Genomic DNA, 65,240 nt, shown 5'->3' on the forward strand with positions numbered 1-65,240 from the left:
TCGTATATACGATTTTTCGTTCATATACGCGTATCACGAAATACGAAAATTTGAAATCTCATTTAAATTCATTGATTTTACATTCTATCGACGCAGAATTGAGAATATAACAAGAATATAACGTTTTTACTATGTGAAAATAAGTGTTTTAACATGAAAATTGACGAAAAATGTAATCGACATATGCGAATTTCGCTATACGAGAAGCGAAAATCGTAATATCATCGAAAATACTTGTACCACGTATTGAAAAATGTTACCAATCGATTCAGAACACAGTTTTTCATAAGATCATACTACTATTTCTATGGATTCGACGATTTTAACTTTGTTTCATGTCGTATACGATTTTTCGTTCATATACGCGTATCACCGAAATACGAAAATTTGAAATCTCATTTAATTTCATTGATTTTACATTCTATCGACGCAGAATTGAGAATATAACAAGAATATAACGTTTTTACTATGTGAAAATAAGTGTTTTTAACATGAAAATTGACGAAAATTGTAATCGACATATGCGAATTTCGCTATACGAGAAGCGAAAAATCGTAATATCATCGAAAATACTTGTACCACGTATTGAAAATGTTACCAATCGATTCAGAACACAGTTTTTTCATAAGATCATACTACTATTTCTATTGGATTCGACGATTTTAACTTTGTTTCATGTCGTATATACGATTTTTCGTTCATATACGCGTATCATCGAAATACGAAAATTTGAAATCTCATTTAATTTCATTGATTTTACATTCTATCGACGCAGAATTGAGAATATAACAAGAATATAACGTTTTTACTATGTGAAAATAAGTGTTTTTAACATGAAAATCGACGAAAAATGTAATCGACATATGCGAATTTCGCTATACGAGAAGCGAAAAATCGTAATATCTTCGAAAATACTTGTACCACGTATTGAAAAATGTTACCAATCGATTCAGAACACAGTTTTTCATAAGATCATACTACTATTTCTATTGGATTCGACGATTTTAACTTTGTTTCATGTCGTATATACGATTTTTCGTTCATATACGCGTATCTCCGAAATACGAAAATTTGAAATCTCATTTAATTTCATTGATTTTACATTCTATCGACGCAGAATTGAGAATATAACAAGAATATAACGTTTTTACTATGTGAAAATAAGTGTTTTAACATGAAAATTGACGAAAATTGTAATCGACATATGCGAATTTCGCTATACGAGAAGCGAAAAATCGTAATATCATCGGAAATACTTGTACCACGTATTGAAAAATGTTACCAATCGATTCAGAACACAGTTTTTCATAAGATCATACTACTATTTCTATTGGATTCGACGATTTTAACTTTGTTTCATGTCGTATATACGATTTTTCGTTCATATACGCGTATCATCCGAATACGAAAATTTGAAATCTCATTTAATTTCATTGATTTTACATTCTATCGACGCAGAATTGAGAATATAACAAGAATATAACGTTTTTACTATGTGAAAATAAGTGTTTTAACATGAAAATTTACGAAAATTGTAATCGACATATGCGAATTTCGCTATACGAGAAGCGAAAAATCGTAATATCTTCGAAAATACTTGTACCACGTATTGAAAAATGTTACCAATCGATTCAGAACACAGTTTTTCATAAGATCATACTACTATTTCTATTGGATTCGACGATTTTTAACTTTGTTTCATGTCGTATATACGATTTTTCGTTCATATACGCGTATCACCGAAATACGAAAATTTGAAATCTCATTTAATTTCATTGATTTTACATTCTATCGACGCAGAATTGAGAATATAACAAGAATATAACGTTTTTACTATGTGAAAATAAGTGTTTTAACATGAAAATTGGACGAAAATGTAATCGACATATGCGAATTTCGCTATACGAGAAGCGAAAAATCGTAATATATTCGAAAATACTTGTACCACGTATTGAAAAATGTTACCAATCGATTCAGAACACAGTTTTTCATAAGATCATACTACTATTTCTATTGGATTCGACGATTTTAACTTTGTTTCATGTCGTATATACGATTTTTCGTTCATATACGCGTATCATCGAAATACGAAAATTTGAAATCTCATTTAATTTCATTGATTTTACATTCTATCGACGCAGAATTGAGAATATAACAAGAATATAACGTTTTTACTATGTGAAAATAAGTGTTTTAACATGAAAATCGACGAAAAATGTAATCGACATATGCGAATTTCGCTATACGAGAAGCGAAAAATCGTAATATCTCGAAAATACTTGTACCACGTATTGAAAAATGTTACCAATCGATTCAGAACACAGTTTTTCATAAGATCATACTACTATTTCTATTGGATTCGACGATTTTAACTTTGTTTCATGTCGTATATACGATTTTTCGTTCATATACGCGTATCACCGAAATACGAAAATTTGAAATCTCATTTAATTTCATTGATTTTACATTCTATCGACGCAGAATTGAGAATATAACAAGAATATAACGTTTTTACTATGTGAAAATAAGTGTTTTAACATGAAAATTGACGAAAAATGTAATCGACATATGCGAATTTCGCTATACGAGAAGCGAAAAATCGTAATATCATCGAAAATACTTGTACCACGTATTGAAAAATGTTACCAATCGATTCAGAACACAGTTTTTCATAAGATCATACTACTATTTCTATTGGATTCGACGATTTTAACTTTGTTTCATGTCGTATATACGATTTTTCGTTCATATACGCGTATCATCGAAATACGAAAATTTGAAATCTCATTAATTTCATTGATTTTACATTCTATCGACGCAGAATTGAGAATATAACAAGAATATAACGTTTTTACTATGTGAAAATAAGTGTTTTAACATGAAAATCGACGAAAAATGTAATCGACATATGCGAATTTCGCTATACGAGAAGCGAAAAATCGTAATATCTTCGAAAATACTTGTACCACGTATTGAAAAATGTTACCAATCGATTCAGAACACAGTTTTTCATAAGATCATACTACTATTTCTATTGGATTCGACGATTTTAACTTTGTTTCATGTCGTATATACGATTTTTCGTTCATATACGCGTATCATCGAAATACGAAAATTTGAAATCTCATTTAATTTCATTGATTTACATTCTATCGACGCAGAATTGAGAATATAACAAGAATATAACGTTTTTACTATGTGAAAATAAGTGTTTTAACATGAAAATCGACGAAAATGTAATCGACATATGCGAATTTCGCTATACGAGAAGCGGAAAAATCGTAATATCTTCGAAAATACTTGTACCACGTATTGAAAAATGTTACCAATCGATTCAGAACACAGTTTTTCATAAGATCATACTACTATTTCTATTGGATTCGACGATTTTAACTTTGTTTCATGTCGTATATACGATTTTTCGTTCATATACGCGTATCATCGAAATACGAAAATTTGAAATCTCATTTAATTTCATTGATTTTACATTCTATCGACGCAGAATTGAGAATATAACAAGAATATAACGTTTTTACTATGTGAAAATAAGTGTTTTAACATGAAAATCGACGAAAAATGTAATCGACATATGCGAATTTCGCTATACGAGAAGCGAAAAATCGTAATATCTTCGAAAATACTTGTACCACGTATTGAAAAATGTTACCAATCGATTCAGAACACAGTTTTTCATAAGATCATACTACTATTTCTATTGGATTCGACGATTTTAACTTTGTTTCATGTCGTATATACGATTTTTCGTTCATATACGCGTATCATCGAAATACGAAAATTTGAAATCTCATTTAATTTCATTGATTTTACATTCTATCGACGCAGAATTGAGAATATAACAAGAATATAACGTTTTTACTATGTGAAAATAAGTGTTTTAACATGAAAATTGACGAAAATTGTAATCGACATATGCGAATTTCGCTATACGAGAAGCGAAAAATCGTAATATCTTCGAAAATACTTGTACCACGTATTGAAAAATGTTACCAATCGATTCAGAACACAGTTTTTCATAAGATCATACTACTATTTCTATTGGATTCGACGATTTTAACTTTGTTTCATGTCGTATATACGATTTTTCGTTCATATACGCGTATCACCGAAATACGAAAATTTGAAATCTCATTTAATTTCATTGATTTTACATTCTATCGACGCAGAATTGAGAATATAACAAGAATATAACGTTTTTACTATGTGAAAATAAGTGTTTTAACATGAAAATCGACGAAAAATGTAATCGACATATGCGAATTTCGCTATACGAGAAGCGAAAAATCGTAATATCATCGAAAATACTTGTACCACGTATTGAAAAATGTTACCAATCGATTCAGAACACAGTTTTTCATAAGATCATACTACTATTTCTATTGGATTCGACGATTTTAACTTTGTTTCATGTCGTATATACGATTTTTCGTTCATATACGCGTATCACCGAAATACGAAAATTTGAAATCTCATTTAATTTCATTGATTTTACATTCTATCGACGCAGAATTGAGAATATAACAAGAATATAACGTTTTTACTATGTGAAAATAAGTGTTTTAACATGAAAATTGACGAAAATGTAATCGACATATGCGAATTTCGCTATACGAGAAGCGAAAAATCGTAATATATTCGAAAATACTTGTACCACGTATTGAAAAATGTTACCAATCGATTCAGAACACAGTTTTTCATAAGATCATACTACTATTTCTATTGGATTCGACGATTTTAACTTTGTTTCATGTCGTATATACGATTTTTCGTTCATATACGCGTATCATCGAAATACGAAAATTTGAAATCTCATTAATTTCATTGATTTTACATTCTATCGACGCAGAATTGAGAATATAACAAGAATATAACGTTTTTACTATGTGAAAATAAGTGTTTTAACATGAAAATCGACGAAAAATGTAATCGACATATGCGAATTTCGCTATACGAGAAGCGAAAAATCGTAATATCTTCGAAAATACTTGTACCACGTATTGAAAAATGTTACCAATCGATTCAGAACACAGTTTTTCATAAGATCATACTACTATTTCTATTGGATTCGACGATTTTAACTTTGTTTCATGTCGTATATACGATTTTTCGTTCATATACGCGTATCACCGAAATACGAAAATTTGAAATCTCATTTAATTTCATTGATTTTACATTCTATCGACGCAGAATTGAGAATATAACAAGAATATAACGTTTTTACTATGTGAAAATAAGTGTTTTAACATGAAAATTGACGAAAAATGTAATCGACATATGCGAATTTCGCTATACGAGAAGCGAAAAATCGTAATATCATCGAAAATACTTGTACCACGTATTGAAAAATGTTACCAATCGATTCAGAACACAGTTTTTCATAAGATCATACTACTATTTCTATTGGATTCGACGATTTTAACTTTGTTTCATGTCGTATATACGATTTTTCGTTCATATACGCGTATCACCGAAATACGAAAATTTGAAATCTCATTTAATTTCATTGATTTTACATTCTATCGACGCAGAATTGAGAATATAACAAGAATATAACGTTTTTACTATGTGAAAATAAGTGTTTTAACATGAAAATCGACGAAAAATGTAATCGACATATGCGAATTTCGCTATACGAGAAGCGAAAAATCGTAATATCTTCGAAAATACTTGTACCACGTATTGAAAAATGTTACCAATCGATTCAGAACACAGTTTTTCATAAGATCATACTACTATTTCTATTGGATTCGACGATTTTAACTTTGTTTCATGTCGTATATACGATTTTTCGTTCATATACGCGTATCACCGAAATACGAAAATTTGAAATCTCATTTAATTTCATTGATTTTACATTCTATCGACGCAGAATTGAGAATATAACAAGAATATAACGTTTTTACTATGTGAAAATAAGTGTTTTAACATGAAAATCGACGAAAAATGTAATCGACATATGCGAATTTCGCTATACGAGAAGCGAAAAATCGTAATATCTTCGAAAATACTTGTACCACGTATTGAAAAATGTTACCAATCGATTCAGAACACAGTTTTTCATAAGATCATACTACTATTTCTATTGGATTCGACGATTTTAACTTTGTTTCATGTCGTATATACGATTTTTCGTTCATATACGCGTATCATCGAAATACGAAAATTTGAAATCTCATTTAATTTCATTGATTTTACATTCTATCGACGCAGAATTGAGAATATAACAAGAATATAACGTTTTTACTATGTGAAAATAAGTGTTTTAACATGAAAATCGACGAAAAATGTAATCGACATATGCGAATTTCGCTATACGAGAAGCGAAAAATCGTAATATCTTCGAAAATACTTGTACCACGTATTGAAAAATGTTACCAATCGATTCAGAACACAGTTTTTCATAAGATCATACTACTATTTCTATTGGATTCGACGATTTTAACTTTGTTTCATGTCGTATATACGATTTTTCGTTCATATACGCGTATCACCGAAATACGAAAATTTGAAATCTCATTTAATTTCATTGATTTTACATTCTATCGACGCAGAATTGAGAATATAACAAGAATATAACGTTTTTACTATGTGAAAATAAGTGTTTTAACATGAAAATTGACGAAAATGTAATCGACATATGCGAATTTCGCTATACGAGAAGCGAAAAATCGTAATATCTTCGAAAATACTTGTACCACGTATTGAAAAATGTTACCAATCGATTCAGAACACAGTTTTTCATAAGATCATACTACTATTTCTATTGGATTCGACGATTTTAACTTTGTTTCATGTCGTATATACGATTTTTCGTTCATATACGCGTATCACCGAAATACGAAAATTTGAAATCTCATTTAATTTCATTGATTTTACATTCTATCGACGCAGAATTGAGAATATAACAAGAATATAACGTTTTTACTATGTGAAAATAAGTGTTTTAACATGAAAATCGACGAAAAATGTAATCGACATATGCGAATTTCGCTATACGAGAAGCGAAAAATCGTAATATCTTCGAAAATACTTGTACCACGTATTGAAAAATGTTACCAATCGATTCAGAACACAGTTTTTCATAAGATCATACTACTATTTCTATTGGATTCGACGATTTTAACTTTGTTTCATGTCGTATATACGATTTTTCGTTCATATACGCGTATCATCGAAATACGAAAATTTGAAATCTCATTTAATTTCATTGATTTTACATTCTATCGACGCAGAATTGAGAATATAACAAGAATATAACGTTTTTACTATGTGAAAATAAGTGTTTTAACATGAAAATCGACGAAAAATGTAATCGACATATGCGAATTTCGCTATACGAGAAGCGAAAAATCGTAATATCTTCGAAAATACTTGTACCACGTATTGAAAAATGTTACCAATCGATTCAGAACACAGTTTTTCATAAGATCATACTACTATTTCTATTGGATTCGACGATTTTAACTTTGTTTCATGTCGTATATACGATTTTTCGTTCATATACGCGTATCACCGAAATACGAAAATTTGAAATCTCATTTAATTTCATTGATTTTACATTCTATCGACGCAGAATTGAGAATATAACAAGAATATAACGTTTTTACTATGTGAAAATAAGTGTTTTAACATGAAAATCGACGAAAAATGTAATCGACATATGCGAATTTCGCTATACGAGAAGCGAAAAATCGTAATATCTTCGAAAATACTTGTACCACGTATTGAAAAATGTTACCAATCGATTCAGAACACAGTTTTTCATAAGATCATACTACTATTTCTATTGGATTCGACGATTTTAACTTTGTTTCATGTCGTATATACGATTTTTCGTTCATATACGCGTATCATCGAAATACGAAAATTTGAAATCTCATTTAATTTCATTGATTTTACATTCTATCGACGCAGAATTGAGAATATAACAAGAATATAACGTTTTTACTATGTGAAAATAAGTGTTTTAACATGAAAATCGACGAAAAATGTAATCGACATATGCGAATTTCGCTATACGAGAAGCGAAAAATCGTAATATCTTCGAAAATACTTGTACCACGTATTGAAAAATGTTACCAATCGATTCAGAACACAGTTTTTCATAAGATCATACTACTATTTCTATTGGATTCGACGATTTTAACTTTGTTTCATGTCGTATATACGATTTTTCGTTCATATACGCGTATCACCGAAATACGAAAATTTGAAATCTCATTTAATTTCATTGATTTTACATTCTATCGACGCAGAATTGAGAATATAACAAGAATATAACGTTTTTACTATGTGAAAATAAGTGTTTTAACATGAAAATCGACGAAAAATGTAATCGACATATGCGAATTTCGCTATACGAGAAGCGAAAAATCGTAATATCTTCGAAAATACTTGTACCACGTATTGAAAAATGTTACCAATCGATTCAGAACACAGTTTTTCATAAGATCATACTACTATTTCTATTGGATTCGACGATTTTAACTTTGTTTCATGTCGTATATACGATTTTTCGTTCATATACGCGTATCACCGAAATACGAAAATTTGAAATCTCATTTAATTTCATTGATTTTACATTCTATCGACGCAGAATTGAGAATATAACAAGAATATAACGTTTTTACTATGTGAAAATAAGTGTTTTAACATGAAAATCGACGAAAAATGTAATCGACATATGCGAATTTCGCTATACGAGAAGCGAAAAATCGTAATATCTTCGAAAATACTTGTACCACGTATTGAAAAATGTTACCAATCGATTCAGAACACAGTTTTTCATAAGATCATACTACTATTTCTATTGGATTCGACGATTTTAACTTTGTTTCATGTCGTATATACGATTTTTCGTTCATATACGCGTATCACCGAAATACGAAAATTTGAAATCTCATTTAATTTCATTGATTTTACATTCTATCGACGCAGAATTGAGAATATAACAAGAATATAACGTTTTTACTATGTGAAAATAAGTGTTTTAACATGAAAATCGACGAAAAATGTAATCGACATATGCGAATTTCGCTATACGAGAAGCGAAAAATCGTAATATCTTCGAAAATACTTGTACCACGTATTGAAAAATGTTACCAATCGATTCAGAACACAGTTTTTCATAAGATCATACTACTATTTCTATTGGATTCGACGATTTTAACTTTGTTTCATGTCGTATATACGATTTTTCGTTCATATACGCGTATCATCGAAATACGAAAATTTGAAATCTCATTTAATTTCATTGATTTTACATTCTATCGACGCAGAATTGAGAATATAACAAGAATATAACGTTTTTACTATGTGAAAATAAGTGTTTTAACATGAAAATCGACGAAAAATGTAATCGACATATGCGAATTTCGCTATACGAGAAGCGAAAAATCGTAATATCTTCGAAAATACTTGTACCACGTATTGAAAAATGTTACCAATCGATTCAGAACACAGTTTTTCATAAGATCATACTACTATTTCTATTGGATTCGACGATTTTAACTTTGTTTCATGTCGTATATACGATTTTTCGTTCATATACGCGTATCACCGAAATACGAAAATTTGAAATCTCATTTAATTTCATTGATTTTACATTCTATCGACGCAGAATTGAGAATATAACAAGAATATAACGTTTTTACTATGTGAAAATAAGTGTTTTAACATGAAAATCGACGAAAAATGTAATCGACATATGCGAATTTCGCTATACGAGAAGCGAAAAATCGTAATATCTTCGAAAATACTTGTACCACGTATTGAAAAATGTTACCAATCGATTCAGAACACAGTTTTTCATAAGATCATACTACTATTTCTATTGGATTCGACGATTTTAACTTTGTTTCATGTCGTATATACGATTTTTCGTTCATATACGCGTATCATCGAAATACGAAAATTTGAAATCTCATTTAATTTCATTGATTTTACATTCTATCGACGCAGAATTGAGAATATAACAAGAATATAACGTTTTTACTATGTGAAAATAAGTGTTTTAACATGAAAATCGACGAAAAATGTAATCGACATATGCGAATTTCGCTATACGAGAAGCGAAAAATCGTAATATCTTCGAAAATACTTGTACCACGTATTGAAAAATGTTACCAATCGATTCAGAACACAGTTTTTCATAAGATCATACTACTATTTCTATTGGATTCGACGATTTTAACTTTGTTTCATGTCGTATATACGATTTTTCGTTCATATACGCGTATCATCGAAATACGAAAATTTGAAATCTCATTTAATTTCATTGATTTTACATTCTATCGACGCAGAATTGAGAATATAACAAGAATATAACGTTTTTACTATGTGAAAATAAGTGTTTTAACATGAAAATCGACGAAAAATGTAATCGACATATGCGAATTTCGCTATACGAGAAGCGAAAAATCGTAATATCTTCGAAAATACTTGTACCACGTATTGAAAAATGTTACCAATCGATTCAGAACACAGTTTTTCATAAGATCATACTACTATTTCTATTGGATTCGACGATTTTAACTTTGTTTCATGTCGTATATACGATTTTTCGTTCATATACGCGTATCACCGAAATACGAAAATTTGAAATCTCATTTAATTTCATTGATTTTACATTCTATCGACGCAGAATTGAGAATATAACAAGAATATAACGTTTTTACTATGTGAAAATAAGTGTTTTAACATGAAAATCGACGAAAAATGTAATCGACATATGCGAATTTCGCTATACGAGAAGCGAAAAATCGTAATATCTTCGAAAATACTTGTACCACGTATTGAAAAATGTTACCAATCGATTCAGAACACAGTTTTTCATAAGATCATACTACTATTTCTATTGGATTCGACGATTTTAACTTTGTTTCATGTCGTATATACGATTTTTCGTTCATATACGCGTATCATCGAAATACGAAAATTTGAAATCTCATTTAATTTCATTGATTTTACATTCTATCGACGCAGAATTGAGAATATAACAAGAATATAACGTTTTTACTATGTGAAAATAAGTGTTTTAACATGAAAATCGACGAAAAATGTAATCGACATATGCGAATTTCGCTATACGAGAAGCGAAAAATCGTAATATCTTCGAAAATACTTGTACCACGTATTGAAAAATGTTACCAATCGATTCAGAACACAGTTTTTCATAAGATCATACTACTATTTCTATTGGATTCGACGATTTTAACTTTGTTTCATGTCGTATATACGATTTTTCGTTCATATACGCGTATCATCGAAATACGAAAATTTGAAATCTCATTTAATTTCATTGATTTTACATTCTATCGACGCAGAATTGAGAATATAACAAGAATATAACGTTTTTACTATGTGAAAATAAGTGTTTTAACATGAAAATCGACGAAAAATGTAATCGACATATGCGAATTTCGCTATACGAGAAGCGAAAAATCGTAATATCTTCGAAAATACTTGTACCACGTATTGAAAAATGTTACCAATCGATTCAGAACACAGTTTTTCATAAGATCATACTACTATTTCTATTGGATTCGACGATTTTAACTTTGTTTCATGTCGTATATACGATTTTTCGTTCATATACGCGTATCATCGAAATACGAAAATTTGAAATCTCATTTAATTTCATTGATTTTACATTCTATCGACGCAGAATTGAGAATATAACAAGAATATAACGTTTTTACTATGTGAAAATAAGTGTTTTAACATGAAAATCGACGAAAAATGTAATCGACATATGCGAATTTCGCTATACGAGAAGCGAAAAATCGTAATATCTTCGAAAATACTTGTACCACGTATTGAAAAATGTTACCAATCGATTCAGAACACAGTTTTTCATAAGATCATACTACTATTTCTATTGGATTCGACGATTTTAACTTTGTTTCATGTCGTATATACGATTTTTCGTTCATATACGCGTATCATCGAAATACGAAAATTTGAAATCTCATTTAATTTCATTGATTTTACATTCTATCGACGCAGAATTGAGAATATAACAAGAATATAACGTTTTTACTATGTGAAAATAAGTGTTTTAACATGAAAATCGACGAAAAATGTAATCGACATATGCGAATTTCGCTATACGAGAAGCGAAAAATCGTAATATCTTCGAAAATACTTGTACCACGTATTGAAAAATGTTACCAATCGATTCAGAACACAGTTTTTCATAAGATCATACTACTATTTCTATTGGATTCGACGATTTTAACTTTGTTTCATGTCGTATATACGATTTTTCGTTCATATACGCGTATCATCGAAATACGAAAATTTGAAATCTCATTTAATTTCATTGATTTTACATTCTATCGACGCAGAATTGAGAATATAACAAGAATATAACGTTTTTACTATGTGAAAATAAGTGTTTTAACATGAAAATCGACGAAAAATGTAATCGACATATGCGAATTTCGCTATACGAGAAGCGAAAAATCGTAATATCTTCGAAAATACTTGTACCACGTATTGAAAAATGTTACCAATCGATTCAGAACACAGTTTTTCATAAGATCATACTACTATTTCTATTGGATTCGACGATTTTAACTTTGTTTCATGTCGTATATACGATTTTTCGTTCATATACGCGTATCATCCGAAATACGAAAATTTGAAATCTCATTTAATTTCATTGATTTTACATTCTATCGACGCAGAATTGAGAATATAACAAGAATATAACGTTTTTACTATGTGAAAATAAGTGTTTTAACATGAAAATCGACGAAAAATGTAATCGACATATGCGAATTTCGCTATACGAGAAGCGAAAAATCGTAATATCTTCGAAAATACTTGTACCACGTATTGAAAAATGTTACCAATCGATTCAGAACACAGTTTTTCATAAGATCATACTACTATTTCTATTGGATTCGACGATTTTAACTTTGTTTCATGTCGTATATACGATTTTTCGTTCATATACGCGTATCATCGAAATACGAAAATTTGAAATCTCATTTAATTTCATTGATTTTACATTCTATCGACGCAGAATTGAGAATATAACAAGAATATAACGTTTTTACTATGTGAAAATAAGTGTTTTAACATGAAAATCGACGAAAAATGTAATCGACATATGCGAATTTCGCTATACGAGAAGCGAAAAATCGTAATATCTTCGAAAATACTTGTACCACGTATTGAAAAATGTTACCAATCGATTCAGAACACAGTTTTTCATAAGATCATACTACTATTTCTATTGGATTCGACGATTTTAACTTTGTTTCATGTCGTATATACGATTTTTCGTTCATATACGCGTATCATCGAAATACGAAAATTTGAAATCTCATTTAATTTCATTGATTTTACATTCTATCGACGCAGAATTGAGAATATAACAAGAATATAACGTTTTTACTATGTGAAAATAAGTGTTTTAACATGAAAATCGACGAAAAATGTAATCGACATATGCGAATTTCGCTATACGAGAAGCGAAAAATCGTAATATCTTCGAAAATACTTGTACCACGTATTGAAAAATGTTACCAATCGATTCAGAACACAGTTTTTCATAAGATCATACTACTATTTCTATTGGATTCGACGATTTTAACTTTGTTTCATGTCGTATATACGATTTTTCGTTCATATACGCGTATCATCGAAATACGAAAATTTGAAATCTCATTTAATTTCATTGATTTTACATTCTATCGACGCAGAATTGAGAATATAACAAGAATATAACGTTTTTACTATGTGAAAATAAGTGTTTTAACATGAAAATCGACGAAAAATGTAATCGACATATGCGAATTTCGCTATACGAGAAGCGAAAAATCGTAATATCTTCGAAAATACTTGTACCACGTATTGAAAAATGTTACCAATCGATTCAGAACACAGTTTTTCATAAGATCATACTACTATTTCTATTGGATTCGACGATTTTAACTTTGTTTCATGTCGTATATACGATTTTTCGTTCATATACGCGTATCATCGAAATACGAAAATTTGAAATCTCATTTAATTTCATTGATTTTACATTCTATCGACGCAGAATTGAGAATATAACAAGAATATAACGTTTTTACTATGTGAAAATAAGTGTTTTAACATGAAAATCGACGAAAAATGTAATCGACATATGCGAATTTCGCTATACGAGAAGCGAAAAATCGTAATATCTTCGAAAATACTTGTACCACGTATTGAAAAATGTTACCAATCGATTCAGAACACAGTTTTTCATAAGATCATACTACTATTTCTATTGGATTCGACGATTTTAACTTTGTTTCATGTCGTATATACGATTTTTCGTTCATATACGCGTATCATCGAAATACGAAAATTTGAAATCTCATTTAATTTCATTGATTTTACATTCTATCGACGCAGAATTGAGAATATAACAAGAATATAACGTTTTTACTATGTGAAAATAAGTGTTTTAACATGAAAATCGACGAAAAATGTAATCGACATATGCGAATTTCGCTATACGAGAAGCGAAAAATCGTAATATCTTCGAAAATACTTGTACCACGTATTGAAAAATGTTACCAATCGATTCAGAACACAGTTTTTCATAAGATCATACTACTATTTCTATTGGATTCGACGATTTTAACTTTGTTTCATGTCGTATATACGATTTTTCGTTCATATACGCGTATCATCGAAATACGAAAATTTGAAATCTCATTTAATTTCATTGATTTTACATTCTATCGACGCAGAATTGAGAATATAACAAGAATATAACGTTTTTACTATGTGAAAATAAGTGTTTTAACATGAAAATCGACGAAAAATGTAATCGACATATGCGAATTTCGCTATACGAGAAGCGAAAAATCGTAATATCTTCGAAAATACTTGTACCACGTATTGAAAAATGTTACCAATCGATTCAGAACACAGTTTTTCATAAGATCATACTACTATTTCTATTGGATTCGACGATTTTAACTTTGTTTCATGTCGTATATACGATTTTTCGTTCATATACGCGTATCATCGAAATACGAAAATTTGAAATCTCATTTAATTTCATTGATTTTACATTCTATCGACGCAGAATTGAGAATATAACAAGAATATAACGTTTTTACTATGTGAAAATAAGTGTTTTAACATGAAAATCGACGAAAAATGTAATCGACATATGCGAATTTCGCTATACGAGAAGCGAAAAATCGTAATATCTTCGAAAATACTTGTACCACGTATTGAAAAATGTTACCAATCGATTCAGAACACAGTTTTTCATAAGATCATACTACTATTTCTATTGGATTCGACGATTTTAACTTTGTTTCATGTCGTATATACGATTTTTCGTTCATATACGCGTATCATCGAAATACGAAAATTTGAAATCTCATTTAATTTCATTGATTTTACATTCTATCGACGCAGAATTGAGAATATAACAAGAATATAACGTTTTTACTATGTGAAAATAAGTGTTTTAACATGAAAATCGACGAAAAATGTAATCGACATATGCGAATTTCGCTATACGAGAAGCGAAAAATCGTAATATCTTCGAAAATACTTGTACCACGTATTGAAAAATGTTACCAATCGATTCAGAACACAGTTTTTCATAAGATCATACTACTATTTCTATTGGATTCGACGATTTTAACTTTGTTTCATGTCGTATATACGATTTTTCGTTCATATACGCGTATCATCGAAATACGAAAATTTGAAATCTCATTTAATTTCATTGATTTTACATTCTATCGACGCAGAATTGAGAATATAACAAGAATATAACGTTTTTACTATGTGAAAATAAGTGTTTTAACATGAAAATCGACGAAAAATGTAATCGACATATGCGAATTTCGCTATACGAGAAGCGAAAAATCGTAATATCTTCGAAAATACTTGTACCACGTATTGAAAAATGTTACCAATCGATTCAGAACACAGTTTTTCATAAGATCATACTACTATTTCTATTGGATTCGACGATTTTAACTTTGTTTCATGTCGTATATACGATTTTTCGTTCATATACGCGTATCATCGAAATACGAAAATTTGAAATCTCATTTAATTTCATTGATTTTACATTCTATCGACGCAGAATTGAGAATATAACAAGAATATAACGTTTTTACTATGTGAAAATAAGTGTTTTAACATGAAAATCGACGAAAAATGTAATCGACATATGCGAATTTCGCTATACGAGAAGCGAAAAATCGTAATATCTTCGAAAATACTTGTACCACGTATTGAAAAATGTTACCAATCGATTCAGAACACAGTTTTTCATAAGATCATACTACTATTTCTATTGGATTCGACGATTTTAACTTTGTTTCATGTCGTATATACGATTTTTCGTTCATATACGCGTATCATCCGAAATACGAAAATTTGAAATCTCATTTAATTTCATTGATTTTACATTCTATCGACGCAGAATTGAGAATATAACAAGAATATAACGTTTTTACTATGTGAAAATAAGTGTTTTAACATGAAAATCGACGAAAAATGTAATCGACATATGCGAATTTCGCTATACGAGAAGCGAAAAATCGTAATATCTTCGAAAATACTTGTACCACGTATTGAAAAATGTTACCAATCGATTCAGAACACAGTTTTTCATAAGATCATACTACTATTTCTATTGGATTCGACGATTTTAACTTTGTTTCATGTCGTATATACGATTTTTCGTTCATATACGCGTATCACCGAAATACGAAAATTTGAAATCTCATTTAATTTCATTGATTTTACATTCTATCGACGCAGAATTGAGAATATAACAAGAATATAACGTTTTTACTATGTGAAAATAAGTGTTTTAACATGAAAATCGACGAAAAATGTAATCGACATATGCGAATTTCGCTATACGAGAAGCGAAAAATCGTAATATCTTCGAAAATACTTGTACCACGTATTGAAAAATGTTACCAATCGATTCAGAACACAGTTTTTCATAAGATCATACTACTATTTCTATTGGATTCGACGATTTTAACTTTGTTTCATGTCGTATATACGATTTTTCGTTCATATACGCGTATCACCGAAATACGAAAATTTGAAATCTCATTTAATTTCATTGATTTTACATTCTATCGACGCAGAATTGAGAATATAACAAGAATATAACGTTTTTACTATGTGAAAATAAGTGTTTTAACATGAAAATCGACGAAAAATGTAATCGACATATGCGAATTTCGCTATACGAGAAGCGAAAAATCGTAATATCTTCGAAAATACTTGTACCACGTATTGAAAAATGTTACCAATCGATTCAGAACACAGTTTTTCATAAGATCATACTACTATTTCTATTGGATTCGACGATTTTAACTTTGTTTCATGTCGTATATACGATTTTTCGTTCATATACGCGTATCATCGAAATACGAAAATTTGAAATCTCATTTAATTTCATTGATTTTACATTCTATCGACGCAGAATTGAGAATATAACAAGAATATAACGTTTTTACTATGTGAAAATAAGTGTTTTAACATGAAAATCGACGAAAAATGTAATCGACATATGCGAATTTCGCTATACGAGAAGCGAAAAATCGTAATATCTTCGAAAATACTTGTACCACGTATTGAAAAATGTTACCAATCGATTCAGAATACAGTTTTTCATAAGATCATAATACTATTTCTATTGGATTCGACGATTTTAACTTGTTTCATGTCGTATATACGATTTTTCGTTCATATACGCGTATCACCGAAATACGAAAATTTGAAATCTCATTCAATTTCATTGATTTTACATTCTATCGACGCAGAATCGAGAATATAACAAGAATATAACGTTTTTATTATGTGAAAATAAGTGTTTTAACATGAAAATTGACGAAAAATGTACTCGCCATATGCGAATTTCGCTATACGAGGAGCGAAAAATCGTAATATCATCGAAAATACTTGTACCACGTATTGAAAAATGTTACCAATCGATTCAGAACACAGTTTTTCATAAGATCATACTACTATTTCTATTGGATTCGACGATTTTAACTTTGTTTCATGTCGTATATACGATTTTTCGTTCATATACGCGTATCACCGATATACGAAAATTTGAATCTCCTTTAATTTCATTGATTTTACATTCTATCGACGCAGAATTGAGAATATAACAAGAATATAACGTTTTACTATGTGAAAATAAGTGTTTTAACAAAAAAATCGACGAAAAATGTAATCGACATATGCGAATTTCGCTATACGAGAAGCGAAAAATCGTAATATCTTCGAAAATACTTGTACCACGTATTGAAAAAATGTTACCAATCGATTCAGAACACAGTTTTTCATAAGATCATACTACTATTTCTATTGGATTCGACGATTTTAACTTTGTTTCATGTCATATATACGATTTTTCGTTCATATACGCGTATCATCGAAATACGAAAATTTGAAATCTCATTTAATTTCATTGATTTTACATTCTATCGACGCAGAATTGAGAATATAACAAGAATATAACGTTTTTACTATATGAAATAAGTGTTTTAACATGAAAATCGAAGAAAAATGTAATCGACATATGCGAATTTCGCTATACGAGAAGCGAAAAATCGTAATATCTTCGAAAATACTTGGACCACGTATTGAAAAATGTTACCAATCGATTCAGAACACAGTTTTTCATAAGATCATACTACTATTTCTATTGGATTCGACGATTTTAACTTTGTGTTGATGTCATATATAACGATTTTTTCGTTCATATACGCGTATCATCGAAATACGAAAATTTGAAATCTCATTTAATTTCATTGATTTTACATTCTATCGACGCAGAATTGAGAATATAACAAGAATATAACTTTTTTTACTATGTGAAAATAAGTGTTTTAACATGAAAATCGACGAAACATGTAATCGACATATGCGAATTTCGCTATACGAAAAGCGAAAAATCGTAATATCTTCGAAAATACTTGTACAACGTATTGAGAAATGTTACCAATCGATTCAGAACACAGTTTTTTCATAAGATCATACTACTATTTCTATTGGATTCGATGAGTTTAAGTTTGTTTCATGTCGTATATACGATTTTTCGTTCATATACGCGTATCATCGAAATACGAAAATTAGAAATCTCATTTAATTTCATTGATTTTACATTCAATCGACGCAGAATTGAGAATATAACAAGAATATAACGTTTTTACTATATGACACTAAGTGTTTTAACCATGAAAACGACGAAAAAATGTAATCGACATATGCGAATTTCGCTATACGATAAGCGAAAAATCGTAATATCTTCGAAAATACTTGTACCACGTATTGAAAAATGTTACCAATCGATTCAGAACACAGTTTTTCATAAGATCATACTACTATTTCTATTGGATTCGAACGATTTTAACTATGTTTCATGTCGTATATACGATTTTTCGTTCATATACGCGTATCACCGAAGTACGAAAATTTGAAATCTCATTTAATTTCATTGATTTTACATTCTATCGACACAGAATTAAGAATATAACAAGAATATAACGTTTCAATATGTGAAAATAAGTGTTTTAACATGAAAATTGACGAAAAATGTAATCGACATATGCGAATTTCGCTATACGAGAAGCGAAAAATCGTAATATCATCGAAAATACTTGTACCCCGTATCGAAAAATGTTACCAATCGATTCAGAACACAGTTTTTCATAAGATCATACTACTATTTCTATTGGATTCGACGATTTTAACTTTTTTTCATGTCGTATATACGATTTTTCGTTCATATACGCGTATCATCGAATTACGAAAATTTGAAATCTCATTCAATTTCATTGATTTTACATTCTATCGACGCAGAATTGAGAATATAACAAGAATATAACGTTTTTACTATGTGAAAATAAGTGTTTTAACATGAAAATCGACGAAAAATGTAATCGACATATGCGAATTTCGCTATACGAGAAGCGAAAAATCGTAATATCTTCGAAAATACTTGTACCACGTATTGAAAAAATGTTACCAATCAATTCAGAACATAGTTTTTCATAAGATCATACTACTATTTCTATTGGATTCGACGATTTTAACTTTGTTTCATGTCGTATATACGATTTTTCGTTCATATACGCGTATCATCGAAATACGAAAATTTGAAATCACATTTAATTTCATTGATTTACATTCTATCGACGCAGAATTGAGAATATAACAAGAATATAACGTTTTTACTATATGAAAATAAGTGTTTTAACATGAAAATCGACGAAAAATGTAATCGACATATGCGAATTTCGCTATACGAGAAGCGAAAAATCGTAATATCATCGAAAATACTTGTACCACGTATTGAAAAATGTTACCAATCGATTCAGAACACAGTTTTTCATAAGATCATACTACTATTTCTATTGGATTCGACGATTTTAACTTTGTTTCATGTCGTATATACGATTTTTCGTTCATATACGCGTATCATCGAAATACGAAAATTTGAAATCTCATTCAATTTCATTGATTTTACATTCTATCGACGCAGAATTGAGAATATAACAAGAATATAACGTTTTTACTATGTGAAAATAAGTGTTTTAACATGAAAATCGACGAAAAATGTAATCGACATATCCGAATTTCGCTATACGAGAAGCGAAAAATCGTAATATCTTCGAAAATACTTGTACCACGTATCGAAAAATGTTACCAATCGATTCAGAACACAGTTTTTCATAAGATCATACTACTATTTCTATTGGATTCGACGATTTTAACTTTGTTTCATGTCGTATATACGATTTTTCGTTCATATACGCGTATCATCGAAATACGAAAATTTGAAATCTCATTCAATTTCATTGATTTTACATTCTATCGACGCAGAATTGAGAATATAACAAGAATATAACGTTTTTACTATGTGAAAATAAGTGTTTTAACATGAAAATCGACGAAAAATGTAATCGACATATGCGAATTTCGCTATACGAGAAGCGAAAAATCGTAATATCTTCGAAAATACTTGTACCACGTATTGAAAAATGTTACCAATCGATTCAGAACACAGTTTTTCATAAGATCATACTACTATTTCTATTGGATTCGACGATTTTAACTTTGTTTCATGTCGTATATACGATTTTTCGTTCATATACGCGTATCATCGAAATACGAAAATTTGAAATCTCATTTAATTTCATTGATTTTACATTCTATCGACGCAGAATTGAGAATATAACAAGAATATAACGTTTTTACTATGTGAAAATAAGTGTTTTAACATGAAAATCGACGAAAAATGTAATCGACATATGCGAATTTCGCTATACGAGAAGCGAAAAATCGTAATATCTTCGAAAATACTTGTACCACGTATTGAAAAATGTTACCAATCGATTCAGAACACAGTTTTTCATAAGATCATACTACTATTTCTATTGGATTCGACGATTTTAACTTTGTTTCATGTCGTATATACGATTTTTCGTTCATATACGCGTATCTCCGAAATACGAAAATTTGAAATCTCATTTAATTTCATTGATTTTACATTCTATCGACGCAGAATTGAGAATATAACAAGAATATAACGTTTTTACTATGTGAAAATAAGTGTTTTAACATGAAAATTCACGAAAAATGTAATCGACATATGCGAATTTCGCTATACGAGAAGCGAAAAATCGTAATATCTTCGAAAATACTTGTACCACGTATTGAAAAATGTTACCAATCGATTCAGAACACAGTTTTTCATAAGATCATACTACTATTTCTATTGGATTCGACGATTTTAACTTTGTTTCATGTCGTATATACGATTTTTCGTTCATATACGCGTATCATCGAAATACGAAAATTTGAAATCTCATTTAATTTCATTGATTTTACATTCTATCGACGCAGAATTGAGAATATAACAAGAATATAACGTTTTTACTATGTGAAAATAAGTGTTTTAACATGAAAATTGACGAAAATTGTAATCGACATATGCGAATTTCGCTATACGAGAAGCGAAAAATCGTAATATCTTCGAAAATACTTGTACCACGTATTGAAAAATGTTACCAATCGATTCAGAACACAGTTTTTCATAAGATCATACTACTATTTCTATTGGATTCGACGATTTTAACTTTGTTTCATGTCGTATATACGATTTTTCGTTCATATACGCGTATCATCGAAATACGAAAATTTGAAATCTCATTTAATTTCATTGATTTTACATTCTATCGACGCAGAATTGAGAATATAACAAGAATATAACGTTTTTACTATGTGAAAATAAGTGTTTTAACATGAAAATTGACGAAAAATGTAATCGACATATGCGAATTTCGCTATACGAGAAGCGAAAAATCGTAATATCTTCGAAAATACTTGTACCACGTATTGAAAAATGTTACCAATCGATTCAGAACACAGTTTTTCATAAGATCATACTACTATTTCTATTGGATTCGACGATTTTAACTTTGTTTCATGTCGTATATACGATTTTTCGTTCATATACGCGTATCATCGAAATACGAAAATTTGAAATCTCATTCAATTTCATTGATTTTACATTCTATCGACGCAGAATTGAGAATATAACAAGAATATAACGTTTTTACTATGTGAAAATAAGTGTTTTAACATGAAAATCGACGAAAAATGTAATCGACATATGCGAATTTCGCTATACGAGAAGCGAAAAATCGTAATATCTTCGAAAATACTTGTACCACGTATTGAAAAATGTTACCAATCGATTCAGAACACAGTTTTTCATAAGATCATACTACTATTTCTATTGGATTCGACGTTTTTAACTTTGTTTCATGTCGTATATACGATTTTTCGTTCATATACGCGTATCATCGAAATACGAAAATTTGAAATCTCATTTAATTTCATTGATTTTACATTCTATCGACGCAGAATTGAGAATATAACAAGAATATAACGTTTTTACTATGTGAAAATAAGTGTTTTAACATGAAAATTGACGAAAAATGTAATCGACATATGCGAATTTCGCTATACGAGAAGCGAAAAATCGTAATATCTTCGAAAATACTTGTACCACGTATTGAAAAATGTTACCAATCGATTCAGAACACAGTTTTTCATAAGATCATACTACTATTTCTATTGGATTCGACGATTTTAACTTTGTTTCATGTCGTATATACGATTTTTCGTTCATATACGCGTATCATCGAAATACGAAAATTTGAAATCTCATTTAATTTCATTGATTTTACATTCTATCGACGCAGAATTGAGAATATAACAAGAATATAACGTTTTTACTATGTGAAAATAAGTGTTTTAACATGAAAATCGACGAAAAATGTAATCGACATATGCGAATTTCGCTATACGAGAAGCGAAAAATCGTAATATCTTCGAAAATACTTGTACCACGTATTGAAAAATGTTACCAATCGATTCAGAACACAGTTTTTCATAAGATCATACTACTATTTCTATTGGATTCGACGATTTTAACTTTGTTTCATGTCGTATATACGATTTTTCGTTCATATACGCGTATCACCGAAATACGAAAATTTGAAATCTCATTTAATTTCATTGATTTTACATTCTATCGACGCAGAATTGAGAATATAACAAGAATATAACGTTTTTACTATGTGAAAATAAGTGTTTTAACATGAAAATCGACGAAAAATGTAATCGACATATGCGAATTTCGCTATACGAGAAGCGAAAAATCGTAATATCTTCGAAAATACTTGTACCACGTATTGAAAAATGTTACCAATCGATTCAGAACACAGTTTTTCATAAGATCATACTACTATTTCTATTGGATTCGACGATTTTAACTTTGTTTCATGTCGTATATACGATTTTTCGTTCATATACGCGTATCATCGAAATACGAAAATTTGAAATCTCATTTAATTTCATTGATTTTACATTCTATCGACGCAGAATTGAGAATATAACAAGAATATAACGTTTTTACTATGTGAAAATAAGTGTTTTAACATGAAAATCGACGAAAAATGTAATCGACATATGCGAATTTCGCTATACGAGAAGCGAAAAATCGTAATATCTTCGAAAATACTTGTACCACGTATTGAAAAATGTTACCAATCGATTCAGAACACAGTTTTTCATAAGATCATACTACTATTTCTATTGGATTCGACGATTTTAACTTTGTTTCATGTCGTATATACGATTTTTCGTTCATATACGCGTATCATCGAAATACGAAAATTTGAAATCTCATTTAATTTCATTGATTTTACATTCTATCGACGCAGAATTGAGAATATAACAAGAATATAACGTTTTTACTATGTGAAAATAAGTGTTTTAACATGAAAATTGACGAAAAATGTAATCGACATATGCGAATTTCGCTATACGAGAAGCGAAAAATCGTAATATCTTTCGAAAATACTTGTACCACGTATTGAAAAATGTTACCAATCGATTCAGAACACAGTTTTTCATAAGATCATACTACTATTTCTATTGGATTCGACGATTTTAACTTTGTTTCATGTCGTATATACGATTTTTCGTTCATATACGCGTATCATCGAAATACGAAAATTTGAAATCTCATTCAATTTCATTGATTTTACATTCTATCGACGCAGAATTGAGAATATAACAAGAATATAACGTTTTTACTATGTGAAAATAAGTGTTTTAACATGAAAATCGACGAAAAATGTAATCGACATATGCGAATTTCGCTATACGAGAAGCGAAAAATCGTAATATCTTCGAAAATACTTGTACCACGTATTGAAAAATGTTACCAATCGATTCAGAACACAGTTTTTCATAAGATCATACTACTATTTCTATTGGATTCGACGATTTTAACTTTGTTTCATGTCGTATATACGATTTTTCGTTCATATACGCGTATCATCGAAATACGAAAATTTGAAATCTCATTTAATTTCATTGATTTTACATTCTATCGACGCAGAATTGAGAATATAACAAGAATATAACGTTTTTACTATGTGAAAATAAGTGTTTTAACATGAAAATTGACGAAAAATGTAATCGACATATGCGAATTTCGCTATACGAGAAGCGAAAAATCGTAATATCTTTCGAAAATACTTGTACCACGTATTGAAAAATGTTACCAATCGATTCAGAACACAGTTTTTCATAAGATCATACTACTATTTCTATTGGATTCGACGATTTTAACTTTGTTTCATGTCGTATATACGATTTTTCGTTCATATACGCGTATCATCGAAATACGAAAATTTGAAATCTCATTTAATTTCATTGATTTTACATTCTATCGACGCAGAATTGAGAATATAACAAGAATATAACGTTTTTACTATGTGAAAATAAGTGTTTTAACATGAAAATCGACGAAAAATGTAATCGACATATGCGAATTTCGCTATACGAGAAGCGAAAAATCGTAATATCTTCGAAAATACTTGTACCACGTATTGAAAAATGTTACCAATCGATTCAGAACACAGTTTTTCATAAGATCATACTACTATTTCTATTGGATTCGACGATTTTAACTTTGTTTCATGTCGTATATACGATTTTTCGTTCATATACGCGTATCATCGAAATACGAAAATTTGAAATCTCATTTAATTTCATTGATTTTACATTCTATCGACGCAGAATTGAGAATATAACAAGAATATAACGTTTTTATTATGTGAAAATAAGTGTTTTAACATGAAAATTGACGAAAAATGTAATCGACATATGCGAATTTCGCTATACGAGAAGCGAAAAATCGTAATATGTTACGTCCCGGGTGGGAGAAAACACAAAAAAAAAGAAATTTTTAAATATGAGCTGCTAATACGGTCAGGTCAAGGCCTAAACCTTCTACTCCAACCTTGCAGACTCCTCTCGTTTTGGTACAAGACTCGGGGTTGAGAGTAAATAAATCCTTTTGCTCGAAGAATGGCTGCTACATATAGAAACCGTCCGCCTCTTCGTTGTAGACTAAAGACACTATATGTGTTCTGACTTACCGTAGCTGACAAGAATTCCCAAGATAACGAAGTAAATTAATGCGTGGACGATAATTCGATGTTTTTGTAGCCTGGACTGGAATTATTCTCCTTGGATGGAACTGAGCCAAAAATCCGCAATTTCCTTAGATGAACGAAGATTGATGGTCAATGGAAGGGAGGAGAAATATCACCACAAATTAACAATAACAATTTAATGAAACACTGTGATACACTAAATATACATTTTCAATAGGAACACTTGATTTAGAACTTGAATTATGTGTTAGTACGCGACGCTCGCGGTACCCGGTTATTTTATTATGTTATCTCGTGTACAATTCACAATTTCACCAAGTAATCGGCAGGAAAGAAAGATATATTCTCTTGTTATAATCTTTTATAATTGCTTAACAAACATTCGCGCTCGGTAAAATAAACTGTTTATAACCGTACGGTATGATACTGAAAGTACGCAGTAGATCTAAATTTTCTAAGTACAATATTAACTTGATTTATCTTTATAATTCTTAAAAGCGGAGCTGAAGTTTTAGCTGCTGATCGAGGTGAGCGACGGATGAAGACTGGCGGCCGCTTCGCTGCTCTCCCACTCGGTCGACTCCCAGATGGTGTTGCTGCGCATGCGCGCCGCTCATACTTGCCGCCTACGGGCAAAGGCATTGCCCGTGGGAAAGAGGTGGCGTGATGGAGTACAAGCATTCCATCGTCTCCTTTCTGGGAATTGCTGCCAGTCGACGCTTATCGCCGGATGTGGTTCCGAGAATTCTTAGCCTCAGGAATGCGCTTATCGCCCGATGCATTTCTTGGAATTCCTTAGTTCCCAGGCGCAGTTATCACCGGATGTATTTCTCGGAATCCTTAGCCTCTGGAATGCGGTTATCGCCGTGTATAATACCAGGAATCCTTAGCCTTTGGAATGCGGCTATCAGAGGATGAAGTCTAGCCATTCGTGATAAGAGTGTCTCGGACTTGTCGCTTTATCTTTATTATTTTACATTATAAAATATAATTTCTCTCTATTCTTTTGTTAACAAATTCCTTATATTAATTAATGCCCTTGTGAATACATGAAGGTTTTAGTAATATGTATTAATAATTATTGTTATTTCTTATAATAATTATTTCTTAATAACTATGAAATATAAGAATACTTAACATTACAAATTTAATATTAAATTATATTTATTGTTGCGTATATATGTAATGTTGATTTATTAGTAGATCGCATTTTGAATCTTATCCTTTTACTTTTATTTGATTTGTTTATTAACTTATATTCTAATATATGTTCTTTCATTTATAAGTTAAATGAAACTTATTTAACAATGGTGTTACTTCCTATAGTATCGATAGTGAATGATTAATCTTGTTAATATTCCTAAGGTGTGTTTTATTATCATGGGGTTAGCAACTGTTGATTTACCTACGGAGGTTTACCGGCAGTGGAAATACCGATGGTGGGTATACCTACGGTAGAACTATTGACAATAAGATTACCGACGGTAGGATAAGCATATCTGTTACTTATATTCTTTTATTTAGAGATGTTTTCGACCAACACACGTCGTCACGCGGCGACGTGACACCTCCCCCCTTAATTGAGTCGTTAGGAATCTCTATTTCTGACGACTTGGTTTTACGAGCTGCCAGGATGCTTTCGAGGATTGGGTATCTCGAACTTCCCCTGGTTGCGGGTGTTGGAGTGACATCATCCGTAGTGTCGTCCACCTTGACCTCGATGGCATCGTTTTCCTTGTCACTCTCTGTTGTCTTCGTCTCGTCTTGTTTCTCTGATCGTCCCAGATGAAGGAGTAGATGTGTCAATGAACTCCAGATGGCTCCCAGCAGGTGTAGGCTCCATCCATAGACCGTATGAAGCACATATCCTCTGATAATGGCGTCGACACATAATTTTACGCCTTTGATTAAAATAAACAGGCCGATCATTCCAGCACTGGCTGATCCAAATGCTAAAAAGCCTTGCCATAGTTTCGAGACCGCACTGTCTGTAATCCTGTTTATGTCTGCTTCTCCCAATAAATTATACATTGAAACGGTGTTGGGTGGAATGCGGTGTCCTGTAGCTCCTCTGGCGATTGTGTTTAGAAGTCCAGGTCTCTCTGCAGGAAACATGATATGGTCTCGTAAGTTGTCCAAGTCCTGGTGCGTATAAATACCGCTCGTCATTAAGTTCTTCGTGTTAGTGTATTTCCATGCCAATTTGGTTAATGGCTGTAGTATTTGAGGAGGGAGTACTTCCACAGGCTTCGGGGTCAGCCTGTACCAATTCCCCTCCAAATAGTACATGGATGGCAATAGAGCGTTGCATTCTTTTATGGTGCCTGTCTTTACCAATATTCTCGATTTTGGTGTCAGGTAAAGACTGTTATTTTGATGTGTCACAGGTAATTCATGGTAACATTCTTCCGATTGCCTTATGCTGACTGGGACGGGTGTACACTTTACTATGTGAATAACTTCTCCTACAGTTACAGCCATGTAACCCGCTGCCTTCATGATCGTATAAGCGAACTCATCTGGGCGGAGAGTCGCTAATGCCAAAGCGTTCTTAAGGACCTGCTTTTCTAGTTCGCACTTTTGCCTAATTACGTCACTGTATAGAGCTGTCATCTGAGTTCTTATGTGCTTCTCGAGATAAACAAATTTAGAGTTAACGTAGGCGAATAGATCGAGGTTTTCAACCGATAACTTTGCTTTTGACGCGAAGGTCCTTCCCTTCTGAGTTTCCAGAATAAATAATTTTGGATGCTCGCTGAGTAATAGGGTATAACCACATAGATGATGCTCCGCTCTTTTTTCCAAGGTGAATGTGACGTCTTGAGTCGTAATAGTGTATATATCTGGGTATATTTCCGCGTTGCCCATAGCTTTTAATTTAGTTGCGAGTCCTTCATACAACACCTTGTAATTATCGAAGTTACATGACGACTCCGGCCTGGTTGACCAAAACGCATTTCCTTCCTCGTCAGTGATGCACATTCCATCCGTGAATACGCACGCTTCACCTTTACTCAAGATTACATTGTTTTGTGCAATCTTCACAGTAGCATAATATTCCTTAATGATAATCTTTATCGATGCTTGTACCACTACGTTGTCCCACGTGCCGTACGGGTCGGCGTATTGTGTACCAGAGCACTTGCCGTCCATTGATATCGATCCTGCCAACGTGGCACTCCGATACTCGGTGGCATTGGCCCGCAAACCCGATACCTGCAGGCTCGGTGTTATCCCCATGATACCGGTGTTGAATGCGGCCTTGCATGCCTCAGCTGTTAAGTCCATTAGATATATACGTCTTCCATTTTGAACAGCTGACACATGTGAAGACATTCCACAATAATAGATTGTTCGGTCGATCTCCACTCGGCATTGGTGTACGTGTGTATGATCGTACTCTGCTAACTGTAGGAGCTGAATATAGACTTCTGTAGCGTTGGGAGCATGCGACGGGATATTACATTCTCCCGTGTCCAACAGTGAAATGGTCGTAATGTTTGTTGATCCTCCCCCACAGTCGTACCCCAACAAGCAGAAACATTTGCTGATGATTCCTAATGTTGTTATTAAAATGCCGAGAAGCCCCATGGTTTCTGTAAAACAATCACCTTAACCTATCTCATTTTAGATATTCTTAACTTATTAGCGTTCACTACCCTAGTACGATTTCCTATTGATAATTTGACATTATTACGAGGAAGTATTTCTAAAATCTGATGAGGTCCTGTATATTGGTTGCCGAATTTTTTGGTGGGTTCCTTTAATAAAAACACCCTATCCCCTTCCCTTAAAGATAACGGTCTTGTTTTCTTGTCGTAATACTTTTTTGAAGTTTCCTTGGATCTCATCAAATTTTGTCGTGCTACCTCTTGCGTTTTATTTATTTTATTTATTAATTTCGCGTAGTATTGTAAGTATGTCCTGTCCATTTCGTCATCCAAAGGAGGATCTGAAGCTGGGACCCTGGCTAGTTTTCCGAAGACCAGCTCATAAGGCGTGTATCGAGTTCCCTCATGTACACTTGTATTATACGAAAAGATAGCCGTATCTACCCATTCGTCCCAATCCTTTTCCTTGTCAGTGAATTGCTTCAGGTACTCGATTAAGACATGGTGTGATCTTTCTAGCGATCCGTTGGACTGTGGGTAGAAGGCTGTAGTTTTGTATTGCCTTATTTTAAATTTTCGCGCTATGGCTCGTAGTAGGGTACTCAAGAAATTTGACCCTTGGTCCGTGAGTATTGCCCTAGGCGCACCGAACTTACATATTAGATTGGAAATTAAAGCGTTGGCAATGTCTATTGACGTTGTGTTAGCGAGAGGGACGGCTAATGAAAATTTTGTTAACTGATCCTGAATCGTCAAAATATATCTATTCCCATTTTCAGTTTGGGCTAGAGGACCCACTACGTCGAGTGCTACTTTATCGAATGCAGATCCCGGTGTGTCTGTTAACACCATTGGTTGCTTATTTTTGATTCTGACAAGCTTTTTCAGTTGACAATCCAAACAATTTTGAACGAAAGTCTGTATCTGCCCTTTCATATTTTCCCAAAAATATCTTGCCCTAAGTCTGTTATAAGTTTTGGTTACTCCCTTATGACCACCTAAAGCAGATGAGTGGTTTTCGCGTATTAGGTCCTCGCGCTCATTCTCCTGGGGTATCCTAACCAAATTCTTACAGAAATAAATAGTGCAATCTTCCGCGTCGAATAATTCTCCTAGCCTTTTCTGGATATATTCCCATGGTATGTTATCTATTTTTTTCGAACTGGAGATGCTTACTGTATGCAAGTCCAGTTCCCTTGTTACCGATAGGAGCGACTCCAGAGCATCGTTCAGAATTTCTATATCCGTTATCACATTGTCGTTTTCTTTAATAACTAAAGATATTAAGTTTTTAGAACCGTATTTAGTGACCCTTGCACGACCTAGTGTTAATTCCGTATAATTTGGGAGTTTATTCATATCATGAAGCTGTTTAGCTCCCTCATCACATGGGTTTCCTTTTTGGGTGATAAATATCGCTAGATTGTCCTTCCTCATTGTCAATCTATCCCGAGTTTCTTTAAGGTTCTGTGAAATTCTGAATGTCTGCTCTTCCTGATTCTGCCATTCGTATGGCCGCGATATTGGGTCGAATAAGATGTCTGAGCTAGAATCCGAGTCGCTCTCACCGATGATATTAGAGTTATTCGCGCCGCTTTCCTCCGTCTCGCTAGGCACCCTACTTATGTCTATCTGCTCAAAGAGCTTCTCTAGTTCTCCCGTGTCTGATCCGTGTGGGGCTGATCTGCGAGAGTACAAGGACTCGCTTGAAGACCTGTCGTCTATATGCATCGGCAAGACCTTCGCTGTTTCCGGCGGATTTCGTGAAAGAGCATCGGCGTTCGCATTGGCCGTTCCTGCTTTGTAAATTATTTTGAAATCATATTCTGCTAATTTTAAACCCCACTTGGTCAATCGCGAAGTCGGATCTTTATGCGATTTTAGCCACACTAGTGGCCGATGATCAGTAACTAACGTGAATGTTCTCCCATATAAATATGGCCTAAAATAATGCACGGCGTAGACTATCGCTAAGAGTTCACGCTCGATTGTAGAGTAATTCCTTTCAGCTACGTTCAATAGCCTTGAGCAATACGAGATAGGTAGGTCTTTCCCTATCGGTCCCTGACTAAGCACTCCGCCTATCGCATAACCTGATGCGTCCGTGGTAACGTTAAATTCTCTATTGAAGTCTGGGTATTGAAGCACCGGTTCCTTACACAAAGTGTCTCGTAATTTAGCGAATGCCTCTTCCTGTGGCTCACCCCACTTAAATGTCACTTCCTTCTTCAATAATTCCGTAAGAGGTCTTGCCAATTTAGAGAATCCTGGGATGAACCTCCTATAGTATCCTGCTAGCCCCAGGAATTGTCGAACATTCTTAGCCTTCTTGGGTTGCGGGAATTCCCTTACGGCCATTAACTTCTTCGGATCGGGTTTCACGCCGTCTTTCCCGATGATATGGCCAAGGTAGATGACTTCCTTTTTTAGAAATTCGCATTTATCAGGTTGTAGCTTTAGATTAGCCTTCCTTAGTCTGCCTATTAACTTGCTGAATTTAATCTCGTGCTCGTGGAGTGACCTTGCGTACAATACTATGTCGTCTAAATAAACAAACATTTCTTCGCCTTGAAGTCCCGTCAGCACGAGATCCATAAGTCTTTGAAAGGTGGCTGGAGCATTTTTTAATCCGAATGGCATTCTTGCGAACTCGAAATGCCCATGAGGTGTTGAGAAGGCGGTCTTGTGGCTGTCATCTGGGTGCATCTTGATCTGATGGAATCCGGATTTCAGATCGAACGTGGAGAAATATTTTGCGGAGCCCAGCTGATCGAGTATCTCAGTAATGTTAGGGAGGGGATACGCGTCCCCGACTGTCTTTTCGTTAAGTCCCCTATAGTCGATCACCATTCTCCATTTTGGATTTCCTTTTGAATCAGCCTTCTTAGGTACTACCCATATGGGGGAATTGTAAGGGGAGAGAGATGGCCTTATTATATCACTCTCTAACAATTCTTGCGTCTGCTTGTTTATTTCATCCTTATGAATGGGTGGGAACCTGTACTGCTTAGTATGTATCGGTATCTCGTCGGTGGTGATAATCCTATGCGTCAGCATCTGCGTGCTCTCCAGCTGTTCTCCTGGGAGATGGAAGCAATCTGCGCTCGCAGATAAAAGGTCAGTGACACTTTTTCTTTCTTCGTCATTCAGGTGATCTAAACGTAACAGTGCTTCCACCTCTTTTGCTCTACTACTATTGTCCCGTTTCATCTGGTTACCTTGACCCTGGTTCTTCTGATTATTCCTAATCGTTCTAACGTATGCCGCTGTTTCCCTTTTTGAAAAGCTCGGCGTATCTAATGTTCTGTCCTGATGCGTTTCGAACGCTTGTAATTCTAGCGTGGGCACCACAATATCATGATCTTCATTAGTAGTATTTATCACCCTGAAATAAGCCCGACCTTGGTGATTTTTGACTATAGCTTCTCCCATGTATATCCCCTGAAAGGATTCTATTCGCGGAATGTAGCCTTCCTTGATTTCAGAGTTCTTGACACGACAATGAAACACCACACTTGTCCTTGCTGATACGCGAACTAATTGTCTGTCTGCGAACGGTACTTCCTTATCCGCGACCCTCATACACTGCTGGGTGAAGCATACGTCAGCACCTACTGATTTCAGGAACTCACTTCCCAGAATACCGTCTTGTTCGATAGGGAAGTTCGACGCCACTACATAGAATCGTACTTCCTTCCCAAAGAGTTGGACGGTCACTGAACCCTTCGTTCGAATATGATCGTCCGTAATGCCACATACATTTATTATATCGCCATGATCGGTTTTTAAATTAAATTCGGTAGCGCCCTCCTTGATAATATTGACTTCTGCGCCAGTGTCAATCATAAGTTTAATTTGCCTACCCTGGTTCCCGACGTCAATGATTATTGTGGGTGCTTTCGCCGTCGGTTTATAATTTATTGTGGCGATCTGCTTGACTGGGTCGCCTGTGCGTTGGTTTGTCCGTGAGCGTTTCCAATGGCGGCCCCGCTCCTGTCTGATCTCGACGGGCCGCTTACATGGTTTCCCTGGTTGCTGGACGTTGAGTGTCTTCTCTCTCTATTTTTATCCCTTGGTGATGGGCTCCGTCGATCATCGTTTTGATTATATTTTCTTTTGTACTCGTTAGAATCTCGGCGGTTTCTTGTCCTATCCTCCGGACTCTGACGGTCAGGATTATACTTGGAACGTTTATCCCCAGTTCTATGCTCACTGTCGTACTTGAGCTTCCGGCAATCTTTTAAAATGTGGCCAATCCTTTTACAGTAGTAGCAGGTCCGCTGTTCTCGTGGACTAGGTGGCCTATTATTTAAGGTCAAATTTCTTACCTGGTTTTTTGACCGAGGAGATGGAGGTCTCGCAGTAATTTCCGAAAAGGTCGGCGGTCTTCCCTTTATTCTACAATCCTTCGCCATATGACCTATTTCCTTACAGCTCGTGCAAATGATTTTTTCGCTTGTGATAGCATGTATTCTAGAAATCTCCCTTGGTCCTTCTTTGCCGGTGCGAGCTCTATTCCTTTCTAGGGCTCTGCTTATTCTTAAAAGAGCATTGGCCGCCGTCGTTAAATCATGATACCTTTCATGCTTCATCCGTAACTCATATTCCTCCGGCAATCCGTTTTCTAGCGCGTCGAGTACCTCGCATTCAATACGTCTTCGTTGATGATCACCCAACTCTCCCGATTCCTTAGTCTCTGCCTCGATTATAGCTTGTTTCAATTCCTTTATACGTTCCGTGTAGTCTAAGACTCGTTCCCTAGGTTTCATGTAAATATTAGCTAATTGTCCCTTGTAGTGACTTGCGGATTTTGCCGGCTGGAAAGCTGCTTTTAGCAAGCCTACCAGTTGTTCTACTGTTTGTAGCTCCTGGTCTTCTGTAACTGAGTATGCGTGCCCGTCTAATTTGGCTCTAATCCTTCGAACTAGCATCGCTTCTATTTCCCTGGAAGGGTGTTCGAGAAATAGGTCCATAGCTCTCTTACACGCTCTTGAGAATTGGAGTACCGATATGTTGTATCCGTCGAAGCGCGGAATCGTTTCAGTTATTTCTTTTAGCTTTGGTTCTGACCCGGCTATTTGAACTGATCTCGTTCGTATCGGTCTAGGTTCGGGTTTTTCTTCGTTTATTACGCGATTCCTCCTTGGTAGGTCAATATCGGCTACAGATTCTAAATTGCTTCTTGACGAATACGGGCTTACGTCACGTTGTACAGCCGTGACAATAGGCGTATTGCGCGATTCGTTTATCATCAAGGATTCGTACCGATGGTCCAGTTCTTTTGCGCGAAGTTCATTTTCACGTTTTTGCACATTTAATTCGCGCCTATCTAGATCTATGTCGCGTTTTTCTATTTCTAGGAGTCGGTTATTCAATTTCGTTTTGAGATCAGTTATTTCGCGAAGTTGAGTTTGTATGTTCCTTTCCTGTTCTTCGATAATCATTATTCTCGCCTCTAATTCGGATTCTGCATTTTGGATTTCATTTTCCCGTTCCCGTACTTTCTTTTCTAATTTTTTGATTTTCTGTTCTGTGGTCCTATTTTCCTCCAGGCAGAGTAATATTCTTGCTTCCCGATCGTCTAATTCTCCCTCATATGCTCGTAATTCGTCCTCCGTGAGGGAGGCCCTTGTAGGCGTGCCCGGATTTTTGGGAGCTGCCATTCTTGGAGTATAGTTACTAAAGATTCTAACGTTAAAATTGGATATGCCAAAAAAAGTAGATAAATGAGATAGTTGAATCCCCTAGGAGGCTTTACTATCCCACCGCTGCCACCAAAAATTTTCTTAATAATTATGTTACGTCCCGGGTGGGAGAAAACACAAAAAAAAAGAAATTTTTAAATATGAGCTGCTAATACGGTCAGGTCAAGGCCTAAACCTTCTACTCCAACCTTGCAGACTCCTCTCGTTTTGGTACAAGACTCGGGGTTGAGAGTAAATAAATCCTTTTGCTCGAAGAATGGCTGCTACATATAGAAACCGTCCGCCTCTTCGTTGTAGACTAAAGACACTATATGTGTTCTGACTTACCGTAGCTGACAAGAATTCCCAAGATAACGAAGTAAATTAATGCGTGGACGATAATTCGATGTTTTTGTAGCCTGGACTGGAATTATTCTCCTTGGATGGAACTGAGCCAAAAATCCGCAATTTCCTTAGATGAACGAAGATTGATGGTCAATGGAAGGGAGGAGAAATATCACCACAAATTAACAATAACAATTTAATGAAACACTGTGATACACTAAATATACATTTTCAATAGGAACACTTGATTTAGAACTTGAATTATGTGTTAGTACGCGACGCTCGCGGTACCCGGTTATTTTATTATGTTATCTCGTGTACAATACACAATTTCACCAAGTAATCGGCAGGAAAGAAAGATATATTCTCTTGTTATAATCTTTTATAATTGCTTAACAAACATTCGCGCTCGGTAAAATAAACTGTTTATAACCGTATGGTATGATACTGAAGGTACGCAGTAGATCTAAATTTTCTAAGTACAATATTAACTTGATTTATCTTTATAATTCTTAAAAGCGGAGCTGAAGTTTTAGCTGCTGATCGAGGTGAGCGACGGATGAAGACTGGCGGCCGCTTCGCTGCTCTCCCACTCGGTCGACTCCCAGATGGTGATGCTGCGCATGCGCGCCGCTCATACTTGCCGCCTACGGGCAAAGGCATTGCCCGTGGGAAAGAGGTGGCGTGATGGAGTACAAGCATTCCATCGTCTCCTTTCTGGGAATTGCTGCCAGTCGACGCTTATCGCCGGATGTGGTTCCGAGAATTCTTAGCCTCAGGAATGCGCTTATCGCCCGATGCATTTCTTGGAATTCCTTAGTTCCCAGGCGCAGTTATCACCGGATGTATTTCTCGGAATCCTTAGCCTCTGGAATGCGGTTATCGCCGTGTATAATACCAGGAATCCTTAGCCTTTGGAATGCGGCTATCAGAGGATGAAGTCTAGCCATTCGTGATAAGAGTGTCTCGGACTTGTCGCTTTATCTTTATTATTTTACATTATAAAATATAATTTCTCTCTATTCTTTTGTTAACAAATTCCTTATATTAATTAATGCCCTTGTGAATACATGAAGGTTTTAGTAATATGTATTAATAATTATTGTTATTTCTTATAATAATTATTTCTTAATAACTATGAAATATAAGAATACTTAACATTACAAATTTAATATTAAATTATATTTATTGTTGCGTATATATGTAATGTTGATTTATTAGTAAGATCGCATTTTGAATCTTATCCTTTTACTTTTATTTGATTTGTTTATTAACTTATATTCTAATATATGTTCTTTCATTTATAAGTTAAATGAAACTTATTTAACAATGGTGTTACTTCCTATAGTATCGATAGTGAATGATTAATCTTGTTAATATTCCTAAGGTCTGTTTTATTATCATGGGGTTAGCAACGGTTGATTTACCTACGGAGGTTTACCGGCAGTGGAAATACCGATGGTGGGTATACCTACGGTAGAACTATTGACAATAAGATTACCGACGGTAGGATAAGCATATCTGTTACTTATATTCTTTTATTTAGAGATGTTTTCGACCAACACACGTCGTCACGCGGCGACGTGACAATATACGATTTTTCGTTCATATACGCGTATCATCGAAATACGAAAATTTGAAATCTCATTTAATTTCATTGATTTTACATTCTATCGACGCAGAATTGAGAATATAACAAGAATATAACGTTTTTACTATGTGAAAATAAGTGTTTTAACATGAAAATCGACGAAAAATGTAATCGACATATGCGAATTTCGCTATACGAGAAGCGAAAAATCGTAATATCTTCGAAAATACTTGTACCACGTATTGAAAAATGTTACCAATCGATTCAGAACACAGTTTTTCATAAGATCATACTACTATTTCTATTGGATTCGACGATTTTAACTTTGTTTCATGTCGTATATACGATTTTTCGTTCATATACGCGTATCATCGAAATACGAAAATTTGAAATCTCATTTAATTTCATTGATTTTACATTCTATCGACGCAGAATTGAGAATATAACAAGAATATAACGTTTTTACTATGTGAAAATAAGTGTTTTAACATGAAAATCGACGAAAAATGTAATCGACATATGCGAATTTCGCTATACGAGAAGCGAAAAATCGTAATATCTTCGAAAATACTTGTACCACGTATTGAAAAATGTTACCAATCGATTCAGAACACAGTTTTTCATAAGATCATACTACTATTTCTATTGGATTCGACGATTTTAACTTTGTTTCATGTCGTATATACGATTTTTCGTTCATATACGCGTATCACCGAAATACGAAAATTTGAAATCTCATTTAATTTCATTGATTTTACATTCTATCGACGCAGAATTGAGAATATAACAAGAATATAACGTTTTTACTATGTGAAAATAAGTGTTTTAACATGAAAATCGACGAAAAATGTAATCGACATATGCGAATTTCGCTATACGAGAAGCGAAAAATCGTAATATCTTCGAAAATACTTGTACCACGTATTGAAAAATGTTACCAATCGATTCAGAACACAGTTTTTCATAAGATCATACTACTATTTCTATTGGATTCGACGATTTTAACTTTGTTTCATGTCGTATATACGATTTTTCGTTCATATACGCGTATCATCGAAATACGAAAATTTGAAATCTCATTTAATTTCATTGATTTTACATTCTATCGACGCAGAATTGAGAATATAACAAGAATATAACGTTTTTACTATGTGAAAATAAGTGTTTTAACATGAAAATCGACGAAAAATGTAATCGACATATGCGAATTTCGCTATACGAGAAGCGAAAAATCGTAATATCTTCGAAAATACTTGTACCACGTATTGAAAAATGTTACCAATCGATTCAGAACACAGTTTTTCATAAGATCATACTACTATTTCTATTGGATTCGACGATTTTAACTTTGTTTCATGTCGTATATACGATTTTTCGTTCATATACGCGTATCACCGAAATACGAAAATTTGAAATCTCATTTAATTTCATTGATTTTACATTCTATCGACGCAGAATTGAGAATATAACAAGAATATAACGTTTTTACTATGTGAAAATAAGTGTTTTAACATGAAAATTGACGAAAATGTAATCGACATATGCGAATTTCGCTATACGAGAAGCGAAAAATCGTAATATCTTCGAAAATACTTGTACCACGTATTGAAAAATGTTACCAATCGATTCAGAACACAGTTTTTCATAAGATCATACTACTATTTCTATTGGATTCGACGATTTTAACTTTGTTTCATGTCGTATATACGATTTTTCGTTCATATACGCGTATCACCGAAATACGAAAATTTGAAATCTCATTTAATTTCATTGATTTTACATTCTATCGACGCAGAATTGAGAATATAACAAGAATATAACGTTTTTACTATGTGAAAATAAGTGTTTTAACATGAAAATCGACGAAAAATGTAATCGACATATGCGAATTTCGCTATACGAGAAGCGAAAAATCGTAATATCTTCGAAAATACTTGTACCACGTATTGAAAAATGTTACCAATCGATTCAGAACACAGTTTTTCATAAGATCATACTACTATTTCTATTGGATTCGACGATTTTAACTTTGTTTCATGTCGTATATACGATTTTTCGTTCATATACGCGTATCATCGAAATACGAAAATTTGAAATCTCATTTAATTTCATTGATTTTACATTCTATCGACGCAGAATTGAGAATATAACAAGAATATAACGTTTTTACTATGTGAAAATAAGTGTTTTAACATGAAAATCGACGAAAAATGTAATCGACATATGCGAATTTCGCTATACGAGAAGCGAAAAATCGTAATATCTTCGAAAATACTTGTACCACGTATTGAAAAATGTTACCAATCGATTCAGAACACAGTTTTTCATAAGATCATACTACTATTTCTATTGGATTCGACGATTTTAACTTTGTTTCATGTCGTATATACGATTTTTCGTTCATATACGCGTATCATCGAAATACGAAAATTTGAAATCTCATTTAATTTCATTGATTTTACATTCTATCGACGCAGAATTGAGAATATAACAAGAATATAACGTTTTTACTATGTGAAAATAAGTGTTTTAACATGAAAATCGACGAAAAATGTAATCGACATATGCGAATTTCGCTATACGAGAAGCGAAAAATCGTAATATCTTCGAAAATACTTGTACCACGTATTGAAAAATGTTACCAATCGATTCAGAACACAGTTTTTCATAAGATCATACTACTATTTCTATTGGATTCGACGATTTTAACTTTGTTTCATGTCGTATATACGATTTTTCGTTCATATACGCGTATCATCCGAATACGAAAATTTGAAATCTCATTTAATTTCATTGATTTTACATTCTATCGACGCAGAATTGAGAATATAACAAGAATATAACGTTTTTACTATGTGAAAATAAGTGTTTTAACATGAAAATCGACGAAAAATGTAATCGACATATGCGAATTTCGCTATACGAGAAGCGAAAAATCGTAATATCTTCGAAAATACTTGTACCACGTATTGAAAAATGTTACCAATCGATTCAGAACACAGTTTTTCATAAGATCATACTACTATTTCTATTGGATTCGACGATTTTAACTTTGTTTCATGTCGTATATACGATTTTTCGTTCATATACGCGTATCACCGAAATACGAAAATTTGAAATCTCATTTAATTTCATTGATTTTACATTCTATCGACGCAGAATTAAGAATATAACAAGAATATAACGTTTTTACTATGTGAAAATAAGTGTTTTAACATGAAAATTGACGAAAAATGTAATCGACATATGCGAATTTCGCTATACGAGAAGCGAAAAATCGTAATATCATTGAAAATACTTGTACCACGTATTGAAAAATGTTACCAATCGATTCAGAACACAGTTTTTCATAAGATCATACTACTATTTCTATTGGATTCGACGATTTTAACTTTGTTTCATGTCGTATATACGATTTTTCGTTCATATACGCGTATCACCGAAATACGAAAATTTGAAATCTCATTTAATTTCATTGATTTTACATTCTATCGACGCAGAATTGAGAATATAACAAGAATATAACGTTTTTACTATGTGAAAATAAGTGTTTTAACATGAAAATTGACGAAAAATGTAATCGACATATGCGAATTTCGCTATACGAGAAGCGAAAAATCGTAATATCTTCGAAAATACTTGTACCACGTATTGAAAAATGTTACCAATCGATTCAGAACACAGTTTTTCATAAGATCATACTACTATTTCTATTGGATTCGACGATTTTAACTTTGTTTCATGTCGTATATACGATTTTTCGTTCATATACGCGTATCATCGAAATACGAAAATTTGAAATCTCATTTAATTTCATTGATTTTACATTCTATCGACGCAGAATTGAGAATATAACAAGAATATAACGTTTTTACTATGTGAAAATAAGTGTTTTAACATGAAAATCGACGAAAATGTAATCGACATATGCGAATTTCGCTATACGAGAAGCGAAAAATCGTAATATCTTCGAAAATACTTGTACCACGTATTGAAAAATGTTACCAATCGATTCAGAACACAGTTTTTCATAAGATCATACTACTATTTCTATTGGATTCGACGATTTTAACTTTGTTTCATGTCGTATATACGATTTTTCGTTCATATACGCGTATCATCTGAAATACGAAAATTTGAAATCTCATTTAATTTCATTGATTTTACATTCTATCGACGCAGAATTGAGAATATAACAAGAATATAACGTTTTTACTATGTGAAAATAAGTGTTTTAACATGAAAATCGACGAAAAATGTAATCGACATATGCGAATTTCGCTATACGAGAAGCGAAAAATCGTAATATCTTCGAAAATACTTGTACCACGTATTGAAAAATGTTACCAATCGATTCAGAACACAGTTTTTCATAAGATCATACTACTATTTCTATTGGATTCGACGATTTTAACTTTGTTTCATGTCGTATATACGATTTTTCGTTCATATACGCGTATCATCGAAATACGAAAATTTGAAATCTCATTTAATTTCATTGATTTTACATTCTATCGACGCAGAATTGAGAATATAACAAGAATATAACGTTTTTACTATGTGAAAATAAGTGTTTTAACATGAAAATCGACGAAAAATGTAATCGACATATGCGAATTTCGCTATACGAGAAGCGAAAAATCGTAATATCATTCGAAAATACTTGTACCACGTATTGAAAAATGTTACCAATCGATTCAGAACACAGTTTTTCATAAGATCATACTACTATTTCTATTGGATTCGACGATTTTAACTTTGTTTCATGTCGTATATACGATTTTTCGTTCATATACGCGTATCATCGAAATACGAAAATTTGAAATCTCATTTAATTTCATTGATTTTACATTCTATCGACGCAGAATTGAGAATATAACAAGAATATAACGTTTTTACTATGTGAAAATAAGTGTTTTAACATGAAAATTGACGAAAATGTAATCGACATATGCGAATTTCGCTATACGAGAAGCGAAAAATCGTAATATCTTCGAAAATACTTGTACCACGTATTGAAAAATGTTACCAATCGATTCAGAACACAGTTTTTCATAAGATCATACTACTATTTCTATTGGATTCGACGATTTTAACTTTGTTTCATGTCGTATATACGATTTTTCGTTCATATACGCGTATCATCGAAATACGAAAATTTGAAATCTCATTTAATTTCATTGATTTTACATTCTATCGACGCAGAATTGAGAATATAACAAGAATATAACGTTTTTACTATGTGAAAATAAGTGTTTTAACATGAAAATCGACGAAAAATGTAATCGACATATGCGAATTTCGCTATACGAGAAGCGAAAAATCGTAATATCTTCGAAAATACTTGTACCACGTATTGAAAAATGTTACCAATCGATTCAGAACACAGTTTTTCATAAGATCATACTACTATTTCTATTGGATTCGACGATTTTAACTTTGTTTCATGTCGTATATACGATTTTTCGTTCATATACGCGTATCACCGAAATACGAAAATTTGAAATCTCATTTAATTTCATTGATTTTACATTCTATCGACGCAGAATTGAGAATATAACAAGAATATAACGTTTTTACTATGTGAAAATAAGTGTTTTAACATGAAAATCGACGAAAAATGTAATCGACATATGCGAATTTCGCTATACGAGAAGCGAAAAATCGTAATATCTTCGAAAATACTTGTACCACGTATTGAAAAATGTTACCAATCGATTCAGAACACAGTTTTTCATAAGATCATACTACTATTTCTATTGGATTCGACGATTTTAACTTTGTTTCATGTCGTATATACGATTTTTCGTTCATATACGCGTATCATCGAAATACGAAAATTTGAAATCTCATTTAATTTCATTGATTTTACATTCTATCGACGCAGAATTGAGAATATAACAAGAATATAACGTTTTTACTATGTGAAAATAAGTGTTTTAACATGAAAATCGACGAAAAATGTAATCGACATATGCGAATTTCGCTATACGAGAAGCGAAAAATCGTAATATCTTCGAAAATACTTGTACCACGTATTGAAAAATGTTACCAATCGATTCAGAACACAGTTTTTCATAAGATCATACTACTATTTCTATTGGATTCGACGATTTTAACTTTGTTTCATGTCGTATATACGATTTTTCGTTCATATACGCGTATCACCGAAATACGAAAATTTGAAATCTCATTTAATTTCATTGATTTTACATTCTATCGACGCAGAATTGAGAATATAACAAGAATATAACGTTTTTACTATGTGAAAATAAGTGTTTTAACATGAAAATCGACGAAAAATGTAATCGACATATGCGAATTTCGCTATACGAGAAGCGAAAAATCGTAATATCTTCGAAAATACTTGTACCACGTATTGAAAAATGTTACCAATCGATTCAGAACACAGTTTTTCATAAGATCATACTACTATTTCTATTGGATTCGACGATTTTAACTTTGTTTCATGTCGTATATACGATTTTTCGTTCATATACGCGTATCATCGAAATACGAAAATTTGAAATCTCATTTAATTTCATTGATTTTACATTCTATCGACGCAGAATTGAGAATATAACAAGAATATAACGTTTTTACTATGTGAAAATAAGTGTTTTAACATGAAAATCGACGAAAAATGTAATCGACATATGCGAATTTCGCTATACGAGAAGCGAAAAATCGTAATATCTTCGAAAATACTTGTACCACGTATTGAAAAATGTTACCAATCGATTCAGAACACAGTTTTTCATAAGATCATACTACTATTTCTATTGGATTCGACGATTTTAACTTTGTTTCATGTCGTATATACGATTTTTCGTTCATATACGCGTATCATCGAAATACGAAAATTTGAAATCTCATTTAATTTCATTGATTTTACATTCTATCGACGCAGAATTGAGAATATAACAAGAATATAACGTTTTTACTATGTGAAAATAAGTGTTTTAACATGAAAATCGACGAAAAATGTAATCGACATATGCGAATTTCGCTATACGAGAAGCGAAAAATCGTAATATCTTCGAAAATACTTGTACCACGTATTGAAAAATGTTACCAATCGATTCAGAACACAGTTTTTCATAAGATCATACTACTATTTCTATTGGATTCGACGATTTTAACTTTGTTTCATGTCGTATATACGATTTTTCGTTCATATACGCGTATCATCGAAATACGAAAATTTGAAATCTCATTTAATTTCATTGATTTTACATTCTATCGACGCAGAATTGAGAATATAACAAGAATATAACGTTTTTACTATGTGAAAATAAGTGTTTTAACATGAAAATCGACGAAAAATGTAATCGACATATGCGAATTTCGCTATACGAGAAGCGAAAAATCGTAATATCTTCGAAAATACTTGTACCACGTATTGAAAAATGTTACCAATCGATTCAGAACACAGTTTTTCATAAGATCATACTACTATTTCTATTGGATTCGACGATTTTAACTTTGTTTCATGTCGTATATACGATTTTTCGTTCATATACGCGTATCATCGAAATACGAAAATTTGAAATCTCATTTAATTTCATTGATTTTACATTCTATCGACGCAGAATTGAGAATATAACAAGAATATAACGTTTTTACTATGTGAAAATAAGTGTTTTAACATGAAAATCGACGAAAAATGTAATCGACATATGCGAATTTCGCTATACGAGAAGCGAAAAATCGTAATATCTTCGAAAATACTTGTACCACGTATTGAAAAATGTTACCAATCGATTCAGAACACAGTTTTTCATAAGATCATACTACTATTTCTATTGGATTCGACGATTTTAACTTTGTTTCATGTCGTATATACGATTTTTCGTTCATATACGCGTATCACCGAAATACGAAAATTTGAAATCTCATTTAATTTCATTGATTTTACATTCTATCGACGCAGAATTGAGAATATAACAAGAATATAACGTTTTTACTATGTGAAAATAAGTGTTTTAACATGAAAATCGACGAAAAATGTAATCGACATATGCGAATTTCGCTATACGAGAAGCGAAAAATCGTAATATCTTCGAAAATACTTGTACCACGTATTGAAAAATGTTACCAATCGATTCAGAACACAGTTTTTCATAAGATCATACTACTATTTCTATTGGATTCGACGATTTTAACTTTGTTTCATGTCGTATATACGATTTTTCGTTCATATACGCGTATCATCGAAATACGAAAATTTGAAATCTCATTTAATTTCATTGATTTTACATTCTATCGACGCAGAATTGAGAATATAACAAGAATATAACGTTTTTACTATGTGAAAATAAGTGTTTTAACATGAAAATCGACGAAAAATGTAATCGACATATGCGAATTTCGCTATACGAGAAGCGAAAAATCGTAATATCTTCGAAAATACTTGTACCACGTATTGAAAAATGTTACCAATCGATTCAGAACACAGTTTTTCATAAGATCATACTACTATTTCTATTGGATTCGACGATTTTAACTTTGTTTCATGTCGTATATACGATTTTTCGTTCATATACGCGTATCATCGAAATACGAAAATTTGAAATCTCATTTAATTTCATTGATTTTACATTCTATCGACGCAGAATTGAGAATATAACAAGAATATAACGTTTTTACTATGTGAAAATAAGTGTTTTAACATGAAAATCGACGAAAAATGTAATCGACATATGCGAATTTCGCTATACGAGAAGCGAAAAATCGTAATATCTTCGAAAATACTTGTACCACGTATTGAAAAATGTTACCAATCGATTCAGAACACAGTTTTTCATAAGATCATACTACTATTTCTATTGGATTCGACGATTTTAACTTTGTTTCATGTCGTATATACGATTTTTCGTTCATATACGCGTATCACCGAAATACGAAAATTTGAAATCTCATTTAATTTCATTGATTTTACATTCTATCGACGCAGAATTGAGAATATAACAAGAATATAACGTTTTTACTATGTGAAAATAAGTGTTTTAACATGAAAATCGACGAAAAATGTAATCGACATATGCGAATTTCGCTATACGAGAAGCGAAAAATCGTAATATCTTCGAAAATACTTGTACCACGTATTGAAAAATGTTACCAATCGATTCAGAACACAGTTTTTCATAAGATCATACTACTATTTCTATTGGATTCGACGATTTTAACTTTGTTTCATGTCGTATATACGATTTTTCGTTCATATACGCGTATCATCGAAATACGAAAATTTGAAATCTCATTTAATTTCATTGATTTTACATTCTATCGACGCAGAATTGAGAATATAACAAGAATATAACGTTTTTACTATGTGAAAATAAGTGTTTTAACATGAAAATCGACGAAAAATGTAATCGACATATGCGAATTTCGCTATACGAGAAGCGAAAAATCGTAATATCTTCGAAAATACTTGTACCACGTATTGAAAAATGTTACCAATCGATTCAGAACACAGTTTTTCATAAGATCATACTACTATTTCTATTGGATTCGACGATTTTAACTTTGTTTCATGTCGTATATACGATTTTTCGTTCATATACGCGTATCACCGAAATACGAAAATTTGAAATCTCATTTAATTTCATTGATTTTACATTCTATCGACGCAGAATTGAGAATATAACAAGAATATAACGTTTTTACTATGTGAAAATAAGTGTTTTAACATGAAAATCGACGAAAAATGTAATCGACATATGCGAATTTCGCTATACGAGAAGCGAAAAATCGTAATATCTTCGAAAATACTTGTACCACGTATTGAAAAATGTTACCAATCGATTCAGAACACAGTTTTTCATAAGATCATACTACTATTTCTATTGGATTCGACGATTTTAACTTTGTTTCATGTCGTATATACGATTTTTCGTTCATATACGCGTATCACCGAAATACGAAAATTTGAAATCTCATTTAATTTCATTGATTTTACATTCTATCGACGCAGAATTGAGAATATAACAAGAATATAACGTTTTTACTATGTGAAAATAAGTGTTTTAACATGAAAATCGACGAAAAATGTAATCGACATATGCGAATTTCGCTATACGAGAAGCGAAAAATCGTAATATCTTCGAAAATACTTGTACCACGTATTGAAAAATGTTACCAATCGATTCAGAACACAGTTTTTCATAAGATCATACTACTATTTCTATTGGATTCGACGATTTTAACTTTGTTTCATGTCGTATATACGATTTTTCGTTCATATACGCGTATCACCGAAATACGAAAATTTGAAATCTCATTTAATTTCATTGATTTTACATTCTATCGACGCAGAATTGAGAATATAACAAGAATATAACGTTTTTACTATGTGAAAATAAGTGTTTTAACATGAAAATCGACGAAAAATGTAATCGACATATGCGAATTTCGCTATACGAGAAGCGAAAAATCGTAATATCTTCGAAAATACTTGTACCACGTATTGAAAAATGTTACCAATCGATTCAGAACACAGTTTTTCATAAGATCATACTACTATTTCTATTGGATTCGACGATTTTAACTTTGTTTCATGTCGTATATACGATTTTTCGTTCATATACGCGTATCATCGAAATACGAAAATTTGAAATCTCATTTAATTTCATTGATTTTACATTCTATCGACGCAGAATTGAGAATATAACAAGAATATAACGTTTTTACTATGTGAAAATAAGTGTTTTAACATGAAAATCGACGAAAAATGTAATCGACATATGCGAATTTCGCTATACGAGAAGCGAAAAATCGTAATATCTTCGAAAATACTTGTACCACGTATTGAAAAATGTTACCAATCGATTCAGAACACAGTTTTTCATAAGATCATACTACTATTTCTATTGGATTCGACGATTTTAACTTTGTTTCATGTCGTATATACGATTTTTCGTTCATATACGCGTATCATCGAAATACGAAAATTTGAAATCTCATTTAATTTCATTGATTTTACATTCTATCGACGCAGAATTGAGAATATAACAAGAATATAACGTTTTTACTATGTGAAAATAAGTGTTTTAACATGAAAATCGACGAAAAATGTAATCGACATATGCGAATTTCGCTATACGAGAAGCGAAAAATCGTAATATCTTCGAAAATACTTGTACCACGTATTGAAAAATGTTACCAATCGATTCAGAACACAGTTTTTCATAAGATCATACTACTATTTCTATTGGATTCGACGATTTTAACTTTGTTTCATGTCGTATATACGATTTTTCGTTCATATACGCGTATCATCGAAATACGAAAATTTGAAATCTCATTTAATTTCATTGATTTTACATTCTATCGACGCAGAATTGAGAATATAACAAGAATATAACGTTTTTACTATGTGAAAATAAGTGTTTTAACATGAAAATCGACGAAAAATGTAATCGACATATGCGAATTTCGCTATACGAGAAGCGAAAAATCGTAATATCATTCGAAAATACTTGTACCACGTATTGAAAAATGTTACCAATCGATTCAGAACACAGTTTTTCATAAGATCATACTACTATTTCTATTGGATTCGACGATTTTAACTTTGTTTCATGTCGTATATACGATTTTTCGTTCATATACGCGTATCACCGAAATACGAAAATTTGAAATCTCATTTAATTTCATTGATTTTACATTCTATCGACGCAGAATTGAGAATATAACAAGAATATAACGTTTTTACTATGTGAAAATAAGTGTTTTAACATGAAAATTCACGAAAATGTAATCGACATATGCGAATTTCGCTATACGAGAAGCGAAAAATCGTAATATCTTCGAAAATACTTGTACCACGTATTGAAAAATGTTACCAATCGATTCAGAACACAGTTTTTCATAAGATCATACTACTATTTCTATTGGATTCGACGATTTTAACTTTGTTTCATGTCGTATATACGATTTTTCGTTCATATACGCGTATCACCGAAATACGAAAATTTGAAATCTCATTTAATTTCATTGATTTTACATTCTATCGACGCAGAATTGAGAATATAACAAGAATATAACGTTTTTACTATGTGAAAATAAGTGTTTTAACATGAAAATCGACGAAAAATGTAATCGACATATGCGAATTTCGCTATACGAGAAGCGAAAAATCGTAATATCTTCGAAAATACTTGTACCACGTATTGAAAAATGTTACCAATCGATTCAGAACACAGTTTTTCATAAGATCATACTACTATTTCTATTGGATTCGACGATTTTAACTTTGTTTCATGTCGTATATACGATTTTTCGTTCATATACGCGTATCACCGAAATACGAAAATTTGAAATCTCATTTAATTTCATTGATTTTACATTCTATCGACGCAGAATTGAGAATATAACAAGAATATAACGTTTTTACTATGTGAAAATAAGTGTTTTAACATGAAAATCGACGAAAAATGTAATCGACATATGCGAATTTCGCTATACGAGAAGCGAAAAATCGTAATATCATTCGAAAATACTTGTACCACGTATTGAAAAATGTTACCAATCGATTCAGAACACAGTTTTTCATAAGATCATACTACTATTTCTATTGGATTCGACGATTTTAACTTTGTTTCATGTCGTATATACGATTTTTCGTTCATATACGCGTATCACCGAAATACGAAAATTTGAAATCTCATTTAATTTCATTGATTTTACATTCTATCGACGCAGAATTGAGAATATAACAAGAATATAACGTTTTTACTATGTGAAAATAAGTGTTTTAACATGAAAATCGACGAAAAATGTAATCGACATATGCGAATTTCGCTATACGAGAAGCGAAAAATCGTAATATCATTCGAAAATACTTGTACCACGTATTGAAAAATGTTACCAATCGATTCAGAACACAGTTTTTCATAAGATCATACTACTATTTCTATTGGATTCGACGATTTTAACTTTGTTTCATGTCGTATATACGATTTTTCGTTCATATACGCGTATCATCGAAATACGAAAATTTGAAATCTCATTTAATTTCATTGATTTTACATTCTATCGACGCAGAATTGAGAATATAACAAGAATATAACGTTTTTACTATGTGAAAATAAGTGTTTTAACATGAAAATCGACGAAAAATGTAATCGACATATGCGAATTTCGCTATACGAGAAGCGAAAAATCGTAATATCTTCGAAAATACTTGTACCACGTATTGAAAAATGTTACCAATCGATTCAGAACACAGTTTTTCATAAGATCATACTACTATTTCTATTGGATTCGACGATTTTAACTTTGTTTCATGTCGTATATACGATTTTTCGTTCATATACGCGTATCATCGAAATACGAAAATTTGAAATCTCATTTAATTTCATTGATTTTACATTCTATCGACGCAGAATTGAGAATATAACAAGAATATAACGTTTTTACTATGTGAAAATAAGTGTTTTAACATGAAAATCGACGAAAAATGTAATCGACATATGCGAATTTCGCTATACGAGAAGCGAAAAATCGTAATATCTTCGAAAATACTTGTACCACGTATTGAAAAATGTTACCAATCGATTCAGAACACAGTTTTTCATAAGATCATACTACTATTTCTATTGGATTCGACGATTTTAACTTTGTTTCATGTCGTATATACGATTTTTCGTTCATATACGCGTATCACCGAAATACGAAAATTTGAAATCTCATTTAATTTCATTGATTTTACATTCTATCGACGCAGAATTGAGAATATAACAAGAATATAACGTTTTTACTATGTGAAAATAAGTGTTTTAACATGAAAATTGACGAAAAATGTAATCGACATATGCGAATTTCGCTATACGAGAAGCGAAAAATCGTAATATCATCGAAAATACTTGTACCACGTATTGAAAAATGTTACCAATCGATTCAGAACACAGTTTTTCATAAGATCATACTACTATTTCTATTGGATTCGACGATTTTAACTTTGTTTCATGTCGTATATACGATTTTTCGTTCATATACGCGTATCACCGAAATACGAAAATTTGAAATCTCATTTAATTTCATTGATTTTACATTCTATCGACGCAGAATTGAGAATATAACAAGAATATAACGTTTTTACTATGTGAAAATAAGTGTTTTAACATGAAAATCGACGAAAAATGTAATCGACATATGCGAATTTCGCTATACGAGAAGCGAAAAATCGTAATATCTTCGAAAATACTTGTACCACGTATTGAAAAATGTTACCAATCGATTCAGAACACAGTTTTTCATAAGATCATACTACTATTTCTATTGGATTCGACGATTTTAACTTTGTTTCATGTCGTATATACGATTTTTCGTTCATATACGCGTATCATCGAAATACGAAAATTTGAAATCTCATTTAATTTCATTGATTTTACATTCTATCGACGCAGAATTGAGAATATAACAAGAATATAACGTTTTTACTATGTGAAAATAAGTGTTTTAACATGAAAATCGACGAAAAATGTAATCGACATATGCGAATTTCGCTATACGAGAAGCGAAAAATCGTAATATCATCGAAAATACTTGTACCACGTATTGAAAAATGTTACCAATCGATTCAGAACACAGTTTTTCATAAGATCATACTACTATTTCTATTGGATTCGACGATTTTAACTTTGTTTCATGTCGTATATACGATTTTTCGTTCATATACGCGTATCATCGAAATACGAAAATTTGAAATCTCATTTAATTTCATTGATTTTACATTCTATCGACGCAGAATTGAGAATATAACAAGAATATAACGTTTTTACTATGTGAAAATAAGTGTTTTAACATGAAAATCGACGAAAAATGTAATCGACATATGCGAATTTCGCTATACGAGAAGCGAAAAATCGTAATATCTTCGAAAATACTTGTACCACGTATTGAAAAATGTTACCAATCGATTCAGAACACAGTTTTTCATAAGATCATACTACTATTTCTATTGGATTCGACGATTTTAACTTTGTTTCATGTCGTATATACGATTTTTCGTTCATATACGCGTATCATCCGAAATACGAAAATTTGAAATCTCATTTAATTTCATTGATTTTACATTCTATCGACGCAGAATTGAGAATATAACAAGAATATAACGTTTTTACTATGTGAAAATAAGTGTTTTAACATGAAAATCGACGAAAAATGTAATCGACATATGCGAATTTCGCTATACGAGAAGCGAAAAATCGTAATATCTTCGAAAATACTTGTACCACGTATTGAAAAATGTTACCAATCGATTCAGAACACAGTTTTTCATAAGATCATACTACTATTTCTATTGGATTCGACGATTTTAACTTTGTTTCATGTCGTATATACGATTTTTCGTTCATATACGCGTATCACCGAAATACGAAAATTTGAAATCTCATTTAATTTCATTGATTTTACATTCTATCGACGCAGAATTGAGAATATAACAAGAATATAACGTTTTTACTATGTGAAAATAAGTGTTTTAACATGAAAATCGACGAAAATGTAATCGACATATGCGAATTTCGCTATACGAGAAGCGAAAAATCGTAATATCATCGAAAATACTTGTACCACGTATTGAAAAATGTTACCAATCGATTCAGAACACAGTTTTTCATAAGATCATACTACTATTTCTATTGGATTCGACGATTTTAACTTTGTTTCATGTCGTATATACGATTTTTCGTTCATATACGCGTATCACCGAAATACGAAAATTTGAAATCTCATTTAATTTCATTGATTTTACATTCTATCGACGCAGAATTGAGAATATAACAAGAATATAACGTTTTTACTATGTGAAAATAAGTGTTTTAACATGAAAATCGACGAAAAATGTAATCGACATATGCGAATTTCGCTATACGAGAAGCGAAAAATCGTAATATCTTCGAAAATACTTGTACCACGTATTGAAAAATGTTACCAATCGATTCAGAACACAGTTTTTCATAAGATCATACTACTATTTCTATTGGATTCGACGATTTTAACTTTGTTTCATGTCGTATATACGATTTTTCGTTCATATACGCGTATCATCGAAATACGAAAATTTGAAATCTCATTTAATTTCATTGATTTTACATTCTATCGACGCAGAATTGAGAATATAACAAGAATATAACGTTTTTACTATGTGAAAATAAGTGTTTTAACATGAAAATTGACGAAAAATGTAATCGACATATGCGAATTTCGCTATACGAGAAGCGAAAAATCGTAATATCTTCGAAAATACTTGTACCACGTATTGAAAAATGTTACCAATCGATTCAGAACACAGTTTTTCATAAGATCATACTACTATTTCTATTGGATTCGACGATTTTAACTTTGTTTCATGTCGTATATACGATTTTTCGTTCATATACGCGTATCACCGAAATACGAAAATTTGAAATCTCATTTAATTTCATTGATTTTACATTCTATCGACGCAGAATTGAGAATATAACAAGAATATAACGTTTTTACTATGTGAAAATAAGTGTTTTAACATGAAAATTGACGAAAAATGTAATCGACATATGCGAATTTCGCTATACGAGAAGCGAAAAATCGTAATATCTTCGAAAATACTTGTACCACGTATTGAAAAATGTTACCAATCGATTCAGAACACAGTTTTTCATAAGATCATACTACTATTTCTATTGGATTCGACGATTTTAACTTTGTTTCATGTCGTATATACGATTTTTCGTTCATATACGCGTATCACCGAAATACGAAAATTTGAAATCTCATTTAATTTCATTGATTTTACATTCTATCGACGCAGAATTGAGAATATAACAAGAATATAACGTTTTTACTATGTGAAAATAAGTGTTTTAACATGAAAATCGACGAAAAATGTAATCGACATATGCGAATTTCGCTATACGAGAAGCGAAAAATCGTAATATCTTCGAAAATACTTGTACCACGTATTGAAAAATGTTACCAATCGATTCAGAACACAGTTTTTCATAAGATCATACTACTATTTCTATTGGATTCGACGATTTTAACTTTGTTTCATGTCGTATATACGATTTTTCGTTCATATACGCGTATCACCGAAATACGAAAATTTGAAATCTCATTTAATTTCATTGATTTTACATTCTATCGACGCAGAATTGAGAATATAACAAGAATATAACGTTTTTACTATGTGAAAATAAGTGTTTTAACATGAAATTCGACGAAAAATGTAATCGACATATGCGAATTTCGCTATACGAGAAGCGAAAAATCGTAATATCTTCGAAAATACTTGTACCACGTATTGAAAAATGTTACCAATCGATTCAGAACACAGTTTTTCATAAGATCATACTACTATTTCTATTGGATTCGACGATTTTAACTTTGTTTCATGTCGTATATACGATTTTTCGTTCATATACGCGTATCACCGAAATACGAAAATTTGAAATCTCATTTAATTTCATTGATTTTACATTCTATCGACGCAGAATTGAGAATATAACAAGAATATAACGTTTTTACTATGTGAAAATAAGTGTTTTAACATGAAAATTGACGAAAAATGTAATCGACATATGCGAATTTCGCTATACGAGAAGCGAAAAATCGTAATATCTTCGAAAATACTTGTACCACGTATTGAAAAATGTTACCAATCGATTCAGAACACAGTTTTTCATAAGATCATACTACTATTTCTATTGGATTCGACGATTTTAACTTTGTTTCATGTCGTATATACGATTTTTCGTTCATATACGCGTATCATCGAAATACGAAAATTTGAAATCTCATTTAATTTCATTGATTTTACATTCTATCGACGCAGAATTGAGAATATAACAAGAATATAACGTTTTTACTATGTGAAAATAAGTGTTTTAACATGAAAATCGACGAAAAATGTAATCGACATATGCGAATTTCGCTATACGAGAAGCGAAAAATCGTAATATCTTCGAAAATACTTGTACCACGTATTGAAAAATGTTACCAATCGATTCAGAACACAGTTTTTCATAAGATCATACTACTATTTCTATTGGATTCGACGATTTTAACTTTGTTTCATGTCGTATATACGATTTTTCGTTCATATACGCGTATCACCGAAATACGAAAATTTGAAATCTCATTTAATTTCATTGATTTTACATTCTATCGACGCAGAATTGAGAATATAACAAGAATATAACGTTTTTACTATGTGAAAATAAGTGTTTTAACATGAAAATCGACGAAAAATGTAATCGACATATGCGAATTTCGCTATACGAGAAGCGAAAAATCGTAATATCTTCGAAAATACTTGTACCACGTATTGAAAAATGTTACCAATCGATTCAGAACACAGTTTTTCATAAGATCATACTACTATTTCTATTGGATTCGACGATTTTAACTTTGTTTCATGTCGTATATACGATTTTTCGTTCATATACGCGTATCACCGAAATACGAAAATTTGAAATCTCATTTAATTTCATTGATTTTACATTCTATCGACGCAGAATTGAGAATATAACAAGAATATAACGTTTTTACTATGTGAAAATAAGTGTTTTAACATGAAAATCGACGAAAAATGTAATCGACATATGCGAATTTCGCTATACGAGAAGCGAAAAATCGTAATATCTTCGAAAATACTTGTACCACGTATTGAAAAATGTTACCAATCGATTCAGAACACAGTTTTTCATAAGATCATACTACTATTTCTATTGGATTCGACGATTTTAACTTTGTTTCATGTCGTATATACGATTTTTCGTTCATATACGCGTATCACCGAAATACGAAAATTTGAAATCTCATTTAATTTCATTGATTTTACATTCTATCGACGCAGAATTGAGAATATAACAAGAATATAACGTTTTTACTATGTGAAAATAAGTGTTTTAACATGAAAATCGACGAAAAATGTAATCGACATATGCGAATTTCGCTATACGAGAAGCGAAAAATCGTAATATCTTCGAAAATACTTGTACCACGTATTGAAAAATGTTACCAATCGATTCAGAACACAGTTTTTCATAAGATCATACTACTATTTCTATTGGATTCGACGATTTTAACTTTGTTTCATGTCGTATATACGATTTTTCGTTCATATACGCGTATCACCGAAATACGAAAATTTGAAATCTCATTTAATTTCATTGATTTTACATTCTATCGACGCAGAATTGAGAATATAACAAGAATATAACGTTTTTACTATGTGAAAATAAGTGTTTTAACATGAAAATCGACGAAAAATGTAATCGACATATGCGAATTTCGCTATACGAGAAGCGAAAAATCGTAATATCTTCGAAAATACTTGTACCACGTATTGAAAAATGTTACCAATCGATTCAGAACACAGTTTTTCATAAGATCATACTACTATTTCTATTGGATTCGACGATTTTAACTTTGTTTCATGTCGTATATACGATTTTTCGTTCATATACGCGTATCACCGAAATACGAAAATTTGAAATCTCATTTAATTTCATTGATTTTACATTCTATCGACGCAGAATTGAGAATATAACAAGAATATAACGTTTTTACTATGTGAAAATAAGTGTTTTAACATGAAAATCGACGAAAAATGTAATCGACATATGCGAATTTCGCTATACGAGAAGCGAAAAATCGTAATATCTTCGAAAATACTTGTACCACGTATTGAAAAATGTTACCAATCGATTCAGAACACAGTTTTTCATAAGATCATACTACTATTTCTATTGGATTCGACGATTTTAACTTTGTTTCATGTCGTATATACGATTTTTCGTTCATATACGCGTATCACCGAAATACGAAAATTTGAAATCTCATTTAATTTCATTGATTTTACATTCTATCGACGCAGAATTGAGAATATAACAAGAATATAACGTTTTTACTATGTGAAAATAAGTGTTTTAACATGAAAATCGACGAAAAATGTAATCGACATATGCGAATTTCGCTATACGAGAAGCGAAAAATCGTAATATCTTCGAAAATACTTGTACCACGTATTGAAAAATGTTACCAATCGATTCAGAACACAGTTTTTCATAAGATCATACTACTATTTCTATTGGATTCGACGATTTTAACTTTGTTTCATGTCGTATATACGATTTTTCGTTCATATACGCGTATCATCGAAATACGAAAATTTGAAATCTCATTTAATTTCATTGATTTTACATTCTATCGACGCAGAATTGAGAATATAACAAGAATATAACGTTTTTACTATGTGAAAATAAGTGTTTTAACATGAAAATCGACGAAAAATGTAATCGACATATGCGAATTTCGCTATACGAGAAGCGAAAAATCGTAATATCTTCGAAAATACTTGTACCACGTATTGAAAAATGTTACCAATCGATTCAGAACACAGTTTTTCATAAGATCATACTACTATTTCTATTGGATTCGACGATTTTAACTTTGTTTCATGTCGTATATACGATTTTTCGTTCATATACGCGTATCATCGAAATACGAAAATTTGAAATCTCATTTAATTTCATTGATTTTACATTCTATCGACGCAGAATTGAGAATATAACAAGAATATAACGTTTTTACTATGTGAAAATAAGTGTTTTAACATGAAAATCGACGAAAAATGTAATCGACATATGCGAATTTCGCTATACGAGAAGCGAAAAATCGTAATATCTTCGAAAATACTTGTACCACGTATTGAAAAATGTTACCAATCGATTCAGAACACAGTTTTTCATAAGATCATACTACTATTTCTATTGGATTCGACGATTTTAACTTTGTTTCATGTCGTATACGATTTTTCGTTCATATACGCGTATCATCGAAATACGAAAATTTGAAATCTCATTTAATTTCATTGATTTTACATTCTATCGACGCAGAATTGAGAATATAACAAGAATATAACGTTTTTACTATGTGAAAATAAGTGTTTTAACATGAAAATCGACGAAAAATTGTAATCGACATATGCGAATTTCGCTATACGAGAAGCGAAAAATCGTAATATCTTCGAAAATACTTGTACCACGTATTGAAAAATGTTACCAATCGATTCAGAACACAGTTTTTCATAAGATCATACTACTATTTCTATTGGATTCGACGATTTTAACTTTGTTTCATGTCGTATATACGATTTTTCGTTCATATACGCGTATCACCGAAATACGAAAATTTGAAATCTCATTTAATTTCATTGATTTTACATTCTATCGACGCAGAATTGAGAATATAACAAGAATATAACGTTTTTACTATGTGAAAATAAGTGTTTTAACATGAAAATCGACGAAAATGTAATCGACATATGCGAATTTCGCTATACGAGAAGCGAAAAATCGTAATATATTCGAAAATACTTGTACCACGTATTGAAAAATGTTACCAATCGATTCAGAACACAGTTTTTCATAAGATCATACTACTATTTCTATTGGATTCGACGATTTTAACTTTGTTTCATGTCGTATATACGATTTTTCGTTCATATACGCGTATCATCGAAATACGAAAATTTGAAATCTCATTTAATTTCATTGATTTTACATTCTATCGACGCAGAATTGAGAATATAACAAGAATATAACGTTTTTACTATGTGAAAATAAGTGTTTTAACATGAAAATCGACGAAAAATGTAATCGACATATGCGAATTTCGCTATACGAGAAGCGAAAAATCGTAATATCTTCGAAAATACTTGTACCACGTATTGAAAAATGTTACCAATCGATTCAGAACACAGTTTTTCATAAGATCATACTACTATTTCTATTGGATTCGACGATTTTAACTTTGTTTCATGTCGTATATACGATTTTTCGTTCATATACGCGTATCACCGAAATACGAAAATTTGAAATCTCATTTAATTTCATTGATTTACATTCTATCGACGCAGAATTGAGAATATAACAAGAATATAACGTTTTTACTATGTGAAAATAAGTGTTTTAACATGAAAATCGACGAAAAATGTAATCGACATATGCGAATTTCGCTATACGAGAAGCGAAAAATCGTAATATCTTCGAAAATACTTGTACCACGTATTGAAAAATGTTACCAATCGATTCAGAACACAGTTTTTCATAAGATCATACTACTATTTCTATTGGATTCGACGATTTTAACTTTGTTTCATGTCGTATATACGATTTTTCGTTCATATACGCGTATCTCCGAAATACGAAAATTTGAAATCTCATTTAATTTCATTGATTTTACATTCTATCGACGCAGAATTGAGAATATAACAAGAATATAACGTTTTTACTATGTGAAAATAAGTGTTTTAACATGAAAATCGACGAAAAATGTAATCGACATATGCGAATTTCGCTATACGAGAAGCGAAAAATCGTAATATCATCGAAAATACTTGTACCACGTATTGAAAAATGTTACCAATCGATTCAGAACACAGTTTTTCATAAGATCATACTACTATTTCTATTGGATTCGACGATTTTAACTTTGTTTCATGTCGTATATACGATTTTTCGTTCATATACGCGTATCATCGAAATACGAAAATTTGAAATCTCATTTAATTTCATTGATTTTACATTCTATCGACGCAGAATTGAGAATATAACAAGAATATAACGTTTTTACTATGTGAAAATAAGTGTTTTAACATGAAAATCGACGAAAAATGTAATCGACATATGCGAATTTCGCTATACGAGAAGCGAAAAATCGTAATATCTTCGAAAATACTTGTACCACGTATTGAAAAATGTTACCAATCGATTCAGAACACAGTTTTTCATAAGATCATACTACTATTTCTATTGGATTCGACGATTTTAACTTTGTTTCATGTCGTATATACGATTTTTCGTTCATATACGCGTATCATCGAAATACGAAAATTTGAAATCTCATTTAATTTCATTGATTTTACATTCTATCGACGCAGAATTGAGAATATAACAAGAATATAACGTTTTTACTATGTGAAAATAAGTGTTTTAACATGAAAATCGACGAAAAATGTAATCGACATATGCGAATTTCGCTATACGAGAAGCGAAAAATCGTAATATCTTCGAAAATACTTGTACCACGTATTGAAAAATGTTACCAATCGATTCAGAACACAGTTTTTCATAAGATCATACTACTATTTCTATTGGATTCGACGATTTTAACTTTGTTTCATGTCGTATATACGATTTTTCGTTCATATACGCGTATCATCGAAATACGAAAATTTGAAATCTCATTTAATTTCATTGATTTTACATTCTATCGACGCAGAATTGAGAATATAACAAGAATATAACGTTTTTACTATGTGAAAATAAGTGTTTTAACATGAAAATTGACGAAAAATGTAATCGACATATGCGAATTTCGCTATACGAGAAGCGAAAAATCGTAATATCTTCGAAAATACTTGTACCACGTATTGAAAAATGTTACCAATCGATTCAGAACACAGTTTTTCATAAGATCATACTACTATTTCTATTGGATTCGACGATTTTAACTTTGTTTCATGTCGTATATACGATTTTTCGTTCATATACGCGTATCATCCGAAATACGAAAATTTGAAATCTCATTAATTTCATTGATTTTACATTCTATCGACGCAGAATTGAGAATATAACAAGAATATAACGTTTTTACTATGTGAAAATAAGTGTTTTAACATGAAAATCGACGAAAAATGTAATCGACATATGCGAATTTCGCTATACGAGAAGCGAAAAATCGTAATATCTTCGAAAATACTTGTACCACGTATTGAAAAATGTTACCAATCGATTCAGAACACAGTTTTTCATAAGATCATACTACTATTTCTATTGGATTCGACGATTTTAACTTTGTTTCATGTCGTATATACGATTTTTCGTTCATATACGCGTATCATCGAAATACGAAAATTTGAAATCTCATTTAATTTCATTGATTTTACATTCTATCGACGCAGAATTGAGAATATAACAAGAATATAACGTTTTACTATGTGAAAATAAGTGTTTTAACATGAAAATCGACGAAAATGTAATCGACATATGCGAATTTCGCTATACGAGAAGCGAAAAATCGTAATATCTTCGAAAATACTTGTACCACGTATTGAAAAATGTTACCAATCGATTCAGAACACAGTTTTTCATAAGATCATACTACTATTTCTATTGGATTCGACGATTTTAACTTTGTTTCATGTCGTATATACGATTTTTCGTTCATATACGCGTATCACCGAAATACGAAAATTTGAAATCTCATTTAATTTCATTGATTTTACATTCTATCGACGCAGAATTGAGAATATAACAAGAATATAACGTTTTTACTATGTGAAAATAAGTGTTTTAACATGAAAATTGACGAAATTGTAATCGACATATGCGAATTTCGCTATACGAGAAGCGAAAAATCGTAATATCTTCGAAAATACTTGTACCACGTATTGAAAAATGTTACCAATCGATTCAGAACACAGTTTTTCATAAGATCATACTACTATTTCTATTGGATTCGACGATTTTAACTTTGTTTCATGTCGTATATACGATTTTTCGTTCATATACGCGTATCACCGAAATACGAAAATTTGAAATCTCATTTAATTTCATTGATTTTACATTCTATCGACGCAGAATTGAGAATATAACAAGAATATAACGTTTTTACTATGTGAAAATAAGTGTTTTAACATGAAAATCGACGAAAAATGTAATCGACATATGCGAATTTCGCTATACGAGAAGCGAAAAATCGTAATATCTTCGAAAATACTTGTACCACGTATTGAAAAATGTTACCAATCGATTCAGAACACAGTTTTTCATAAGATCATACTACTATTTCTATTGGATTCGACGATTTTAACTTTGTTTCATGTCGTATATACGATTTTTCGTTCATATACGCGTATCACCGAAATACGAAATTTGAAATCTCATTTAATTTCATTGATTTTACATTCTATCGACGCAGAATTGAGAATATAACAAGAATATAACGTTTTTACTATGTGAAAATAAGTGTTTTAACATGAAAATTGACGAAAATTGTAATCGACATATGCGAATTTCGCTATACGAGAAGCGAAAATCGTAATATCTTCGAAAATACTTGTACCACGTATTGAAAATGTTACCAATCGATTCAGAACACAGTTTTTCATAAGATCATACTACTATTTCTATTGGATTCGACGATTTTAACTTTGTTTCATGTCGTATATACGATTTTTTCGTTCATATACGCGTATCACCGAAATACGAAAATTTGAAATCTCATTTAATTTCATTGATTTTTACATTCTATCGACGCAGAATTGAGAATATAACAAGAATATAACGTTTTTACTATGTGAAAATAAGTGTTTTAACATGAAAATTGACGAAAAAATGTAATCGACATATGCGAATTTCGCTATACGAGAAGCGAAAAATCGTAATATATTCGAAAATACTTGTACCACGTATTGAAAAATGTTACCAATCGATTCAGAACACAGTTTTTCATAAGATCATACTACTATTTCTATTGGATTCGACGATTTTAACTTTGTTTCATGTCGTATATACGATTTTTCGTTCATATACGCGTATCATCGAAATACGAAAATTTGAAATCTCATTTAATTTCATTGATTTTACATTCTATCGACGCAGAATTGAGAATATAACAAGAATATAACGTTTTTACTATGTGAAAATAAGTGTTTTAACATGAAAATCGACGAAAATTGTAATCGACATATGCGAATTTCGCTATACGAGAAGCGAAAAATCGTAATATCTTCGAAAATACTTGTACCACGTATTGAAAAATGTTACCAATCGATTCAGAACACAGTTTTTCATAAGATCATACTACTATTTCTATTGGATTCGACGATTTTAACTTTGTTTCATGTCGTATATACGATTTTTCGTTCATATACGCGTATCACCGAAATACGAAAATTTGAAATCTCATTTAATTTCATTGATTTTACATTCTATCGACGCAGAATTGAGAATATAACAAGAATATAACGTTTTTACTATGTGAAAATAAGTGTTTTAACATGAAAATCGACGAAAATGTAATCGACATATGCGAATTTCGCTATACGAGAAGCGAAAAATCGTAATATCTTCGAAAATACTTGTACCACGTATTGAAAAATGTTACCAATCGATTCAGAACACAGTTTTTCATAAGATCATACTACTATTTCTATTGGATTCGACGATTTTAACTTTGTTTCATGTCGTATATACGATTTTTCGTTCATATACGCGTATCATCGAAATACGAAAATTTGAAATCTCATTTAATTTCATTGATTTTACATTCTATCGACGCAGAATTGAGAATATAACAAGAATATAACGTTTTTACTATGTGAAAATAAGTGTTTTTAACATGAAAATCGACGAAAAATTGTAATCGACATATGCGAATTTCGCTATACGAGAAGCGAAAAATCGTAATATCTCGAAAATACTTGTACCACGTATTGAAAAATGTTACCAATCGATTCAGAACACAGTTTTTCATAAGATCATACTACTATTTCTATTGGATTCGACGATTTTAACTTTGTTTCATGTCGTATATACGATTTTTCGTTCATATACGCGTATCACCGAAATACGAAAATTTGAAATCTCATTTAATTTCATTGATTTTACATTCTATCGACGCAGAATTGAGAATATAACAAGAATATAACGTTTTTTACTATGTGAAAATAAGTGTTTTAACATGAAAATCGACGAAAAATGTAATCGACATATGCGAATTTCGCTATACGAGAAGCGAAAAATCGTAATATCTTCGAAAATACTTGTACCACGTATTGAAAAATGTTACCAATCGATTCAGAACACAGTTTTTCATAAGATCATACTACTATTTCTATTGGATTCGACGATTTTAACTTTGTTTCATGTCGTATATACGATTTTTCGTTCATATACGCGTATCACCGAAATACGAAAATTTGAAATCTCATTTAATTTCATTGATTTTACATTCTATCGACGCAGAATTGAGAATATAACAAGAATATAACGTTTTTACTATGTGAAAATAAGTGTTTTAACATGAAAATCGACGAAAAATGTAATCGACATATGCGAATTTCGCTATACGAGAAGCGAAAAATCGTAATATCTTCGAAAATACTTGTACCACGTATTGAAAAATGTTACCAATCGATTCAGAACACAGTTTTTCATAAGATCATACTACTATTTCTATTGGATTCGACGATTTTAACTTTGTTTCATGTCGTATATACGATTTTTCGTTCATATACGCGTATCACCGAAATACGAAATTTGAAATCTCATTTAATTTCATTGATTTTACATTCTATCGACGCAGAATTGAGAATATAACCAGAATATAACGTTTTACTATGTGAAAATAAGTGTTTTAACATGAAAATTGACGAAAATTGTAATCGACATATGCGATTTCGCTATACGAGAAGCGAAAAATCGTAATATCTTCGAAAATACTTGTACCACGTATTGAAAAATGTTACCAATCGATTCAGAACACAGTTTTTTCATAAGATCATACTACTATTTCTATTGGATTCGACGATTTTAACTTTGTTTCATGTCGTATATACGATTTTTCGTTCATATACGCGTATCACCGAAATACGAAAATTTGAAATCTCATTTAATTTCATTGATTTTACATTCTATCGACGCAGAATTGAGAATATAACAAGAATATAACGTTTTTACTATGTGAAAATAAGTGTTTTAACATGAAAATCGACGAAAAATGTAATCGACATATGCGAATTTCGCCTATATTCGCGAAGTAGCGAAAAGCGTAATATCTTCGAAAATACTTGTACTACGTATCGAAAAATGTTACCAATTGATTCAGAACACAGTTTTTCATTAGATCATACCACTATTTCTATTGGATTCGACGATTTTAACTTTGTTTCATGTCG

At 31.6% G+C, this 65,240-nt stretch overlaps 1 protein-coding gene across 1 annotated transcript; it reads right to left on the reverse strand.

Annotated features, from left to right (window-relative positions):
• Positions 1-26,212: 26,212 nt before the first annotated feature.
• On the reverse strand, positions 26,213-37,276 carry LOC124957490. Its single transcript, XM_047514520.1, has 2 exons — positions 35,695-37,276; positions 26,213-29,647 (listed from the first exon to the last, which is right to left on the reverse strand). The coding sequence occupies exon 2, from the start codon at positions 29,640-29,642 to the stop codon at positions 27,558-27,560; it is 2,085 nt and encodes a 694-aa protein (XP_047370476.1). The 5' UTR covers positions 29,643-29,647; positions 35,695-37,276; the 3' UTR covers positions 26,213-27,557.
• Between the last annotated feature and the right edge of the window lie 27,964 nt (positions 37,277-65,240).

This window comes from Vespa velutina, unplaced genomic scaffold (genome assembly GCF_912470025.1).
Source record: "Vespa velutina unplaced genomic scaffold, iVesVel2.1, whole genome shotgun sequence".
In the NCBI taxonomy this organism is placed as follows: Eukaryota; Metazoa; Arthropoda; class Insecta; order Hymenoptera; family Vespidae; genus Vespa; species Vespa velutina.

Excerpts from the sequence above, each read along its gene's own strand:
- LOC124957490 (XM_047514520.1), bottom strand. The coding sequence starts at position 29,642 with ATGGGGCTTCTCGGCATTTTAATAACAACATTAGGAATCATCAGCAAA.